Consider the following 59,618-nt stretch of genomic DNA (forward strand, 5'->3'; position numbering starts at 1 on the left):
ATGGAATGCCAATCTGACAACGCGCTGCTAAAAGCACAGTTGGTTCAGTACAGGGAGGAGCTCAACAAGATCCGTCTTTGACGGGAGTAATCAGTTGAAGGAGTTGTGCAAAAGCAACAGCAAATTAAAACCTGAGAGAATGAGAAATCCATCTTTAAAGAGCAATGGATATAGTGGCACAAGGACAGCTTAAACAAAGTCCCTTAAAGAACCCTAAAAAACCAAAGGGACTTTTTTAAAGAGCACTTTCAGAGTACTAATGACATGCACGGAAACAAGCCCTTGCAACAATTAATACATTGAGCAGGATACTAAATCTCAAGGTACTAAAGATGAAGCCATGACATTGCTCATTGGTGAGACTTATTCCTCAGGATGCATATGATGGCTAAATATCTGTGTATTTATTTATTTTTTAATTTAAAAGATTCCAAGATGGACACAGCAAAGATATGTTGTAATCTTGTTTTGCATTCATGTGTGTATAAAGATTGAGCACTATTTTCATTTTGCAGGAAAAGGAAGAACTGGAAAGCATTCAAAAATCAACACAGCAGGAGCGCAGAGAGCAAGATCCGTCCTGCAAGAATGAATTGGCTGAGCTAAGGTTTGGTTCTACTTGAACTGGGATATCAGTTGCATTTCTATTGTGCCATACGATCAAATGGGATTATCCCTGATGCTTTGGCCAGCAAACAACGTTCGAAGTGTCGATGATGGTAGCAAACACGGCAGTCAATTTCCGTAGGGTTGTGTCGTAGAGCCACAAATTAGTCAACTCCTTGACGAAGGAGAATCCGTCTGGTTAAAGGAGGACATTCTGTTGCCAATGGCTCAACGGCTTTCATTTGCTTTGTTTTAGATTAGATTAGTTTAGGGAGAATCTAAATCCAAGCTGACTATCAACACGCATTTGGGATTGTTTCAGTTCAATAGGCTCCCATTTGGCATATCATCAGTCCCTGGGATTTTTCAAGGGTTTATGACACAAATTCTAGACGGAATTGAAGGTGTGGTTTCGGAGGAGAGGCACCTATTCTGCAGAATATGAAATTAATAAAAACACTTCTTTGCCTGAATTTGTCTCAAGAGCATTTGTGATTTTTGAATCTCACAACTTGAATCTCTCCTTCTCTTCCCCTGGCATTTTTGCTAGTTTCTATAGCCTTGCTTCCTCCAATTCAAGAAATAGTCTTTCCTGTTTCGGCTCCATCAAACCGCTTGTAGAGGAATCCACTGACTGTCGAAAGCAGCTGCTTCAAAGTCCTTGGAGAAGATTCCTTGAAAGCCCTGTGTTCTTCCCAGCCCTTGGTATCGATGACATTTCTTTGAGAAAGTGGGGTTACTGTGTTACTGTTTATACTGCTGTTTTCTTTCCAGACATGTCAGACCAGCGCCCAGGAAGCAAACCATTGAAAACGAAACATACGAGGAATATGAGGCTTTTGAGAATAACTCAATTGAAAAGGTGGTGGTGGCACTGAAGGTGTGTATTGACAATCAATTCATCGTTTTCTAGTTGTAGTCTAATTTTCTGATGTTTTACACTGCATCGTGCCCCTAACACCCCACCCCAGTGACCAGGGCAACTCTGGAAAACCTGCTTCCATGTACATACTAACTAATATATAGGATACATAGTACATCGGTTTGGAGTGGGTGATTCAGGCATCAACACAGAAAACCTGGCCTGGTTTCATTGTCCAGCCTCAAGGTCTGCACGTGGTGCCCCTCCCATCACCCAGCAACAACTCCTCTCCTGCGAGACATGAGGTGTTTGAGTTACTCTCATGTCGCACTCACGCAAATCGGTTTTCAAATGCATATCTCTAATCTCCCTGTTTCGGTATGAAACAGTGCAGTGGATACAGGCCAAGGTGTAAGCCAAATCTCAAAATGAATGCAATAAATTTAGTTATCTCATCTTAACCAACAGAAATTCTTAAATGTAGAGACACCTTTCTAGGAATACAGAGAGCAGGAAAAAACAGCTGATGAAGGTTTATCTTTCCCCACCTTCAGCTTGCTGTATAGTGTAAGAATGGATACGTCACCCATCACCAAGGAATCCAAGACTAACCATGGAAGTACTGTCATTTTCTGATTGACTGTGACAGAGGATTGTTTAGAATCTAGACTTCCTGTCCAATAGTTCACCAAGGAATCTACATTGCTTGTTTGCTCATAGAATAGTGCATTCATTTGGACCATAGTATTGAAGCCGCTGCCATTCGTACATTATAATGCGGATCTTTATAACATGATAAGTAAAAACAAATCTTCACATCTGTACCTTGGCATTTTACTAATTAGTTTAATTCTGAAAGAACTAATTAATTGAGGTTCATAAGTGATGGGATAAGAATTAGGTCGTGTGGCCAATCAAGTCAACTCCTTGATTGAATCATGGCTGATCTATCTCTCCTTTGTAACCCCATTCTCCTACCTTCTCCGCATAAACTCTGACACCTGTATTAGGTTGATGTTAATTAGCTATTGACATCAGTTTCTGTTTTGCAGGCGAAGAGGCGAGTGAATTTTTTCAAACTTATATTCACCTCTCGAAAATGAAGACTTCACGATGCATGTTGGTGTTGAACCAGCCGACCCCTGTACGGAGCCAGTTCAGGGCGACCCACTCGTTCCAGGGCATGTCCGAGCCAGGTGTGGCTGTGGTGTTTGGTGCAACAGTGAAATGAGGAGGTCGGGAAGTCTGTTACCAGCTGGTTCTCCAAGCTCCTAGTGTGTTGAAACCGGAGCCACAGAGGGTGGCTGCATGACGGTAGAAGGGGCAATCAGATGACAGGCGTTGAGGTCCCAGTTGCTGTGAGTCCTGGGCGAGGTGGTGCAAAGGATGTTTGGTGTCCGAAGGGGCCTTGCACACCGGCCTGTGGGTGAAGTACTCTCTGCAAAGCTTGGCGGGTGCGATAGCTGCGAGCACCGGCAGAAGATCCGGAGTAGGACGTAGGCAGCCGGTGATGATCCGCATGGTGTCGTTGAGGATGGCGTCCAGCTTGCTAGTATGAGCGCTGCGGCATCATACTGGGGCGGTGTACACAGCGGTGCTGTGCACGAGTGCAAGAGACCGGTTCAGAGAATAGATATCCAGGCGCCCCATGATGATCCAGCCAAGCAATGCAGGAGGTACACAAAATGCTGGAGAAACTCAGTGGGTGCAGCAGCATCTATGGAGCGAAGGAAATAGGCAACGGTTCGGGCTGAAACACTTCTTCAGACTGATGTGAGGACAGGGACAGTGTGGGGACAGGGACAGTGTGGATACAGGGACAGTGTGGGGACAGGAACAATGTGACAGTGTGGGCACAGGGACAGTGTGGGGACAGGGACAGTGTGGGGATAGGAACAGGGACAATGTGGAGACAGGGACAGTGGGGACAGGGATAGAGTGGGGACAGGGACAGTGTGGAGACAGGGACAGTGTGGGGACAGGGACAGTGTGGGGACAGGGACAGTGTGGGGACAGGGACAGTGTGGAGACAGGGACAGTGTACGGACAGTGTGAGGACAGGGACAGTATGGGACAGGGACAGTGTGGGGACAGGGACAGTGTGGGGACAGGGACAGTGTGGGGACAGGGACAGTGTGGGGACAGGGACAGTGTGGGGACAGGGACAGTGTGGGAACAGGGACAGTGTGGAGACAGTGTGGAGACAGTGTGTGGGGACAGGGACAGTGTGGGAATAATGTGGGACAGTGTGGGGACAGGAACTGTGGAGACAGTGTGGACAAGGACAATGTGGGAACAAGGACAGTGTGGGTACAGGGACAGTGTGAGGACAGGGACAGTGTGAGGACAGGGACAGTGTGGAATTAGGTGCAGGAGTAGGCCATTCGGCCCTTCGAGCCTGCACCGCCATTCAATATGATCATGGCTGATCATCCAACTCAGTACCCTGTACCTGCCTTCTCTCCATACCCCCTGATCCCCTTAGCCACAAGGGCCACATCTAACTCCCTCTTAAATATAGCCAATGAACTGGCCTCAACTACCCTCTGTGGCAGAGAGTTCCAGAGATTCACCACTCTCTGTGTGAAAAAGTTCTTCTCATCTCGGTTTTAAAGGATTTCACCCTTATCCTTAAGCTGTGACCCCTTGTCCTGGACTTCCCTAACATCGGGAACAATCTTCCTGCATCTAGCCTGTCCAACCCCTTAAGAATTTTGTAAGTTTCTATAAGATCCCCTCTCAATCTCCTAAATTCTAGAGAGTATAAACCAAGTCTATCCAGTCTTTCTTCATAAGACAGTCCTGACATCCCAGGAATCAGTCTGGTGAACCGTCTCTGCACTCCCTCTATGGCAATAATGTCCTTCCTCAGATTTGGAGACCAAAACTGTACGCAATACTCCAGGTGTGGTCTCACCAAGACCCTGTACAACTGCAGTAGAACCTCCCTGCTCCTATACTCAAATCCTTTTGCAATGAAAGCTAACATACCATTCGCTTTCTTTACTGCCTGCTGCACCTGCATGCCTACCTTCAATGACTGGTGTACCATGACACCCAGGTCTCGCTGCATCTCCCCCTTTCCCAATCGGCCACCATTTATCCATTAAGCAGGGGGGCAGTGTTAGCTGTGAGGAGGATGCTAGGAGACTGCAAGGTGACTTGGATAGGCTGGGTGAGTGGGCAAATGTTTGGCAGATGCAGTATAATGTGGATAAATGTGAGGTTATCTATTTTGGTGGCAAAAACAGGAAAGCAGACTATTATCTAAATTTGAGGAAGGACATTATTGCCATAGAGGGAGTGCAGAGAAGGTTCACCAGACTGATTCCTGGGATGTCAGGACTGTCTTATGAAGAAAGACTGGATAGACTTGGTTTATACTCTCTAGAATTTAGGAGATTGAGAGGGGATCTTATAGAAACTTACAAAATTCTTAAGGGGTTGGACAGGCTAGATGCAGGAAGATTGCTCCCGATGTTGGGGAAGTCCAGGACAAGGGGTCACAGCTTAAGGATAAGGGGGAAATCTTTTTAAAACCGAGATGAGAAGAACCTTTTTCACACAGAGAGTGGTGAATCTCTGGAACTCTCTGCCACAGAGGGTAGTCGAGGCCAGTTCATTGGCTATATTTAAGAGGGAGTTAGATGTGGCCCTTGTGGCTAAGGGGATCAGAGGGTATGGAGAGAAGGCAGGTACGGGATACTGAGTTGGATGATCAGCCATGATCATATTGAATGGCGGTGCAAGCTCGAAGGGCCGAATGGCCTACTCCTGCACCTAATTTCTATGTTTCTGTTATTTTCCAACGATCAATAGATTTACGATCAGTTCCTGTGGATTGGAGGATAGCTAATGCTATCCCACTTTTCAAGAAAGGAGCGAGAGAGAAAACAGGGAATTACAGACCAGTTAGCCTGACTTTGGTGGTGTGAAAGATGCTGGAGTCAATTATTAAAGATGTAATAATGGGGCATTTGGATAGCAGTAAAAGGATTAGTCCAAGTCTACATGGATTTATGATTTTTCAATGCATTTAAGCCTCTCCCATTTTTATGAGATGCATTCCTGGAATATGTAGGAAGTTTACTGTAACCTAGTGCTACTTGCCTGAACAATGGATGATATATCACTTAAATGCAATTGTCTTCAGTTATGTGGAGAGACCTGTATATTGAAAATGCGTTTTGCCTCTAATATGTCAATTTACCTTAAATGTAGAAGAGCTTATTAAAATCTTCTTACAAAGACCATTAAGTATTTTCTTTCTATCCTCTTTTGGACCCAAGGCATAGCAGAGCTGCCAACTCTCACGAAGAGGTAAGGGAGGGAGAGATGGAAGGGAAGGAGAGAGGGAAAGGGAGGGAGATCACGAAGAGAGGGGGAGAGAGAGAGAGAGAGAGATCGAGAGAAGAGAGGGGAGCGAGAGATCGAGAGGAGGGGAGAGAGAGATCGAGAGAAGAGAGGGAGAAGGGGGGAGAGAGGGAGAAGGGGAGAGAGGAGAGGGGGAGGGGAGGGAGAAGGGTAATGGGGGGGATAGGGAGAAGGGGGGAGGGAGAAGGGGGACAGGGAGAAGGGGGAGAGGGAGAGTGGAACGATAGCACATTATAACGCGCAGCCGTCCCATTCCGACCAAAGATTATAGAGCAGAACTCCACTAGTATCTTTGATTGCGGCCGCCGCCACTGAACCCCCCGACCCACCATTGCACCCAAAGATGATAGAGCAGAGTTATATAATATTTGATTGCACCCTTCTTCACGGCGGGCTTGTGATCTTTGCTTGTGATTTCTTGGCAATTCGAGGAATATAATGGGTAACAGCCGCCCATTCTCGGACTTGAATCTGAGCTCGAAAAATCTCCTGGTCACTGGACCTGATGTGTCCACGGGCCATATTGTGGAGACCAATCCCTTACAAGAACAAAACCAAATACGTACAGAAGTGTTAAAATTGTCTTTATTATATAGTGATTTCACCAAAGGTCAAATGAGCGTAGATCCCCCCTCACGTGACCAAAAATTTTAACTGGAGGACATCTCTCAGTTTGGTACATGTAAGTGAATGGGGAAACACGCACTTTCCCACCCGTTAAAAACATGGAAAACGGCCGATTTTTGAGCTGAAATTTTCTGTGCTAGTCGGGGTGACCGTGAAGCACAGCGACCTCAATTTTCAGGCAAAAAAAAAAAAAGAAAGTGAGGTAATTACAAGAGGGAACTGACGGTAGAAAGCGGCGGAAGTGAACAGCTGACAATTGCCGTGGTGATTTTAAGATCCAAAATATCGGGAATTATCGCGTTTGCTCGCTGAATTTCATCAAAAGCAAGGCATTATTAACTTACTTTTGATGAAATTCAGCGAGCAAACGCGATAATTCCCGATATTTTGGATCTTAAAATCACCACGGCAATTGTCAGCTGTTCACTTCCGCCGCTTTCTACCTTCAGTTCCCTCTTATAATTACCTCACTTTCTATCTTTTTTTTTGCCTGAAAATTTAGGTCGCTGTGCTTCACGGTCACCCCGACTAGCACAGAAAATTTCAGCTCAAAAATCGGCCGTTTTCCATGTTTTTAACGGGTGGGAAAGTGCGTGTTTCCCCATTCACTTACATGTACCAAACTGAGAGATGTCCTCCAGTTAAAATTTTCGGTCACGTGAGGGGGGATCTACGCTCATTTGACCTTTGGTGAAATCACCCTATTATGGTAAGTAAAGAACTATTAAAAATAAGTCTAATAACTTTCTAATGTACCGACAAACCCAGTTTCCCAATGGCCGTTGATGGGAGAACAGAAAATAACATTTTCACGACAGAATATCGACTGAAAATAATAAAAATATTTTCTCACCTTTCTTTTTTATTGGGGAACCTAAAGAATGACAGGTCGGGTCGTTTAGATTTACGATTAGAACAATTGATAGCAGAGCAGTGAGATGAAATTTAGATAAGGACGCCATGACAGTGTGGGGGAAGCCCAATAAATGCCTCGAAAAATGGCGTCGACGATCACACACGTCATACTATGCGTTTTTCGAGGAGTGGTCTATCTTGCTCCTCTATATCTTTGCTTTGGATCACAGCGGGTGGCATACCGGAAGTCGCGTGTCGCATTAAGAAATGGCGGCCGTGACGTTCCGTACGTACAACACGTCAGTCCATTGGATTTTGGAGGAGTGGTCTATCTTGCTCTGCTATAAGATCTTTGCCCAGAACAACATCAACCAAAGCCGGAGCCACATTTTTTGCTCGAGCGCCAACGGCCGGCAGACGTTTCCCGCCTCATCGTGCCGTCGCCAGAGCGCCCCCAGTGGCGGGGCGTTGCGTTTATTTCCAGAGCGCCCCCCAGTGGCAGGGCAGCAGTCGCCATGGAGACCGCGGGCCAGGTCAGGGTCGGTCCGTGCTGCTGTTTCCATGGTGACGCGGCCGGCGGAAAATGAAGTGGTGGAGGCGCGACTGGGCCTGGATGTGGGCCGGTGGGGAGAGAGAGGAGAGAGGGAGGGGGAGGGAGGGATGGGAGGAGGAGATAGAGAGGGGAGAGGGAGAGAGAGGAGGGGGAGATAGAGGGGGAGAGGGAGAGAGAGGAAGGGAGAGGGGAGGGAGAGGGGAGGTTAGAATTTCATAGTTCCCTGTCCCCACTGTCCCTGTCCCCACACTGTCCCTGTCCCCACACTGTCCCCACATTATCCACACACTGTCCCTGTCCCCATACAGTCCATCTCCACACTGTCCCTGTCCCCACTGTCCTATTGTCCCCATCACCACACTGTCCCAAATTGTCCCTACACTGTCTCCACTGTCTCACATTATCCCCACACCCCACTGTGTCCCTGTCTCCACAGTCCCTGTCCCCCACACTGTCCCTATCCCCACCCTGTCACTGTTCCTGTCCCCACTGTCCTCACTGTCCCTATCCCCATACTGTCTCCAAATTGTCCCTACACTGTCTCCACATTATCCCCACACCGTCCCTGTCCCCAGTCTCCATACGGTCCCTGTCCCCACACTGTCCCCACATTGTTCATGGCCCCACACTGTCCTTGTCCCCACGCTGTCTCTATGCTGTCTCCACACTGTCCCTGTCCCCACGCTGTCCACACCCACCGGGCCAGACCCAGAACAACATGAATCCAAAGCCGGAGCCACATTTTTTGCTCGAGCGCCAACGGCCGGCAGACGTTTCCCGCCTCATCGTGCCGTCGCCAGGGCGCCCCCAGTGGCGGGGCGTTGCGTTTATTTCCAGAGCGCCCCCCAGTGGCAGGGCAGCAGTCGCCATGGAGACCGCGGGCCAGGTCAGGGTCGGTCCGTGCTGCTGTTTCCATGGTGACGCGGCCGGCGGAAAATGAAGTGGTGGAGGCGCGACTGGGCCTGGATGTGGGCCGGTGGGGACAGAGAGGAGAGAGGGAGGGGAGAGGGGAAGAGAGGGAGAGGGGAGGGGGGAGGGGGGGGAGAGAGGTTTGGAGGGGGAGAATGGGGGGGGGGGGGGGTGAAAGGGGAGAGAGAGGAAGGGGGAGAATGGAGGGGGGGGGGTTAAAATTTTATAGTTCTGTTGTTGGTACATATACAAATATGCTGGATCGACTCTTCTCTCCTCTCCCCTCCCTTCCCGTGGCATCTGGAGTTCCTGATCTTGAAGCTGTTGGTGGATCTAACCCACACAACAGGGTGTCAGGGGTTATGGAGAGAAGGCAGGAGAATGGGGTTAGGAGAGACCGATCAGCCATGATTGAATGGTGGAGTAGGATTGATGGGCTGAATGGTCTAATCTGCTCCTATCACCTGTGAGCTGATAACAACCTGCCCCTACCAGTGACGCAACTGTCTGTGATCAGCCGTTGTCCAAGAGCAAGTTGCATTCCCTGGATATGTTGCCATGCTTTGTGTTTTTCGTGATGTTTTTGCTTTTCACCCAGTCCAGTTAACGTGTGCTAACCTGTATCACTGCTGCAGTTGCAGGGATGCTGGCCACTCCGTGTGTACTAGCCACTCCGTGGTATACTTCTCAGCCTCCCGCTGCTGCAGCAGAAGGCAAAGAAAATGAGGATGGGCAAAAGTGGGAATACGTCACCCGAGCTTCTGAACATGTCGAGGAGGGACTGGACACTAGACAAGACCTGTTGAAAGCAAACAGCCACTTTGAACAGATGCGTAAGACTGGTAAGGGAGAGGGGCTGGTGGCACAGCGGTAGAGTTGCAGCCTTACTGTGCGGAGACTCGGGTTCCATCCTGACTACGGACGCTGTCTTCCCACCACCATCATAGTGCTGAGTGATGCTCTATCTACAGCTTCTCAGCGTATTACATCCAGATCCAGACCCTGTACAGTTAGTTCTCCCTGTGACTGCTTGGGTTTTCTCCGGGTGCTCCGGTTCCCTCTCTCATTCCAAAGACATGTAGGTTTGCAGGTTAAATGGCTTCTGTACATTATTCCTAGTGCTTAGTGCGGAGATTGAGAGCGTGAAGTGGAGGGAACTAGTGCGAATGGGAGATCCTTGCTTCACGCAGACCTGTGTGAAGTGTGAGCATGGGGGGGGAGCATGGGGGAAAGGGGGGATGGGAGCATGGGGGGGGAGCGTAGGAGGTTGGGTGGCATGGGGGGTGTGGGAGAGGTGGGCGCATGACAGAGCAGGTCGGCGCACGGGAGTTCATGACTCGCGAGGTGCTACGTGCGACTGTGACGTTGGATTGTTACGTGCGACTGACGTTCGACCACTATGTGCGACTGATGTTGGATTGTTACGTGAGACTGGGACTTTTTGTTTGTTTTTTTTAATAAAAAAATTAATTCAATTATTAAAAAATAATATTTATACTACAATAAAACAAGCCAGTACCCACCACCATAATACAATACAAACATATATCCATAATAAACTATTATACATATACTGGACTCGCTGAATGTACCTATCCAGCTATCTAGCAAGTTAAACAATTAATCCAATAAAGACCTGTAGACATGAGATGTTGTTGATGCTTTACTGTGTTCAACTTTGAAATTGTAACATACAAGCAGAAAAGCAAACAGCATATTTAGTTACGTTATACACTTGTTATAGGAACATAAACTATGATGCCACCACCAAATACAGTTCTGTTATGTGAGAAACCAGCCAGGGTACATGAAACATTCTTAGCTGTGTTAAATATAATAATCCTGCTCATCCTCAGACTCCAACATGTAACCGCAGGCTGCTCTACCTGCATGCAGCCTGCTTGATCCCAGCACATGTCTGCAGTGTAGGTACATAAAAATGCTTGAGAAACTCAGCGGGTGCAGCAGCATCTATGGAGCGATGGAAATAGGCAATGTTTCGGGCCGAAACCCTCCTTCATGTCCGCAGTGTATATGGCTTAAGATTACCTTTGATCGCGAAGATATAGAAAAACTCAGATGTTGCGAGAGAGCAGTTGCTCTGTTCATCTAAGATGGCGTACATCCTGCATGCCTCTTGATGACGTCCTTCTGGATAGACTGAGATGAGATATCTTAGCAGATGCTCTCATGCTGACCCCATCACCGCACACCTCTGTGCATCTGGAGGTGATCTCCTGGTTTACCACTATCTCTTCCTCCCCGCCATGCTCGGATGCGGGGGCGAGATGGCTTGGACTTCCAAGGCCTGGATGTGGAGCAGAGAGGTGTCTGTCACTGTCGCACTCAGTACATTTCACTTCTGCTTCACAGTTCTTGGCGAAATGACTTGTGGAGCAGCAGCAGCGGAAACTAATGGAATGTTCCTTAAGGAAGTGTTTGCGGTCTTCCAGGCTCTTTTCTGTGAAGGCTCTGCACTTCTTTAATGGATGAATCTTAACATGAATGGGACACAGCTTGGATGGGTCACTGCATTTCTGTGTCTCAGGAGTTGTTGGAGATGCTTGTGTCCTGTGGACGGAGACGAGAGTTTTACCATGTTTTCTATGTTTTACCATGTTCTCTATGTTTTCCCTCTGGACGATTGCTGAACGAGAGAAACAAAGATTGAAGCTGGGATCCGTTCTGGTTTTTGCCTCCGTGCGGATAAAGTCGGCAAACACTCTAAATGGGGGGGAAAGGGATGCGGTGACGGCGTTTATAATTGTCCACTTTTCAGTCAGTGTCAGTCCACTTTTCTTGGATGTTATGAGCAAGCTTCTCAACAATCAGTGCAACTCCCCTGGAGGTATCAAGGTAAGACAAACCAGGTAGATACCCACCGAACTTTGCTGCATCGATTTCTGACAGAAGGTCCCCGAGCTCACGTAGCTTGTGTGGCTCTTTGATGATGATCCTGGGAAAGTTCTCAAACTTGTTAAAGAGGGCATGCTCAATAGACTCAGGTGAACCATAGGTTTCTTCGAGCCTCTGCCAAGCCATCCTCAAACCTGCTGATGGATCCCTCATGTTGACAGCCTTAATTCTTGATGCCTGCTCCGAGGATTCTTTTCCAAGCCATTTTATCAAAAGATCTAGCTCTTCTCCGGGTGAAAGGCCCAGGCCTGCTATGGCGTTTTGGAAGGGGGATCTCCAAGCCCAGTAATTCTCAGGCTTGTCATTAAAGGCCGTCAATCCCGTTGTAACAAGCTGGCTGTGGGCGAGGTTTCTGGTGAGGTCTACGGTGGTGAGATTGATATTGTTGGTGGCTCGAGAGAGAGTCAATAAAGCCGCTGTGCAGAAAGGTTGAAGTTGGTTTTCTATCCTCCAATTTAGGCTCCAATGTTTCCTTGCACATTACTGGGATTGTGGTGCCTATCAAATGAACTGGTCAGATTAGATTTGGTATGATGAATGGGCGGCAATGAACCAAATAGCGTGCTATCACTCTCGACATCAGAATTGGGGACATGTTGGCTAGACTTTATGCTGGCTTGCTCTATGACATAGTCCAGAGTATGCTGGTGTTGGTTTTGAGGGTGAACAGGGCTTGGTGATCTATTACGTGACCCTTGTTCTGCTATTAAACCTGCTTCTATGGTGTCAGCCTCTGCAATGGCTGCTTTCATCTCTTTTTCTTGCTGCAAGGCCTCTAAGGGCGCCCGCATCCATGCAGCCTTGACCATCATCTCCGCCTGCATCCGCGTAGCCTCTGCCTGCATCCGCATAGTCTCCGCCTGCATCCGCGCAGCCTCGATCTTCATATCTATCTCTATGAGCGAATGCAGCTCTGGCCTCGGCTGCTTTTGCTTTAGCCCGCGCTTTAAGGGCCGCCATGCTGGCACTGGAACTGGCTGCAGAGCGGTAAGAACGAACGCTGAGAGGCTTGGCTTCATTCTGTGAAGCGTTGTCTTGGTTGCTTGTTGCCATGGGGTTGAGGTGTGGATGGACAATGTGATGATGTGAGCCACCCTGTACTACAGCTTGTTGTGGTGCTGTCTTTTCACTATACTGGACTTGCTGAATGTCCCTATCCAGCTATCTAGCAAGTTAAACAATTAATCCAATAAAGACCCGTAGACACGAGATGTCGTTGATGCTTTACTTTATTCAACTGTGAAACTGTAACATACAAGCGGAAAAGGAAACATCATATTTAGTTACGTTATACACTTGTTATAGGAACATAAACTATGATGCCACCACCAAATACACTTTAACTAACTAAAAATAAAAAAAAGAGATGAAAAGTCCTTGAAGGTGGAATCTCATATAGATAGTTCCTCGAAGGTGGAATCTCATATAGATAGGGTGGTAAAGAAAGTACAAGGCATTTTTTTTGGTTTTTTTTTTAGGAAAAATGTCAACAAATTTCAAGAGTACAGAGGAGATTTATTAGAATGTTGCCTGGGTTTCAACAACTAAAGAGAAAGGTAATAAGTTAGGTCTTTATTCTCTGGAGCGCAGAAGGTTAAGGGGGGACTTGATAGAGGTCTTTAAAATGATGAGAGGGATAGACAGAGTTGATGTGGACCAGCTATAATAGGGAACATTCAACATACAAATTAAGGGATATATCTTCTTTACTAAACTAAAATAAATATAGGCATTATGGATAGAAGGGAATGGAGGGTTATCAGGCTTATTGAGGAGGGCCGAGATGGCCTGTTTTCATTCAACACCCTGTCAAAGCCTGCGGTACAACCGGTCCCCTGAGCCAGGTAGACCAGGTCCTGGACCAGATGGATATTGTCCGGGATGGACGACCGTGTAAGACTGTTCAGGGTGGATCACTTGACAGACAGGGCGTATTCCCTTTGGTAACCAGCTTTTTTTTTTTTTTTTTTTTTTATTACAACAAAATTTATTCAATTATTAAAAAATAATATTTACACTACAATAAAACAAGCCAGAACCCACCACCATAAATACAATACAAACATATATCCATAATAAACTATTATACAATTATGATACAATCCTTATTGAGGATACATTCAACACCCTGCGGAGCCCAGCGGTCCCGAAACTCCCTCAGGGTGCCCACAGACAGGGCGTATTCCCTTTCTAATCCCACCCGGGCATGGACGTAACCCTGGAAAAGGGGCAGGCAGCTGGCCCGGATAGAGCCCTCCGCCGCCTGGCGCCGTGACTCGCGGATGGCCAGCTTGGCCAGGCCCAGGAGCAACCCAACCAGGACATCTTCAGCCCTACCCTCTCCCCTACGCACAGGGTGTCCAAAGATGAGGATGGTGGGTGAAAAATGCAGCCAGAAGGCAAGGAGCAGCCCCTTAAGATATTCAAACAGTGGCTGCAGCCTCACGCACTCCATGTACACGTGGTACACAGACTCTTCCAGCCCGCAAAAGTGGCAGGCGGCTGGCGAGTCTGTGAACCGCGAGAGAAACAGGTTGCAGGTAACTCCTCGGTGCAATACCCTCCACCCCAGGTCCCCAATGTAGAGGGGGAGAATCCCTGCATAGAGGGACCCCCACCGGGGGCCCCCCTCATGACCGGAAGGCAACACTGACCGCCACTTGGTGTCCGGACGGTGGACCAGGGCGAGGAAGTGCAGGGTGTGGAGGAGGAGCCTGTACAGGACACGCCTCCCTGCGTCTTGGAGGGAGACGAAGGGTGTCGAGGAAAGGCGGCTCAAATTGTGTGGGACCGGCTCCCGGGATGGATTACGGCGCCTGGGTCCGATGAGTACTTCCGGCTGAGCGGGGGCTTGCTCAACCGCAAGTACTCCACACGTTTGAGCCCCCCCGACACCCGGTGGGGCGGGACAAGGACCAGCTGCTCTCACGCCCGGGCCGTCACCCTCCGCCGGCGGAGGTGGGGCCCGGTCAATGGCAACCAGGTTCCAGACTCTCAACAAGTCCCTGTAGAAGCCAGGCATCCCCATCAGGACCGCACGGCTGACCCCCACCATCGGGATCCGCGTACCTCGTTGAAGGCAGCGGCTCCGTTGGAAAAAGTGCGTTGCCAGCACGTGCCACCTGGGAGGATGCCCTGAGTACAGGTATCTCTGCAAGGTCCTGAGGCAGAGAGCCGCCAACTTGGTGCGAATGCACACCAGTGACTGACCGCCCTCCTCAATCGGGAGACTCAGGACCGCTGCTGAGACCCAGTGCTTTCCGTTGCCCGAGAAGAAGTCCACCAACTTCTTCTGGATGATCCCAGCAAAGGTGGCTGATGGGACCAATGCGGTCAATCTGTACCAGAGCATGGAGGCCACCAGTTTGTTAATGACCAACACCCTGCCCCGGTAGGAGAGCACTCTGAGGAGACCCGCCCAGCGTCCCAGCCGGGTGACGACTTTAATCTCCAGCTCCTGCCAGTTCGCCAACCAGGTCTCCGCACCGGGACTCAGGTAGACTCCCAGGTAGAGGAGGTGTGTGGTACTCCACGTGAAAGACCTCATCTCCTCCGGGAGGGAGTCCACCTGCCAGGGACCCACCAAGAGTCCAGAACATTTCCCCCAGTTGATCCTGGCAGAGGAGGCGGCCGAGAAGACTCGTTGGCACTCACGCATCCTCTGCAGGTCGACGGGGTCGGTGACCATGAGGAGCACGTCATCGGCGTAGACCGAGAGGACTACCTCCATGTCCGGCTCGCGTAGAACCATGCCCGTCAACCTCCTCCGAAGCAGACTAAGGAATGGCTCCACGCAGATGGCGTACAGTTGACCAGACATGGGGCATCCCTGACGTACTCCTCTGTGGAAGGGAATGGGGGCCGTCAAGGATCCATTGACTTTCACGAGGCACTCTGCGGTGGCGTATAAAAGTCGGATCCGGGACACAAAGTGCGGTCCGAACCCAAACGCCCGCAGAGTCCTCAACAGGTACTCGTGATCCACCCTGTCAAAAGCCTTCTCCTGGTCGAGGGAGAGAAAGGCAGTGGGTACACCGGTCTCCTGAGCCAGGTAAACCAGGTCCCGGACCAGATGGATATTGTCCTGGATGGACCGGCCTGGGACCGTGTAAGACTGGTCAGGGTGGATCACTTGAGCCAGCACTGTGCCCAGACGGTTTGCCATTGCCTTGGCAAAGACCTTGTAGTCGGTACAGAGGAGGGAGACTGGGCGCCAGTTTTTTAGACGGGGGAGATCGCCCTTCTTGGGCAGAAGGACCACGACAGCCTGTCAAACTGTCAGCTTTTCCCTTTGAGAGACAGGGGCATCTCTCCGGTTGCCAGGCTCTCCCTCAATACATGAGTTCCCTTGGCCAGAAGTTTAGGGGTATATGAGGGGGAACTTCTTTACGCGCCAGAGAGTGGTGGCGGCTGGAATGAGCTCCCGTGGAAGTGGTGGAGGCAGGTTCATTGGTATCATTTAAAAATAAATTGGATAGGCATATGGATGAGAAGGGAATGGAGGGTTATGGTACGAGTGCAGGCAGGTGGGACTAAGGGGAAAAAAATTTGTTCGGCATGGACTTGTAGGGCCGAGATGGCCTGTTTCCGTGCTGTAATTGTTGAATGGTTATATGGTTATATGACAGCCCTTCGCCAAGACAGGGGCATCTCTCCGGTTGCCAGGCTCTCCCTCAATACCATGGTGTAGTCCTCCCTTGGCCAAGCTGGCCATCCGCGAGTCACGACGCCAGACGCTAGAGGGCTCTACCCGAGCCAGCTGCCTGCCCCTTTTCCGGTGTTACGTCCGTGCCCGGGTGGGATTAGAAAAGGAATACGCCCTGTCTGTGGGCACCCTGAGGGAGTTCCGGGACCGCTGGGTTCCGCAGGGTGTTGAATGTATCCTCAATAAGGACTATATCATAATTGTATAATAGTTTATTATGGATATATGTTTGTATTGTATTTATGGTGGTGGGTTCTGGCTTGTTTTATTGTAGTGTAAATTTTATTTTTTAATAAATGAATAAATTTTTTGATTAAAAAAGAAAAAAAAAAAAAAAAAAAAAGCTGGGACGTTCAACTGTTACGTTCGACTGGGACGTTCGACCGCTACGTGCGACTGGGACGTTCGACCGCAACATGCGACTGGGACGTTCGACCGCTACGTGCGACTGTGTAGTGGCCATTTGGCCTATTTTGCATGTCATTGTGGATGGCATGTTCCTTTAAATTTTAGCCAGCCCGTTATAATGTGGGTGGGATTTTATGACGTGTCTTGGGGCGTGTTTATGCAGCTTAACTGCTTGCGTGTTAGTTTAGTTGGGGATTCGTTTTGGACAGGAGAGGGAGAAGGTTTATCCTTCGACCAGGTCAACCATGTCAAGCGAGGTCAAGCATGTCAAGCCTCATGTGAAGATGGAGAAACGAGGAGTTTTCTAGTATCTGAAGCAATGCGTTGGAGTTCGAAGAAGATTGCTGGTACGTCAGAAAACCTTGGATGTATCTTACTGTTTTATATCTACAATAAAGAAAATATTCATTAAAAGACTGTGTGCTGAAGCTTTATGAAAGTAGAAGCTCTGAAAGTCTCTGAGGCAGCTTGCATGCGTACCAAAGATATTCCCCTTATCCCCTCTCACCCAATTAGTGGCTAGGGAGTTAATTTCCTGAAAGATCTGAAAAATCTGCCGCTACATTAAGTCGAAGGATATCTCCGGCAGGGGGTAATTGCCAGTCCCAGAGATTGGGACAGAAGAAGATAAGTAAAAGCGAACCTCCGACGGGGGTAAATACCAGTCCCTGAGATAGGGACAGAAGATCGAAGTGCGAAGGCTAAGACCTCGGAGAGGTGCGGCCAGAGCAGGACGAAGGCTAAGACCTCGGAGAGGCGCAGCCAAAGAAGATTGGTTCCAATCGTGGAACTGAAGAAGATCTCGGCCAGGAAGAGCCTTGAGGTCTATCAACAGCATCGGAACGCATCTGAAGACGTATCACTGGATTGTGAGTACGAATTGATTATTACCTTTTGAATTAAAATTACGGTTTTAATTGAAAGAATTCTGTAACAGAGCTCAACAAGCTGTTTTCTCCAGCGTGTCTGGGAAAGGCAGACCGACCTTGGATTGTTTTGAATCAAAGAGATAAAGGCGCATTCCATTGGAATTAGCATCATTTATTTTGCACCTGGAATTAGAGAGAGGTTCTCTACATTATCAGTATGTTTTAGTTTTGGAAGAAATTGTTGATAATAACAAAGTCACTCAGAAGCAGAGACTTTTTCGACTAATTTAAAGACTTGGCAATCTGCCAAGACCTCTTTTAAATCATGAAGGAAGATGAGGGCAGAGCTATGCCAGAAGAGCCACGTGGTGGTGAAGAAAGACCAGCCAGACAACTTAAACTCACTGAGAAAGGTCGAAGTTATGTTCTCAAGGAGGCTGAATTGGATAGGAACAAGTTGGGGAAGAGGATTAGAAGGCTGTTTGAAAGTGTGAAGACACTCATGGAATCAGAAGAGAACCAGGACAAGGTGGAAGAGAAATTACGCCTGATAAGTAGCCTTAACCATGTGAGCTGAAAGAGAAGCAGGACACACTGCTGGATGAAGAGCGTTCTCAAGAGGAGTGTGAAAGACATTTTAAGTATTATGATAAATCCATGGAAGTTGTAGAAGGATGGTTAGAGCAAGTTAGCAAAAGTAAATGTAGCAGAAAAGAAGATACTAAGCATGAAGAAGAAGGTGATGAAATAGAACCGGGAGATTGTATCTTCACAAAGATCAGGCCGTAAATCTGGTAGCTCAGCCAGTTCGGTTTCGAGGGCTTCTGCTCGTTTGGGAGCCAAGGCTGAGTTAGCAGTGCTCTCAATAGAAGCGGATGCTATGAAGAAAAAACATGAGATGGTCCGACAGCAACATGAGATGGCCCGACAGCAAGAAGAGATGATGCAACAGATGGCCCGACAGCAAGATGAGACAAAGCGACAGCAAGATGACAAAACGACAGCAAGAAGAGATGATGCAACAGATGGCCCGACAGCAAGAAGAGATGATGCAACAGATGGCCCGACAGCAAGAAGAGATGATGCAACAGATGGCCCGACAGCAAGAAGAGATGATGCAACAGCAAGATGAGATGATGCAACAGACAGCAAGAAGAGATGATGCAACAGATGGCCCGACAGCAAGAAGAGATGATGCAACAGATGGCCCGTCAGCAAGAAGAAATGGCGCGATGTCAGGAACAACTGGAATTAGATACAAAGATGAAGGTGGCTAAAGCCAGAAGGGACATACTGGAAAGTGAAGGGTCTAGATGCAGCTCTAGATCATCAAAGGCGATAAGCTCTAGACAGAGAGCCAAAACTGCTCAGAGTGAATTGGCAGTTGAATCGATTCCACGGTCAAAGTCCACAGGATACCTTGGATTGGAAAACCTAAATAGGTTGAGTGAACCTTCAGCTCAGCAAATGGGTGCTAGACCGAAACTAGCTACTATAAGAACATCCGTACAAACTCGAGAAGGACCAGTGGACCAAGGAGAAGGGAATCAGGTTGGTCTATTGGCACTGCTGAATAAGCAATCTGAATTCAACGAGATTATAGCTCGACAAAATACATCTCTCATTTTGCCACCAGTTGAAATTCCTACGTATGCTGGAGATCCTTTGGAGTATGAAACTTTCGTGAGGGCACTGGAAGAGGTATTAGAGAAGAAAGTTAAGGATGAAAAAGAGCGCTTACGGTTTCTGGTGAAGTACACACAAGGAAGGGTGAAGGTGCTTGTGGAAAGTTGTCAGATGGAGCCAGACAACCAGGGCTATAATAAGGCGAGAAGATTACTAAAGGAACGTTTTGGTGATGAACAGAGGATTGCGAATGCATACATTGAAAAGGCCCATGATTGGAAAGAAATCAAGCCAGAAGATGTGGATAAATTGAGTGAATATGCAATATTTCTGAGAAGATGTTGCAGCTCGATGAAAAATCTTGGCTATATGGAGGAAATTAATCTTTCAAGTAATATGAGAATCATCATAAGCAAGTTGCCCAGAAGAATGAGAGAAAAGTGGAGAGATAGGGCTGGTAAATTACGTGATAAGAGCAAACAAGTAGCCAGGCTACCAGACCTGGTGGAATATTTAGAAAGAGAAGTACGGTACATGTCAGATTCATGCAGCGGGATTATTGAAGAAGCCAAGCCACTTGCAATTCATAAGGGTTCTACCTATGTCAAAACTAAACAAAAGACAGGGCCTAAGAAAAGCAATTTTGCTACCAATATAATACCTGAGAAGGTGTTGGGTGGTGCAAAAGAGTATGCACCGACCAGAAATAATTAATTTTGTCCATTTTGTGATGAAGTGGGTCACACCATAAGATGGTGTTGTAAATTTAAGGAAAAGAAATATGAAAAAAAGATGGACTTTTTAAAAAGGAATGGAATCTGCTATGGATGTTTAAAGAAGGGGCACATGGTAAAAGACTGTAAGTGTCCAATAATTTGTGACAAATGTAAGCAGAATCATCCTGATGTGCTTCATACTGTAAAGAAAGAGCCAGATCATACTGAGCAGAAAAAGGAGTCAGCGGATGTTAAATGCTATCACCTCGCCTCAAGTAACTGCACATATTGGGGCCGGAGAGAAATGAAACAAAGATGGGGACTTTTTGCAAAAAGGAATGGAATCTGCTATGGATGTTTACTGGAGAGAAAGTTAAAATTCAAATGCGTACCATGAATAAAGAAAAGGATTACCAGAGTTATTATATAACAAATATGGAGATATCCAGTTTGGATGAAGATAATTTTATTCCAATTTCAGAGGTTTTCACACATGAAACAATGCCTGTTGGTCGTCAAAATGTACCCAGATGTGAAGACTTACAGCAATGGCCTTACCTGAAAGAAGTCAAAATAACAAAGATAAATTCTGATATTGACTTACTTATTGGAACGAATGCCCTGAGAGCATTAGAACCTGTACAGATAATTAGGAGCCAAAAGGATGGACCGTATGCTATGAAGACCCTACTAGGATGGGTTATTTATGGCTCTTTGTGTAAGAATAAGGAAAGCACCAGAAAAATGAATTGCCGTGCTGTTGCTGTTAACCAAATATCTACAGGTAAATTGGAAAAGCTGTTAATGAAGCAATATAATCATGACTTCAATGAAAGTACCAGACAAGAACATGAAGAAATGTCTAGAGAAGAATTGAAATTCTTAGATATTATGAACCATTCAGTTAAGATGAAAAATTGACATTATTGTTTGGATTTACCTTTCAAGAAGGAAAGTGTTAATTTACCAAATAATCGCTATATGGCTGAACAGCGTATTCATGGTTTGAAACGTAAATTTGTTAAGAACACGAAATTCCAAGAGGAATATACATCCTTCTTACAGAATATGATTAATAATGATTATGCTGAAAGGATACAAATGAATCAACTATATGGAGATGATGGAGAGATCTGGTATATTCCGCACCATGGGGTGTACCACTCGAAGAAAGGGACATTGAGGGTGGTCTTTGACTGTGCGGCATCTTTAAAGGGACATCACTTAACAGTGAATTACTGCAAGGTCCAGACCTTACTAACTCGCTCCTTGGAGTTCTCATCAAATTTAGGCAAGAACCGATAGCTTTGATGGCTGATATCAGAGCAATGTTTTATCAAGTGAAAGTAACTGGTAAACATATTGATTATCTGCGATTCTTATGGTGGCCTGAAGGGGATGTGCAGCAAGACCTTGTTGATTACCGAATGAAACTACATCTTTTCGGAGCAGTGTCATCTCCAAGTTGTGCGAATTTCGCTTTGAGGAAAACCGCAGAGGATAATAAAGATTATTTCCCAGAGGAGGTAATTTCCACTTTGAAAAATAATTTTTATGCGGACGATTGCCTAAAATCCGTATCTACCGAGTTAGAGGCAATTCAAATAGTGAAGCACCTAACCTCTCTCTGCAATAAGGGAGGATTTGTACTTACCAAGTGGGTCAGCAACAGTCGTGCTGTTTTGGAAAGCATTCCACCAGATGACAGAGCCGAAGAAACCAAGGTGATGGATTTAGACAAAGACAACTTGCCAATGGAAAGGGCACTGGGACTGTACTGGTGTGTGGAAACGGATGTGTTTAAGTTTAAATTGTCAATTCAGGAACGACCATGCACAAGAAGGGGTATCTTATCTGTGATTGGTTCAGTATATGATCCTTTGGGATTTCTGGTACCATTTACACTGCTAGCCAAGTTAATTTTACAGAATCTGTGTCGAGAAAAACTTGGTTGGGATGAGAGTATAACTCAAACATCCTCGCACAGTTGGACAGAATGGTTAAAAGACCTCCACAAAATGTCAACGTTTAAGGTAGATCGGTGTATAAAGCCTAAAACCATTGGTAATATCGGAAATGCGCAACTGCATCACTTTTCGGATGCCAGCGAAAGTGGTTATGGGACTGTTTCATACTTAAGACTACAGAATGTAAACAAAAGAGTGCATGCTGACGATTCCCAGAATGGAACTTACAGCAGCAGTCTTAGCTGTGAAAATTGACATAATGCTGAAAAAGGAACTGCAATTTCAACTGGAAGAATCTACCTTCTGGACCGATAGTACTACGGTTTTGAAATACATTAACAATGAAAGCAAACGTTTTATGACATTTGTTGCAAATAGAGTTTCCTTTGTACTAGGAGCTACTAATGTTTCTCAATGGAGATATGTTAATACAAAGGAAAATCCTGCGGATGAAGCCTCTAGGGGACAAACAGCAAATTGCTTTCTTACTCAGTGGACTTGGCATCTCCACCTCCCTCTGCAACTGGACACTGGACTTCCTCACTAACAGACCACAGTCTGTTAGGGTCAATAACCTCACCTCCTCCACTATAACACTGAACACCGGAGTGCCACAGGGCTGTGTGCTCAGCCCTCTCCTCTACTCCCTCTTCACCCACGACTGCATCCCAAAGTACGGATCCAACGCCATTATTAAGTTTGCTGACGATACCACGGTAGTAGGACTGATCAGCGACAACGATGAGTCAGCCTACAGGGATGAGATCCAGCACCTGACCACCTGGTGTGCCAACAATAACCTCGTCCTCAACTCCAAAAAGACGAAGGAGATTATTGTTGATTTCAGGCAGACCAGAGGAGGCAGTCATACTGCCATCCATATAAACGGGACTGAGGTGGAGCGCGTCTCCAGCTATAAATTCCTCGGAGTACATATCTCGGAGGACTTGTCCTGGTCCCTCAACACCTCCAAGCTGATCAAAAAGGCACAGCAGCGCCTTTACTTCCTTAGGAGGCTCAAGAAAGCCCACCTGTCCCCCCAGATCCTGACCAACTTTTACCGCTGTACCATAGAGAGTATCCTGACCACCTGCTTCATGGTATGGTACAGCAGCTGCACTGCTGCGGACAGGAAGGCACTGCAACGGGTGGTGAAAACCGCGCAGCACATCATCGGTGCCCCGCTCCCTGCCATGGATGCCCTCCACCGAAAACGGTGTCTGAGACGGGCTGGGAAGTTCATCAAGGACCCCTCACACCCCAACCATGGACTGTTTGCCCTCCTCCCATCAGGGAGGCGGTACAGGAGCCTCATGTCACGTACTAGTAGGACGAGGAAAAGCTTCTACAACAACACAATCACACTGCTGAACTCGGAGTCCCGACGATAGATTTCTCTGGTCCCTCCGTCCCCTTTGTTTAATCATTCTGTATTTCCTGATTATTCTGTATCTTCCCTCTTTCTATTTTTTTTGTTTTTTCTTTATGTACAACTACTACGGACTGACGCAAAACTGCATTTCGTTGTACTGATACTTGTATTTGTGCGATGACATTAAAGTTGAATTGAATTGAATTGAATTAATAACAAGAGATGGATCAATGGGCCAAAGTTTCTTAGTAAGCCAAGTAGAGAATGGCCAAAGTTTGAACTCGGATTTGAAATCTCTACAACAGATCCGGAAATTAAACAAAACATTTCGGTGAATGTGATTGAAAAAAACTCATATGACACTGTGAATAGTTTAATTACCCACTTTTCATCATGGAATAAATTGAGAACATCGGTAGCCTGGTTTCTTAAAATAAAAACAAGATTGTTGATGAAAATTCGGGAAAAGAAACAAATAACAGAAAGTATCTTGGAGAAGAATCCTGCGGTAAGGGAAAAGGAAATCAAATTCCAGACGCAAGTTTTTGAAGCTTCACCTAGCCAACAGTGCCTATGTCTTGATGATCTCCTCAAAGCAGAAAATGCGATCATTTATTTCTGTCAAAGGCAGAAAGACAAAGAAGAGATATTAACATTACAAGCTGGTGGAGAAGGGGTACAAAGAAGTAGTCAATTGTATAAGCTCGACCCAATTTGGGCAGGAGATCTTCTGCGGATCGGTGGACGCCTAAACAGATTGGCAATGCCTGAAGAAAGGAAACGTCCTATCATTCTCGCTAAGGACTTTTACATAACAACATTATTATTACGGCATATTCATGAACAATGTTTTAATGAGACCAATAACTAAGTTGTGCTTGCTTCTAGAAGGCGAAAGCGAAGATGGAAGAGTCGAGAAAGAATTGTGATTGCAGATATATAGTGCATGCTATTTTTTCCTCATTAGTATAGTGGTTAGTATCCACGCCTAGCACGCGGGAGATCGCGGTTTGATTTCCTGACGAGGGAGCCACAGGGTTTTATTCCCTGATATTTTGATTTTGATGTATGTTAAGCCTTAATGGCCACTTTTTTGATGTTATTTGGTAATTGCCTCAATATGTATTCGGAACAATTAGGGGCCGGTATGTAGTGGCCATTTGGCCTATTTTGCATGTCATTGTGGATGACATGTTCCTTTAAATTTTAGCCAGCCCGTTATAATGTGGGTGGGATTTATGACGTGTCTTGGGGCGTGTTTATGCAGCTTAACTGCTTGCGTGTTAGTTTAGTTGGGTATTCGTTTTGGACAGGAGAGGGAGAAGGTTTATCCTTCGACCAGGTCAACCATGTCAAGCCAGGTCAAGCATGTCAAGTCTCATGTGAAGAAGGAGACACGAGGAGTTTTCTAGTATCTGAAGCAATGCGTTGGAGTTCGAAGAAGATTGCTGGAACAAGTCAGAAAACCTTGGATGTATCTTACTGTTTTATATCTACAATAAAGAAAATATTCATTAAAAGACTGTGTGCTGAAGCTTTATGAAAGTAGAAGCTCTGAAAGTCTCTGAGGCAGCTTGCATGCGTACCGAAGATATTCCCCTTATCCCCTCTCACCCAATTAGTGGCTAGGGAGTTAATTTCCTGAAAGATCTGAAAAATCTGCCGCTACAGACTGGGACGTTCGACCGCTATGTGCGACTGGGACGTTCGACCGCTACGTGCGACTGGGACGTTCGACCGCTACGTGCGACTGGGACGTTTGACCGCTACGTGCGACTGGGATGTTGGTTTGCTATGTGCGACTGGGACGTTGAAGCCGTTACGGAAACCTGGTGGAGGCGGACAGGACTTGCAGCTTTTAGTACAGGCAGGCCTGCAGCAGAGATAGAGAGGGGGATAAATGAAGTTGCTTTACTGAACAAGGAGAATGTCACGACAATAGTCTGAGAAGACATTACTGATGGTTTCTCCAGTGAGGCGATATGACTGGAGCTGAGAATGAAAAGGGGGAAGGACGACAGATGGCACAAGGGGCTAAGTGTTCGGCTGGCGACCGGAAGGTAGCCGGTTCGAATCCCGCTTGGAGTGCATACTGTGGTTGTGTCCTTGGGGCAAGACACTTCATCCACCTTTGCCTGTGTGTAAATGTAATGTAATTATGTGAAGCACTTTGGGGTCAATGCAAGTTGACTAAAAATGTGTTATATAAATAAGATTATTATTATTATTATTATTAATTACAGTATGTGCAAGACTAATAGGGTTGACACAGATATTGGAGATGTAACATCTGTTCCTGTATCTCCTCTCTCACATCCACACAGCAAAGTTCAGATTTGTGTTGCCGAACATCAACATGAACCAACCAGTCGGCTCGTCGGTGCTGCTGTCTGTTAATCCCAACAGGTTAAGGAGGAAGGTGGTGTGGAAGTTTCGCAATCATGAACGTGAACTGACCATCCTGGAGCACGTGTCCTATAGTAACATGGTGTCCTTCAATTCATACTTCAGATACCGGGCTGATTATGATTTATTGACTGGTTCACTTTTAGTGACTAAATTGGAATTGACAGATGGTGGCTTATATGAAGTAATTTTGAGTGAACTCACAGACGACAAGACAATTACATCCAAAAATGTCTATTATTACTTGAAAGTGCAGGGTATGTATGCCTGACATCCGCTCAACAAACATCTCTCAGTTGGGGCAGAAGGTGGTTTTGGGAAGAGCAGCCATACTTTGATCCACCACCCAGCTTCTAACATTGTCCTTTCAGTTTCTGATCTTCTGTTACCTTTCTGACCTTGCTGACATTATTTCTGGCACAGCAACCAGCAGCTTCTTCACCCATGTGGAGGGAAGGCAGGGACTCGAGTGCCAAAGATTGGTGGGAAGCTAGAGGATTGGGCAGCTATTAAAAAACAACGGAAGGCAATCTAAAAAGCAACATAGGAACTAATCGGTGGCCGATTAGGAAAAGGGGAGATGCAACGAGACCTGGGTGTCATGGTACACCAGTCATTGAAAGTAGGCAGGCAGGTGCAGCAGGCAGTGAAGAAAGCAAATGGTATGTTAGCATTCATAGCAAAAGGATTTGAGTATAGGGGCAGGGAGGTTCTACTGCTGTTGTACAGGGTCTTGGTGAGAGCACACCTGGAGTATTGCGTACAGTTTTGGTCTCCTAATCTGAGGAAAGACATTCCTGCCATAGAGGGAGTACAGAGAAGGTTCACCAGACTGATTCCTGGGATGTCAGGACTTTCATATGAAGAAAGACTGGATAGACTTGGCTTGTACTCGCTAGAATTTAGAAGATTGAGGGGGGATCTTATAGGAACTTACAAAATTCTTAAGGGGTTGATGCAGGAAGATTGTTCCTGATGTTGGGGAAGTCCAGAACAAGGGGTCACAGTTTAAGGATAAGGGGGAAATCTTTTAGGACCGAGATGAGGAAACCATTTTTCACACAGAGAGTGGTGAATCTCTGGAATTCTCTGCCACAGAAGGTAGTTGAGGCCAGTTCATTGGCTATATTTAAGAGGGAGTTAGATGTGGCCCTTGTGGCTATGAATGGAGAGCAGGGGAGGGACAAGACTTTGCCTTCCATCATAGTGAGGAGGAGATTCACTGTGATGGATGTTTGTGAAAATTGTGGTGGTGTGTGTCTTGGTTCTTTTCTTGTATGACTGCAGAAACCAAATAAATGGTGTTGTATTGTATTGTAAAGGGATCTGGGGGTATGGAGAGAAGACAGGTACAGGACACTGAGTTGGATGATCAGCCATGATCATATTGAATGGCGGTGCAGGCTCAAAGGGCTGAATGGCCTACTCCTGCACCTATTTTCTATGTTTCTATGTTTCTAAAGATGATATATGACATTAAACTAGCCAATATTATAAAAGAGAACACCAAAGGATTGTTCAGGTATATATAGATGCTGGAGAAACTCAGCGGGTGAGGCAGCATCTATGGAGCGAAGGAAATAGGTGACGTTTCGGGTCGAGACCCTTCTTCAAAGACAAAAGAAAAGATGTGATAGGTCAGTCATTTTGACTTCTGTGGTTGGTAACATTTTAGAGTCCATTATTAAGGGTGAGGTTTCAGGGTACTTGGAAGCACATGATAAAATAGGGCAGAGCTTTGCTGACAAATGAAGGGTTGAAGCTATAAGTGAGCAGGTACCAAGCATTGAGCACACCCCAGGGTAGAGATGGGATGTGGAGGCATTGGTTGTGATCTTTCCATAGGCCTTTGATCGTCAGGAGTGGTTCCATGGGGGACTGCTAAACAGGTGAGCTACTTGCTCGGATAGAAGTTTAGCCGACTGGCAGAAGGCATAGAGAGTGAATAAAGAGCAACCTTTCAGGTGTGGTTCCACAGGGGGGGCGCTGTTGGGTCCGCTACATTTCATGTTTTTAAAAAAAATTATCTATATAATATAATTATATTATGAAATTGTAATATCTCATTGTATGGAATTGAAAGCTTTGTGCCCAAGTTTGCGAATGATACGATGATAGGTGGAGGGGCGGACGTAGTGTTGACAAAACAGGTTGGACTGCAGAGCAGGTACTTGGACATGATGGGAGGAGAGATGGGTGGATGCTGTTTACTTGGTTGTCAGATGGAATATAAGTGGAGCAAAGTGTGCTAAACAGTCATGCACTTGGTAGAGAAGTAAAGTCATGGACAAGGCATAAATGTGAATAAAGAGATTCCTTTCAGGAGGCTGGAAAGGACTTAGGAATGCTGGATTTCCAAAAGAAGAATTTGCAGGTTGAGTCAGCGGTAAGCAAGGCAAATGAAATGCAATACAATCATTCATTTCAAGAGAACTAGAATATAAAAAGAAAAATATAACACTGAGGCTTTCACATGGTGAGGCCACATTTGGAATAATGTGAGAGGGATGTTGGGAGAGGGCCCAGAGGAGGTTTGCGAGAATTATCTGGGGATGGTACCGAGATGAGGAAACCATTTTTCACACAGAGAGTGGTGAATCTCTGGAATTCTCTGCCACAGAAGGTAGTTGAGGCCAGTTCGCGACTCACGTCAGCAGCGGTCTCTGCAGCCCGTCCCCGTTTTTATTATTTTTGTCTATATTTTTATGTAGTTTTTTGTTATTTTTTGTTGGGGTGTGTGTGTGGGGGGGGGGGGGGGGGTGGGTGGGAGGAGGGGGTAACTTTTAAATCTCTCCCTGCATGGGAGACCCGACCTTTTCTTTGTCGGGTCTCTGTTGTCGTTGGGGCTGCAATGTGGAGCGGCCTCCAACAGGAGAAGACCGGGGACTCTGGTGCCGACTCACCTCGTCGCGGAGCTGGCCGAGTCCGGAGCGGGTGGAGCGGTGGTGGAGCGCTGCTGCTGCTGCGGCCCGATCTCCGGGGATTCGGAGGCTGCAACTGCGGGTTTGGCGGACGGCGGCACCGGGAGCCCGCGGGTCCCTGGAGGGAGACCGCTTTTCAGGGCTCCTGCAACGGCGACTTCTCCCGCCCGAGTTGCGGGGTTGAAGAGCTCCTGGAGCGGGGCCTGACATCACTGCCCCGCGCGGCTTGGAATGGCTGCGGGACTCTGCGAGCGCACGCCGGGGGCTTTAACACCAAGACCCGGTGTGCGACCTTGCACCACCCGGCGTGGCTTTAATGGCCGCGGGACAATCGCCATCGCCAGCCGGGGGCTTTGACTTTGACTCTGACATCGGGGGGGGGAGAGTGCAGTGGAGATATAAGTTTTTTTGGCCTTCCATCACAGCGATGTGATGGATGTTTATGTAAAATGTAAATTATGTTGTGTCTTGGGTCTATTTGTTTGTAATGTATGGCTGCAGAAACGGCATTTCGTTTGGACCTCAAGAGGTCCAAATGACAAATAAATTGAATTGAATTAAATTGGCTATATTTAAGAGGGAGTTAGATGTGGCCCTTGTGGCTAAATGGATCAGGGAGTATGGAGAGAAGGCAGGTACAGGATACTGAGTTGGATGATCAGCCATGATCATATTGAATGGCGGTGCAGGTTCGAAGGGCCGAACGGCCTACTCCTGCACCTATTTTTTATGTTTCTATGTCTATGTTTCTATGATTGGGTTAACATATGATGTGTGTTTGTTTGCACTGGGCCTGTACTTGCTGGAGTTTAGGAGGATGTGGTGGGGAGTCTCATTGACAACTACCGGATAATGAAAGGATAAAGAAAGATAGAGTGGATGTGGAGAGGATGTTTCCAGTAAAGACAGTCGAGTACCAGTAGTCACAGACTCAAAATAAAAGGACATAACTTTAGAAAGGAGATGAGGATGAATTATATGAGCGAGAGCTGATATAAATATAATTAGCAATCTGAACACAGATTAGGTTTGACCAATTTTGTGTTGTTACTTTCTGACAGAGCTGCTGAGTACCCCAAGGATATATCAGAAACCTAACTATATCATGGATAGTGTTCAGCTGATCTGCTTTATGCGAGATATTCAAAACATCTACACTGAATGGGCGAAAGACGGTGTGTCGTTGGTGAACAATTCCCATTTCGAAGTGAGCAATGATGGCAGTATGCTGCTCATTAAAGAGCTGAGAGTGTCGGACTGTGGCTCGTACATGTGCCGAGTGCACAATGACGTCAGCGCCAATTTTGCTTCACTCTTTCTCAGTGCCGACGGTAAGATCTCATTGAGAATGTGGAATAACTCAGGATCCAGTTATTTTGGATTCTAAGTTGTTTATTAAGAAAGCCCACATAGCTCAAATACATAGGTGTTATGAGCTCAAGCTGAATGAGGAATGTAACTAGAGGATGGACTAGCAGGATAGATAATATATGAGACACTTAACCAGATAGCTGTTTGAGTGTACAGTAGTATGCAGTAAAACATAACCTGGATCAGGTCATCTACATCCTCCTTCTTAAATATAATAAATCATGCAACTAAATAAGCATACAATTGAAACTGCTAATGTACAGTAGGAAGATACAATGCTTTTCAAATCGCAACTAAACCGTGAAGGATATGAATAAGGAGGAATACAATGTGGCCTCAGTAATGGAAACCTCACTTCCGGTGGCTGCTATGAAGCAGTGAAGGAAGCTGCACTGAGCTCGCCTCCAGACAAATCGTGTTTAAAGTCGACTCCCATGACAGGATCGAGTTAAACATTCTTATCAGGTTTGCTGAACGCCAAGGGTACTGACTCCATCAAACGGTACTGGTGGATTGGGGATTTAAAACAATCTTATCGTAAAAACTGGATGAGAAAGAGAAGAGGTCAGAGAGGACCCAAGAAGACTACAATCAGTTTCCAGCTCCAAAAAGCTCTGGATGAGCTTGAAACCACCCCTGAACCCACGTTTGAAAGTTTGGAAGAGGAGCTGGAACCTCAACAACCTACAAGCGATATGGCTGCGAGAAGTGATACAAAGGAGAAAGAAATGAAAAGCTGGGAAGAAACGGTAAGAGCTAATATTATTAAAGACATTACTAAAGATCTTCAGAAGCAATTTGCCAAAATGAATTCTACAATTCAGAATAACTTCTCCACTATGGAGGGCAATCTTTCTAAGAAAATTGATAATAGCTGCGGCGAAGTAAAAGAGCTTTATGTAGCCCTGAACCAGCAGTTTAAAGATTTGGAGTCCAGGACAGCGAAGGAAATGGAAAGTATGCGGAAAGATTATAACAACAAACATGACACTCTACTGAAGCAATTAACAGACACGGAAAAAATTGATGGATGAAATGGAGGGTGAGATGGTACAGATGAGCCAAGAAATAACAGGTCTGAAAAAACAACACGATACGAATTGGGAGTTAACGAATAAAACTGAATGAGAAATGTCAAGATGTAGAGGCCAGGTCAAGGAGGCAAAATCTGAGAATAGTAGGAGTTAAAGAGGGTGCTGAACACGGCCTTCAAATGCGTGATTTTATTACTAAGCTACTTAAAGATGTTTTCAAACTTCCTGAAAAACCAAAGATAGATCTGGCTCATCGAGTGGGTCGCTTCCAAAAACATGATAATGCTACACCAAGGCAAATTATTGTAAAGTTCCTAGATATTTCAACTGTGGAAACTCTATTAAAGAAGATAACCTATCTTACATTCGCTGATAATATCGTAAGATTCTACAGGGATTATCCTCGGGAAATTCTGGCAAAAAGACGCGAGTTTAAAAGGGCAAGCAGTATTTTATATGGACATTCTGAAGTTCGTTATGGCGTGATCTATCCAGCAAAAATGCTAATTACGTTTAAGGGCAAGCAACGCTCATTCACGGACCTGGACTCTGCTTGCAAATACGCCCAGGAGATTTTAAACAAAATTCAAGGAGGAACAGAATAATAGCCATTTTATCTGTGGAACTTTGTTTTTTCTGTTCCAAGACACTAGAACGCTTCAGACGGTTACCAGACAGGCTTATCTGGCAAGAATGTGCTGTTTAATAACACAGGCCGAATTAAACTTCTGAACTGAAAGCACATATGAAAGCTCAAGGTCGCAAGCTCATCACCAAACCCTTCAGCACGGAGAACTATGAGACCGTCTCCTTTTGAAATGGCCATGATATGAGGCATCTGTTCCACACTATATGACCCATTATCCAATTACGCGCAATAAACTCAACCAACGTTAAAGGCGTAATGTCCTATACTAACACAATTAACTATATAGCAGGAAGGGTGGGGGAGGTTAGACATATATTTTAAATACTAAATACTAATAATGAATTAACTAACATACAGGTAAATGAAAAGTATAATTTTGAAGAGGTACTTTAACCCATAATTACTTTTATTTTAATCCAAATCTTCTACCTTCCCTTTTATTTTATTCTATTTTAAACTGTTCAGCGATGACCTGATATGATAATTTTGGTAACAATTAGAGGGAACCGACTAACGTTGGGTCAAATTCTAATAGGGGGATAAGGCCCAGTGCATAATCTCATCGACGGAGGTCAATTTAAAAACAAATCTAGCTACCTTAGGTGGCTTTTTTTGTAATTTATCGCTTTTTTGATAAATTACATTCACTTTTTTTTGTTTATTCACAATTATGTGTTGTATGACTCAATCATTTTTATGTACACTTTATTTTATGTTTTTCTCTTTCCTTTAATTATGTTTAATAGTGTCAGGAGATGTAGAACTACTGTAGAAATTATGAAGGACAACTCTGGATTCGGGATTCTGAGGTACTTGGCTGCATCACATGAATCATACAGTCTGGTAATAATAGCCAATGCAAGATAATAGTCGAATAAATATCGGAGGTCTCACCTTCTGTAGTTGGAACATCAGAGGTGCGAATGAGCCAATTAAGAGGGGTAAAATTCTGGCACAATTAAAATCATTAAATATGGATATTTCTTTCCTACAAGAGACACATTTGAAACAACAAACTCAGATCAGATTAAGGGCAAATTGGATAGGTCAAACCTATTACTCCTCATTCACCTCTAAAGCAAGAGGCACGGCCATTATAATTCGGAAGGGCATACCTTTTAAATTAAAGAAATCCATATCGGATAAAGAGGGAAGATATGTTATAGTCACGGGAGAAATTTACAATACACCATTAACTATGATAAATATTTACGCGCCTAATTTTGATAACCCACAATTCTTTAGGAAAATAATAGATTTAATCGCAGAGCATAATTTTCAAAATATAATAATGGGGGGAGATTTCAACTGTGTTATAGACCCATACTTAGATAAATCAATAAAGCTAGGGAAGCATCTTGTTAAAACTAAGACCTGTGAATTTTTAAATACTTATATAAAAAATAATAACATAGCTGATGTTTGGAGAATAGCAAATCCAAGTGGTAGGGAATACTCATTTTATTCATCAGTTCACAAAACTTATTCGCGAATTGACTATTTCTTATTGGACACAAAATTGATCCCGTATACGAATAAACCATCATATCATAATAGTATTATTTCTGATCACTCACCATTGACTTTTATACTTAAAATTGAGGGAATGCCGAGTATAAAACCTTTTTGGAGGTTCAATGCACACATATTAAATAACCAGCAGGGTTATGAGTATATAAAAGAACAAACAAAACCTTTTTTCGAAATAAATGACACGCCGGGTATTTCTGCACCGCTATTATGGGAAACCTTCAAGGCATATATTCGCGGTGTTATAATAATCTCTTACGAAAGTTTTCAAAATAAGGAAAATAAAAGAGAACTTCAGCGGATAGAACAGAAAATAAAATTACTAGAACTGGACAATGCAACTGACCCAACCATAAATAAACATAATAAGATAACTTTATTGAAATATAAAGTCAATAGAATACTATCGGCTAGAGTAATAAGATTATTCCAAATTACAAAACAAGCACACTTCGAATGTGGGGATAAGCCACATAAACTACTTGCGAGGCAACTGAAGCAACGAGAAAAGGAAAAAACTATTACTAAAATTAAATCGGATAAGGGTGAGTTTCTAACATTGCCTAAGGATATTAATAAGAGGTTTGCCCAATTTTATCATAATTTATATACATCTAAAATAAAGACAGATGTAAGTAAAATTACACATTTTTTAGATAATTGCAAGTTCCCAAAATTGGATAGTTTCGAACAAGAGCAATTAGGAGCACGGATTACTAGTGAAGAAGAAATAAAAACAAATAATAAACTCACTGAAAAATGGGAAGACCCCAGGACCAGACGGTTTAATTAATGAATTTTATAAAAGATTTCAGGAGTCAATCGTACCAAGATTATTCAATTTATACGTGCAGGCTTATACTTAAAATAAACTACCAGAAACCCTAGCAGAAGCAACAATAACGCTTATACCAAAAAAAAGATAAAGATTTAGATGAACCGGGTTCTTATAGAGCTATTTCACTTCTAAATACGGATCAGAACATTTTAGCAAAGATTCTAGCAAGAAGGCTAAATAATTATATTAACAATTTAATAAATACAGATCAAACGGGATTTATACCCAAAAGACAATCATTTAATAATTTAAGAAGGCTTTTTCAATAAATGTACTCTCACAATGAGGACAATGAAGATATTCAGTTGTCACGCTGGATGCAGAGAAGGCATTTGATCAAGTAGAATGGCAGTATTTATACAAGGTACTCCAAAAATTTAATATGGGAGAGAATTTTATTAGATGGATTAAACTACTTTACGATAGACCTACGGCAAGAATATTAACTAACAATACGCTATCTCCAAAATTTTACTTATCAAGGGGTAATAGGCAAGGGTATCTTATGATGCCCTTAAAACCGCTGGCCGAAAGGATTAGAAATCACCCGAATATTCACGGATATAACACTAAGGACTCAAAGAATAAAATTTCATTATATGCTGATGATATTCTTTTATATATTCCTAATACACAAACGAGTATACCCACCTTATTAACACTAATTGAGGAATTCGGATCTTTTTCAGGATATAGAATAAATGGGAATAAAAGCGAAATTATGTCTTTAAAACCACAGGATTCGAGACACTTACTAAAATTCCCCTTCAAAATTGTAACAGAAAAATTCAAGTATCTGGGTATTCAAATTACGAGAAGACACAAATCATTATTTAGTGCCAATTTTATACCACAATTAAATAAACTGAATGATACGATTAAATTTTGGAAAACGCTTCCGCTCTCATTGATAGGTAGAATTAACGCTATCAAAATGACTTTCTTACCACAATTAATATATTTGTTTCAAGCGATCCCAATATATATCCAAAATATTTTTTCAAAAAACTAGATTCCACTATCACTATTTTATATGGGACTACAGAACACATAGAATTCAACGAAAGCATTTGTGCAAATCTAAAGAAGTTGGGGGTTTATCATTACCTACTGGGCAGTGTATACTAAGGCAGTGCTATTAAGAAACATGTACTGGCTGGATAGTTCCACTCAGCAGTTGGAGTGGATAAGAATGGAGAAAGAGGAGTGTGCTATCCGCACGATATAGGAACGATCCTGCTTCACCGATAAAATTGAATAGTATAATATATAAGAAGAACCCAATTATTCACAATATAATAAGAATTTGGAAACAAATAAAAGTATCCTTGAAATTAAATAATTATCAGTACTAACCCCACTATTGAACAACCCCGCATTCAAACCTTCTCTCATCGACAACACATATCAACAATGGGATAGACTGGGGGTTAGGAAAGTAGGGGATATGTATGGTGGGCAAAACTGTTATCATTTCAAACAATTAAAATTAAAATTTAAAATTGAAGGATAATCAATATTTTAAATATATACAGGTATGTGACTTTATGAAGAAATATACACATAGATTTCAAACTATATTTTTAGACCCTTTAGAAGAAGCAATGAATATTAAGGCTGATTCACAAAAATTAATATCATACTTTTATAATAATATATTAAATAGAGAATCACCCTCAACAGAAGCAACTAAAGGAAGATTGGAAACACGAGCTAATGATAAAGATCTCGAAGGATAGATGGGAAAAGTATTTGATGAATACACATAACTGCTCTATTAATGCAAGACATAATTTTATTCAATTCAAAATTATTACATAGACTATATTATTCAAAAACGAGGTTGAATAAATTTTATCCAAATGTCTCTCCCAGATGCGATAAATGTTTGTTTCAAAACGCTAATATAACACATTCATTTGTAGGATGTACAAAGTTGAATAACTTTTGGAGTGATATATTTGATATATTTACAAAGCTTTTCAAGTCAAGAATAGAACCCCCATAAATTGTATTGTATTGTATTGTATTGTAAAACAGAATGGATTATATTTGGAATAATAGGAGAAGATACCAATTTAAATAAAGATCAAAATGTTTTTTTTAATTATGAGTTAATAATTGGAAAGAAATTGATACTTAAATTTTGGAAAAATACAACCATACCAACTGTTAAAAGTGTGGATTAGGAATATGATGGACATAGCACGCCTTGAAGAAATGAGACTCCGACTAATAGATAAATATGACCAATTCTTAAGGAGTTGGTCTCCTTTCATCGACTTTTTGGAATCATGTGATGCAGCGGTACCGTAAAGATTGCTGATTTCAGTTCATGACGCGGATAGATCTACATCTCCGAATACAGATTTGAAAAATTCTCTTTTAAGGGGCCTTCTCTTCTATTTTTAGTTTCCACTTTCTCTCTTTCTTTTTTATTTTTTATATACACTCTTCACGTTTTTCTACTTTCAACCATCTATTTTTCTACTTTTTCCTCTTTCTATTGTTTTCTTTTTCTTGTCTTGCTTACTTCCTTTCTCATAACATAAAACTAGAGGTTGTACATAGAATGGATTACGGTATTACATAGTTGGCACCTAAAATCAGGTTCCACTGTACTGTTTTGTACTGTATTAACTTCTAATAAAATAAACAAAAAAAAAAAAAGTAATGGAAACCTGTAATTAGTATTTAATACAGTCTTTGTATCTAGGGTTAAGGCAGACAAACCCGTCTTATACTTGTACAGTCCAGGCCCCTCTGCCAGAGGGATGGGTGACATCATATCAGGTGGTGGTTCAACAGTGTTGGCAGGAGACTACACGGGTGACTACACCGGCAGTCTAATAGGTAATTTCACCAATAGTGCAGGTGGATCTTTGGCCATTGGGGAGCCATTGCGGTTTGAACCCACAGTCTCGCCATTAGTCTTTGACTCAAAGTCTGGAACAACTGACGTAGCCATACGAGAATTGCCGCGATGGTCTTGGTTCGCACACCGGCAGTATATGTTTTCTATTATGCATATAAATTCCTCCTCGGAACGGGACTAGATAGGAACGTGGCTCCAGGCTGGTTTCTGCCACTACGCCTACATGGTCATGTCCTTTCTGTGTTTGTAGGCAGACCGTTTGACCGGGAGGACAAAGGGGAGAGGGGACAGCTGGTTTGGTCGTAATACGATTTTTGAACTTGCCATTTGTGTTGTTAGTTGGGCCTGGACCTGCGTTGTGCATCACGAACCTGAGGTTGTAGCAGTTGCTTAGTACTGGAAAGGTAGGCGGGTTTGTCTGGACATTAAGCGTTGTGCGGGTGAACCTAACGCTGCGTCCCGTGAAAACATTCGCTTAAGTTGAGGGAGGTCCAAGGAAGACATCAGACCCCGCTCTTTTAGATTTTTTCCTTCACCTGTTTCGCACTTCGAACGGCTCTTTCCACTAAACCGTTCGATTGCAGATATTCTGGGCTGCTGGTGACATGTTTGAAATCTCAGCGTTGGGTTAACGTCCCTCGACAGCTTTGGCTTATAAATGTCCTGCATTGTCTGACATGAGGGAGAGAGGGGCACAGTGAACTGACAAGAGTGTTCTAAATAACTGCCGCTGATGAGGCAGCGCGGAACAAATCAATCTCAACCCAGCATGTCAGTCGCAAGATTAACAAAAAAAGCTGGAGAAAGAAACTCAGCGGGTGCAGCAGCATCTATGGAGCGAGGGAAATAGGCAACGTTTCGGGCCGAAACCCCTTCTTCAGACTGATCGGGGGCGGGGGTGGGGGGGGACAAGAAAGGGAAAAGGAGGAGTAGCCAGAAGGCTGGGGGATGGGAGGAGACAGCAGGGGGACTAAGGAAGGGGGGCTAAGGAGACAGCAAGGACTAACAAAATTGGAGAAGTCGATGTATTTCATGCCCCCGGGGGGTGCAGACTCCCAAAAAGGAATTATGAGGGGCTGTTCCTCCAATTTCCGGTGCTGCTCGCTGTGGCCATGGAGGAGACCCAGGACAGAGAGGTCGGAGGCGGAGTGGGAGGGGGGAGTTGAAGTGCTGAGCCACCGGGAGGTCAGCTTGGTTATTGCGGACCGCGCGGAGGTGTTCGGCGAAACGATCGCCCAAACCTCAGCTTGGTCTCACGATATAGATCTGCTGACATCTAGAGCAGCGGACGCAATAGATGAGGTTGGAAGAGATGCAGGTAAAACTCTGTCGCACCTGGAAAACGATTGCTTGGGTCCTTGAACGGAGCTCGAGGGGGGGAGGTAAAGGGACAAGTGTTGCATCTCTTGCGGTTGCAAGGGAAAGTGCCCGGGGAGGGGGTGGACCGAGAGGGAAGGGAAGAATTGACAAGGGAGTTATGGAGGGAGCGGGTCTTTGCGGAAGGCAGATATGGGGGGAGAGTGGGAAGATGTGGCGAGTTGTCGGGGTCATGTTGGAGGTGGCGAAAACTGACGGAGGATTACTTTTGTATGTGACGGGTGGTGGGGTGAAAGGTGAGGACTAGGGGGTCAGTCGCCAGAGTTGTTGTCACGGAAGATAGGAACCAGGTGATGCTGTGCTGGTGGTGTGGTGCTAGACTGTTTACATACCACACACGACCTGCATCCTCTGTCGCACATAGTCCAACATGGCTGGCCAGAAGAAACATGCTCTTGGCCTGTTGCACCACCGTTGTCTCTGAACCAGGGTGCCGTCTATGTACGGCATGAAAGTAATGCTGCTGTAGTGAAGCTGGGACTAGCCACTGCTTTTGTGGCACTTCATAATAAACTCCGTTCTCGATCACCAGTACCAGATTTCCTGTGTCGATTACTTGATGGGAAAAAGTATGGCTGCACGAAAGTGGAAGTGAGTGCTGCTGGTTAGGCCATCCACATTTAATGAGTGATGTGAGTATCTGTAAGGTGTTATCTTCAGCTGTGTGGGCACATCAACGTATTCCAAACCCGAGGGGTAACTGTGGTAAGTCATCTTAATATCAATGTGTCCTTCTCGGCACGCATGCCGGTGTCGTCGGTTTTCCACTATGGTGCAGCGGGACATACGTGTCTGCCTGGTATTGTTCCACTTATCCTAGCCGTATGTGTATTATAGGGTGATGTCGTACTTCTGTGAGCTGCACTCATTTTGTTTGTGCAGCCTGCGTGGTGCGAGAGATGCAAAAATGTTTGTTGTGGTATTATATCAGGATGGGAACCAGTTTATGTGTGGTGTCCGATTTCTCAAATGTCACAGCTTTGCCGAGATATAGTATAAATTGAACTTCACACGAGGTGTGTCGACTATAACAGTTGTTGATTCTTACCGGAGAAAACAAACAAAAAAGAAGTCCTTCTCGGGGACGGTACAATAGAGGAGGTGGAAGAAAGGAGGTGTTATTTTCGGAGCTAACCAACGCCGAGACAGTACAGCCAAGTGTGTGGTGAGGGCCAATACAACAAAAATAATGTTCTGGTGCTGTTTTATTTTCACTGTCAGGAACACGATTCAGACTGGAAGGTCCCTGCGAAGACAGCCCGCGGCGAGGCCGTACATGGGAGCAAGTGTCACAAGGTACCGACTGGAACTGGGTTTTCATGCCACAGGGGGGGTATCACATCCTTTTTCGTCACAGTGACCAGATGCGCGCGGCTCGGTTCTGCCACTCCAGGCAGTTGCCTTAGGTTAGGAAAGTATCGTCTGAGATCGCTCCACGTGTGGAACAACGTGCCACCCTACGCGGCTGTGAACACTAGAAAGGAGACGTGTGAACTAAATGGCCCGGAGTTCACCATGCACGCCATCTTTGGCAGCCAGCTATGATGCTACTCAGTCAAGAAGGCGCTATGTGGACGGAATGCAATGGGGAAGATACCGACAGCGTTAATCTGGGTCCGTGGACTCAAGCCAATCCTGATTACTGGGGTAGTTTTTTAAGTTTTACCTCCGAGAGCGTGGTTCGAGCACCTGTTTCAAGATTGTCCAGCGTGGCGCACTAGGCTATGTCTTAGCCCGCTCGCGACTAATATGAATCACACAATGCAGCGCACAGGGACGTGACAGAACGTCAGCGCGGTTGGGGTCCTGCAATGACGTGCGAAATACTTTGTGGGTTGAATGAGTGCACAAAGGCAAGCGATGCGCAAAAATCTGAGACATCCGTAGGCCGTGCTAAGTGTATTGTCGAAATATAGTGGAACTATAAACGTGCTGAAAGAACAGTTGATGCCAAGAGGAATGTGCGGTGAGAAGAAGCCTCAGGTTATCCCATACCAACAACATGTAGCCGTGCACTGTGGGGTCCACCTCTTTCAACCATACGCATGGGATGGATAAGGCTCGTCTTCTTCAGTATTATGTCTTAGAGGGTGTGATACATCTACATGTCGCTCGCTTGTGTGTTTTTATTGGCAGCGCGACAATCGAGGATGTGTTACCTCAGTGAGTTCAGTATGTCAATGTCGTCATACTAGACCACGGGGCTTCTCCCGGGTCGTTTTCCTAGGTTACACCCTCCAAGAGCGCGAGAGGAGAGTCAAGTAGGATTTCCACTGCGTAAATACCATGCGGAAGGATTTTGGAAGTTGCACGAGAGATGTGGGGGATATGCTAAGCGGCGACGGTGTTGGCGCCCTTTGATTGTGATGTAGGATTCTTGGAGTGATATTAGGAATGGAGAGCCATCGTCATAGATGAACAGAAACAGGGCCTTCGAGGCCACAAATCCATACCCGACCAGCATGCGCCATCTACACTGGTCCCAGCCTGGCGTGTGTTGGTTACATATCCTCGTGAAAACCGATCCTTATTACTAGGTACCTGTCTTAAATGTTTCGTAAACTTGTGACACGTACCATTCCTCAACTACTTACCTTACAGCATCGATCCCTCAACTCACCACCCTAGTTGTAATATAAATGTGTGGAATGGTGCGGCGGTGTCCACTTAATTAAATTTTTGCCTCCATGCCAGATATGTCCCCCCGGTCAAATAATTGATGGCATTTGGACGATCTCATTCCTCCGCAGGAATCCTTTGTCATCACTCTAGATAGTCACCGCCACTTCTCCGGCTCTCCACTGAATCAAGCCCTTGCCCCTGGCATCACATCCAGGCACATAATCCTCTATCTTCTTCCTGTACCCTTTTCAGCTTAACACGTTTCCAAAACAGGGGGAACCAAACTGGACAAGAGCCATCTAAAATGGGCATCACCATGGCTATGGCCACTGTACTTCCTAACTTCTCGTGCTTCAATAATCCGATTGGATGAAGGAACAATTTGCCGAAGAAACAAAAAACGCTTGTGACCACCCTTCTGTCTACCTGTGACAGACACTGTTCAAGGACGCCACGTCACTGCACCACTAGTATCCTCTACTCTACCACCACTTACGAGCATCGCCATTTGCAATTTCGCCTCTTGTGTCGGCCCTGGCCCAGGATATTCGGCCGCTTGCAAGTTGCAGTTCGTGCGCATTTCTCCGTATTGTAACTAAACTCCAGTACCCATTCATCACCCACCTACCTGTCCCAACCAACTAAGACCCTACGTGAATTTTTGACCAACTCACCATTCCGTTTATCTACCAATACCACCAACTGTAGGGTCATCGGCTACGGACCCTATCCACAGCCTTCTACGGTCTCGCCCAAACTCAGTTGGGTAGATGCAAACAGTAGGAAAGCCCACCAGCAACCCTGAGCGAACACCACTAGACGCAGGTCCCCCTTGTTGGAAAAGGCACCTTCCACAATAATCCTCGCGTCACAGGAAGCCAATTTTCAATCATCAGCGACTCTTCTTGGATGCGCTATGGCGATGTTGCCCGTACAGAGCAGCCCTACCACAAACGGCCTTAATGGATATGGTAGAATCCGCGTCCCTGCGCGGCGGCTGCAAAGGAAAGTGTGAGTGCCGTGTGTCAATGGCCCGTCAATTGGACATAGCAGCCATGATCATTACTTGAGATGGCGGTGGCAGGGCCATTGGAAGGGCCCGCCTGGCCTATCCTTGCACCGATGTTATCTAGTTCTCTACATATGGTCTTCAGACAAGATAGAAAGTAGCAGCGATACAAGGCGCTGTGGGTCACTCCACTTCCTGCACGTTTTTTTCTCCTCTGCTTGCAAACATTTTCCCATCCTTGGTTGCGTCAATTGGGCCACTCCCGACACTCGGAGTCGCATCCTTGTCTCACCTGAATATACACTCATCACAATTTATGCGCCCAAGTTCAGGGAACCCGTTGCAATTTTAATAGCTGTAGGCACAAGGACGCAATGCAGAGGAGCCATGCAGTTTGTTAGCACACGTGCACGGGAGCCATGTAGTTTATTCCAGGCAGAGCAGGTAACATCACCCCAACAGTACAATGTATCTCCCCACGCACGCAGGGTGGCCGCAAGAGCGAGCAATCGCGTTGCACGCTACGATGTGCCACGCGAATGGGATACACGACACGTGTAAGCTGGCTTTCCAAACTTCCTCGGTTAAAGTTCAAAGCATTTCTAAACTTGGTGGATAGTTTGAGATTTACACGATAACTTACAGTTGCAAAGTTGCTCCTATTGTTCTTAGGAGTAAACGTTGAGGTGATTAGGTGAGGACCCGGCTCTCCCGCCGAAAACTGGTCTCGAGGCGACCCCCCTAGCGCCGGACTCATTTTCAAAGCAGCGGTGTGGAAATCATAGGATCACGGGTAATGAACGGAAACATCGTAAGCTTAGAGAAAGAGGATACGCAGTTTGAACTTTATGATCCGGGTTGGAAGCGGAGGGCACGTAATCCCAGAGACAATATAACAAGATACTTTAATTGTCATTTGACCCCCTTGAGTCCGAACAATGCCGTTTCTTCAGCCATACATTACAAACACTAGAACCCAGACCACAAAATATTACATTAACATAAACATCCATCACATAACTGTGATGTAGGCCAAAATAAACGTATCTGTCTCAACTGCACTCTCAGACCCCCCCGTATGTCAAAGTTCCAAGTAATGGTCACTTTGGCTGGCGAGGCATGTGCCATCCGTCATTTATAGCGCACGCCGGGGTTTTTTTGTGCGTTCTCGCACAACGTGGTCTTGAGGTTGGAGTCCCCCTGTCGCACGATCGCCAAATAGGCCGCAGCCTTTATTCCAAGCCCGCGCGTGGCAAGTGGTAGGCAGGACAAGCTACAGGAGCTCTGGACCCCGCCCAACTCGGGCGGAGGGAGTCGACGCCGCAGAAGACCCCGAAAAAGCTTAAAAAAAATAAACCACGGGAGGCCGGGGCTCGGCGCAGTCGGCCACAGACCTGGCTTAGAGTGTAGAATCCGACTCATCCACGGCTCCGGGGCAGCAGCAGCAGCAGCAGCAGCAGCAGAGTCGCACCGCACAGCACCGGGCCGCAGCGGCAGCATCAGCCAACGCAGAAACAGCAGCAAACAGCAGAACAGCAGCAAGCGCTCTCCACCGCTCCGGACTTCGGCAAGCCCCACGAAGTGGCCTGTGTGAGTCGGCACCCAGAGTCCCCGGCTTCTTCACTTGTTGGAGGCCGCCTCCTCGTTGCGGCCGCAACGACGACAACGGAAACCCGACGAGAAAAGGGGTCGGGTCTCCAGTGCAGGAGAGATTTTAAAAAAGTGTTAAAAAGTTTCCAACACCCCCCCCCCACACACACACACCAACAAAAAATAACAAAAAACTAATTAAACCCACAGCCAGAAAATATAAAAACGCGGGACAGACTGCAGAGGCCGCTGCTGACCTAGAGTCGCCGCCGCCCACCAGAGGTGGCGAGTGTGTCAACTGCCCTCGTGGCCATGAGCAGCCATGTATCCTATTGAATGGCGGTTTTGGGTGTGCGGTGCATTCAACGTTATCCTCAAACAATGAGATCAAACTTCCGAATGGGAATTTCTCATTTATCTTACTATTTGTACTCGGAGGCAGTGAGTGAATACTACATCGAAGATTTCAAACAGCTCTGTGATTTTCATGCAGTGGGGGTGAAACGAGTCCATGATCACATATGCCTAAATTGAGTAAGGGAGGAATTGATTCGTTAAGCATGTGTAAAACAATGAATGAGACATGGAAATCCATGATAAAAGTTATTCAACAAACAAAGTATAGCCCTATTTCATGTGGTTTGAAATCATATAATAGAGACTTTAAAATGATCTGCAAAAGTTCCAGGTTTAATCACCACCACTGGTTTATGGTAGAATTCGTTGGAAAGTTTTGTACCTTGACCAATCCGGACTGTCTCCAGGATATAGATCCATAGGTACGTACAAGCTCCAGTAGCTGCCGATTTGTAGCTGCACAGCCATAGGTGGAAGGAGATTTGAATATGTTAGTATCACGTACAGTTGTTTGTTAAAACCTGCTTCAGCCATTGGAAAAGTTGTGCACCAACACTTTTTTGTGGGGGTGCTTGTTGGCTATGTGGCTGGATTAGTAGTTGCCGATCTGCATAGCCTCTGAGTGTTTTTGGTGTTCTCCATATAGAACAATAAATGTCTTAGTATCAGCGAACGATCAATCGATAGAGTAAGCCCTCAAATTCTATTTTGAGGGCCTGATGGTCCAGGCTGGTCTGTCTGTTTGGACTAATTTTGAATATAGAAGGTATACTTCTTGTTGAAGAAGTCCTATTGTCCAGCTAAGGACTTATGTAAGATGGATCTTGGACTTTCTGATTCACGGAGGGCGAACGCAGCTCGTCCGTAGTTGGCAAGAAGAAACACAGAAACTTCAGGCTCGATCACGAAAAAAAAAGCTGAGCACACCGGCTCTCCTACAGCGCTGTGTGATTCAGCCCGCTGTTGTCACATTGCTCACCCAACACTGTGCTGTGCGCCACCCCATAGTCGGGACAATAAGATGATCATAAAAATTCGCGGATGACCAAACAGTGGGGGGACTAATCAGCTGAGAGATATGATGATCGAGAATCAATGTACAGGGAGGAAGGAAACAACTAGTGGGGACTGGTGTTGGCAAAAATACCTGGAAATTAATTAATGTCGACAAAACGAAGGAGATAGGTTTGTCGACTTAAGGATGGGCGCGCCAAAGCATTAAAAATCACCAATCAGTTGGCACTGCAGTGGACGAGAGAAGGGGAGAGTGGAGACCCGACATAAAGTTCACCTCTTATGTGCAAATTACAGGACAGCCTCACCGGTTCCAGGAACAACAATGGGGACCAGTCAAACGGGCCCATCAGCGGGACTGCACTTCTGAGGAAAACTTAAAACAGGCATCACTCCCCCCCAAAATCTCTCAGGACTTTGCTAAAGGGGTACGGTGGCGTCTGTAACGCACGTAATGCATTAAAAACGTTGGTAACTTACCAGCCTGCAGACCGGACGTACGGGACAGGAAGGCGCCTCGCAGAAGGTAGTGCGGGCGAGCAGAGAGGCTCATTGGCGTCTCACTACCCTCGGTACAAGAACTGTTCCAGAGCTGCTGTCTGAAAAAAAGCTCAGAGAATTGCTACGGACAAACTGCACCCCCTCCACATACACCTGGATCTCGCTGCCATCAGGCAAGAGAGATCGAAGATCAAAGCCGGACATCCAAGACTGATAAACCAGTTTCCTTACCACAGGTTGTGAGGCTGCTAAAAACAGTCACTCGGTCTCTCGGTCACTTGATTCTTGCGGCTGACATGGGGGACACTTAATAACTGGCACATGGCCAACTCAACAAATCTGCTGCACCGGACATTTCTTATGATTGGTTATAGTTTTTAACGGTGTGGTGTACATGCGTTAAACTATTTATTTATAAGGTTCCATCAGGGACTGGATTGTTTTTTTAGTGTTATTATGTGTGAAACGTTTTAAATTTCATGTGCGATGCTCCGCTAGTTCCTGGGAAACGTCTTTTCATTTTGCACGTACAAACTGTTGCTGAAAGATGACAAACAAAGGTTGAGTTTGATTGATTGATTGATTTGATTGACCTGTACCCTTTGTACTGTGACCAAAAGCCCTCAGCACGACTGTTTTATTCGTCAGTTTTTTGCAGGGACAGAGCTGTTTGATGAAGACCAGTTCCTTAGGCAAACGTTAGGACAATACTCACATCCCTTATTTTGAGTACCTGGTTCTTGGGGGATTGATATTAAAAATTCCCCTCATAAGTTTGGCTACCCAGGGCATGAGTCCCAACATAATGACGTTCTGATCCTCGCCATAGATATGCTGAAAGGGCACTTCTGGCGCAGTTAATGGTATTGTAATTGAGCCCCTCATCATAATGGAGGCCTGCCAGGAATTCCAGAACAGACGTTATGTTCATCGAGCTGTAAGTGATGTTGTTTCTGTGACAATACATCTCCCATTTCCCAATGGGAATAACAGGTTAATTACATTCGTCGAAACAGGGCCGGGCGACCACATGAAGGTGTGGTTGCAATCTCCCACCCAACCGATTGTGGATGATCAGCCATGATCACATTGATGGCGGTGCTGGCTCGAAGGGCCGAATGGCCTACTCCTGCGCGACCTATTGTCTATTGTCTATTTCCTGATGTAATACCAATATTATTTTTTGGTGGACTGCCCTGTGAGGCCGCTGAGATAATGTTCAATGTTCGGTCCGTCAGTCCCAGTTCCAGTAGAGGTTTCTTTAAACTACAAATTAATAATTTGTTGTATTATGACATGCATGGCTACCCCAGTTTTTGCGGGATGAACCAACAAATCTGGTCGTTTCAGGATGGTTGATACATGGTTCTAGAGACATGTCGAATATCACAGGGAAACCATGGTTGATTAGGCCAATTTGGGCAACGTACCAAAATACCAGACGCCGAGTCTTGTTCTATTTTGCGAACTAGCGACTGATGAGGCATAAAGAGGGAATGGCATAGGAAAAACAATTTCCCCAATGCAAGCGAAAAAGCATCTATCGCTGATGCCCCCGGGTCTGGTTCCCAAGAAACATAGTTTAGTAACTGGTGATTGAGTCTAGATACAAATGATCGAGATCTGGTGTTCCATACCATGCTACATATATCAGCAAATACTTTTATATCCAACATCCATTCGAATGTTTTCATTGAATTTGCGTGATCCTGGTGTCTGCCACTGAATTTAGAGGTTACCTGGTAGGTAAAGCATACTGGATATCCAAATTGTCTCTCTGGATACACCATTGCCAATTGTTATTAGCCGGATTGTCACATGATGTCGATTTGATTCCACCCCTATGGTTAATATATGGTGGTATTGTCAATCTGTAGTCTAACATGCTGGTGATATATTCCACACAGAACAGTATGACTTTAGGCCATAGAACGCACCAAAACATTCAAGGTAGTTTATGACAAGTGTCTATAGTAATGATGCCGTCCTGTGTCATTTGATCTACCTCCACAGCTGGAGATGGAAGTGTAGGCACTCCAACCAAGTGCAACTGGGTGCACGATCAGTTTTGTAGCACCACTGAGGGGGTTGCTGATAATGATAGGGCTGGGACAATGCCGAATGTTATCTCTCCCCCATTTTAATTCCATAATTGCTTTGATTGGTAGCTTCATGGTCTGGTCGAAATGACCAACATTAATTTTGAGTGCTTGTATTTTTGCCGCTGGCGTAAATTTTGATAATACAAAGGTCCAAATTGTGTTGCTGGAAAAGCAGCATCGTCTTTGCCAATCACCCTTGCTACCAATCTGTTCACTGATGTCAATGGGGTTGTCGCAGGCCTTAGTTAAGACTGTATGCCTTGCCCTTTGGTAAAGTCATCGACATGTTGAACTGAGTCAAAATAATGAACCCCAAATAATCCATTATGTTGGTAGGAGTTAGTTAGTTTAGATTTAACTGGATGGATGATAGACCCCAGTTTCTCAAACAATTGTTTGGTGGCTGATACAGCTACTTTGGCTAATTCCAAGTTTAGAGCCCCACAATCAATATGTCATCTCGATAGGCCATGATCAATGTTTTTGTGTTTCCGAAGAAACGCTAGGGGTGCTGGTTTCAAAAAATTTTTTTGTAACAGCCTTGGGCGTGTTATTATTTAAAACCCTGATAATCATGGGCACCCATCGCCTGCTTCTCCCCAACAATAAATCTCACCACATTCCTGCTCTTTATCTTGTCCTTACTTCAGTTCCTTCTTGCAATCAATGCCTTTGTCACTGCTGCTTCTCTGGTTGCTAACTGTTTCTTGAACATTAGCTTCCCGCACCCTCTTTACATCCATGCCTCTTCACTGTATTTAGAACTAGTTTACTTCTGCTATCAACAGTTAAACATTTACACCTTGTCTCACGTACAGAAGTATTGTGTATACAATAAGGTTAATCTGTTGAGTGGATCTCCACTGGGCTTGTTGGGCTGGGTACGATGGGCCGAAAACCCGTATTATATGAGTCAAGCCAGTTGGAGGAGATAAGACTTGGTTCATGTGCATGCTATACATGTCCTCATTGAACATTCAGATGGTACAAATTGATTAATGTATTAACATGAAATAAGTTTGTGTGTTCTGTTCCTGTTTTAGGATTCTTACATTGTTTTCTATGCATTGGTGATGTCCGTCGTTGCCACTGGCTACAGTAATCTCGCCTCGTGTAGTGCATGCAGTCAGGCTATAGCGTGATCAAACTTGTGTTATCCGCTCTTCACAAATTCACACGAGAGTATTGTGCTCCTTGCTACTTTTGAAATTCAGGCATCAGTTTTGTTGAACCTCAACCCTCAAGTTGTGTTCTTCGTGTTGGCTCATTTTCACAGTTGCAAAATGTTCGTAAAATTGTCAGTAATTTTCACCTTTCATCTTTGTGTGACGTGTTCCAGCTTCTTTGGCTTCTGGCCTATGTATCTGCCTGCTTAGTGCAGCAAGTCTTCTGCTGGGATCGCTACGATTCACAGGTGAGGCACCATGTCGGCACAAATGGCCAACAAGCACATATCTATGCACTTGCCCGGCACGATTCACTTATATCAGTTTAGAGATACAGCATGCGAAGTGCAGGCCCTTGTGTGGCCCTTTCACCCCGATCACTCTGTTCACATTAGATTCTATGTTAGCGCGTGACCATCAACTTTCTGCTTCACCCACGGCTCCGGCGACAAGCTGGGGGTAATTTACAGAGGCTCAATGAAACTATAAAAGCAACCCTGTGGCACTATGATTTGTGAGGTTTGAAGGCATCCCTAAATAGTGTGGTGGCATTGTAGACAAGTTTGAAGATGTTTATGGTCAAAAAATTACAGGCAGACTTAATCAGCTGGTGGTATGATGAATCTGAAATAGTGCTTAAAAAGGGGCGCAATAAAATGGAAGGTGGTGAATTTTGTGTGACGTGCACAGTGAATGGCAGGGCTTAGGGGAGTGTTGTGGAGCAGAGGGGATCAAAGAGGGTGCAGCAGATCACATACTTTCTTGAAACGTGGCATTACACACCGGTAGATAGAGTGGTCAAGACCAGCTTTTGGTACCAATTGGCCTCCATCAATTCAGGGTATTAATTATAGAAGTTGGGATAAGGAGTTTTGCAGTGTAGCAAGATATTGGTGGGCAGCCAACATTTGGAGTATTACCTTCAGGATAACTACTTTGGTTCGTCTTCATCTAAGGAAACATTAAATCTAATCTGCCGGAAATAGACAGGGGACGCGGGGATCAACATCATGACGGCGGAACTGAGGTGAAATCCAGATTTAGCCGGGAAGGTGTGTGGTGTTAGGTAAATTGAATGGACTTTAAAGGCCGATAACCTCCCCAGGGCCAGATTAGGCTGTTGCATCCTCAGATACCAGAGTACAAAGCAGTAGCCCCAGAAATTAGTGGATGCATTAGTGATAATTTTTCAAAACTCTTTATTTTCTGGAGTAGTTCGCTGAGGATTGTAGGGTAGGCTATGTAGGACCCGGAGAGTGTTTAAACAACGGAGGGACGGGGAAAACGGGGTATTACAGCTAGTTGATTCCAACATCGGTAGTGGGGAGAAACTGTCTAGAGTCAGTTATTTAAAGATGGGATATGGCAGCCACATTTGGTGCCAAGTGGTGAAATCATTGGACAAATTCAGCATTAGTTAGGAAAGGTAAATCATGTTGACGAATCTTATCGATTTTTCGATGTGTAACGAGTAGATGTCTAAGGAAAACCATTGGATGTGTTATATCTGGACTTTCCGAGGCTTTCGACAAGTCCCACATAAGAGATTAGTATACAACTTAAGCACACGGTTATTGGGGTTTCATTATTGAATTACAGCGATCTTGTCATGCTCTGTACAAATTTCCCATTCTTCTGCTGGCTGCCCCTCTGGCGGCCGGGGTGGAAGGGACTATAAAACCATGGAAGTGGTGTGCCTCAATTAGTAGTCGTCTGTAATCTTTCTCAGTCATTAGTCTCTGTCCTCTGATTCTGTGAGCTGACACTGAACACATTTCCCCAGCACTTTGATAAGTACCCTTAATGTGGTTTGAAATTGAAAATGATGGTTAAAGTAAGAAAGCACTGCCTGGCAAATGGTTGTCTTAGGTTGCATGAAAAAGGTTCTCTCTCTCTCTCTCTCTCATCTCTCTCTCTCGCGCTCCTCGTCTCTTCTCTCCTCGTCCCCCCCGTCGCCTCCCCTCCTCTTCACCCTCTCACCCCCTCCTCTCAGCACCTCCCCCCCCCCCTCCTCTTCTTTCTCCCCCGCCTCCTCTCTCTCCCCCCCGCCTCTCTGCCCCCCTCCTCTTCTCTCCCCCTCCTCTTCTCTCTCCCCCTCCCTGCTCCCCCCCTCCTCTTCTTCCCCCTCCTTTCATCTCGCTCCCCCCCGCCTCCTCCCCCCCTCCTCCTCTTCCCCCCAACTCCTCCTCTCCCTCCCTCTTCGTCTCTCCTCCTCTCTCTCCCTCCTCTCTCTCCCCCCCTCCTTTTCTCCGTCCTCCGCCACCTCTCCATCCCGTCTCCTCCTTCACATCCCCCCTCCCTCCCCTCCCCTCCTCTCCCCCGCCTTCCCTCCCCCTCCCCCCTCTCCTTCTCTCCCCTCCCCTGTCGTCTCCCCCCCCTCAGTCTCCACCTCCTCTCCCCCTCCTCCTCCCCCTCCTCTCTCCCCCCTCCTCTCTCCCCCTCCCCTCTCTTCTCCCCCCTTTCCCTCCCCCCCCCCCTTTCTCCTCCCTTACTCCCCCCCCCCTTCCCCTCCTCCGTCCTCTCCTCCCCCGTCCTCTCCTCCTCCCCCCCCCCTCCTCTTCTCCCACTTTTCCCCCCCTCCCTCTTTTCCCCCCTCCTCTCCCCCCCCTCCTTCCCCTCCTCTCTCTCCCCATCCTCTCTCCCCCCTCCTCTCCCATCCCCTCCCCCTCCTCTCCTCTCCCCTCATCTCCCCTCCCCCTCCTCGTCCCCTCCCACCCCTCCGTCTCCCCCTCTCTCTCTCTCACCCTCTTCTAATATCTCCCCCTCCACTCCATCCCCTCCCCCCCCCCCACCGTCCCAGCCCCTAAACCCCCTCCCCTCCACACAAACCCCTACCCCCCTTTACCCACCCTCACCCCCCCCTCCCCCACCTCTACCCCTCACTCACCCTCGACCCCCTCCCTCACGCTGCACCCCCCCTCATCACACCATCTCTCCGGGGTCTCCCCCTCCCCCTCTTTCCTCCTCCCGCGCTCCTCACTCCCCCTGCCTGCTCTCCTCCCAGCCCTCCCCCGTGTTGAGGCACCCTCTTCACCGCTCCTCCTCCCACTCGCACCTCGCTCCCTCCCTCCTCCGCTGCCCATTCACTCCTCGCTGCCTCACTCCGCAGCTTCTCCCCTCCCACAGGCCCTCTCCCTCTGTCACTCCTCCACTGCTCTCCTCCCCTCTCGCTCCTACCCACCCCCCTCATCCATCCTTTCCTCTTCTTTCTCCTCCTCCCCACACGTCCTCCCCTCTTGGCCCCCCTCTCTCTGTTTTGTGCCTTCTCTTTACTCTGCCCCTTTCTCTCTCTGCCCTCACTCTCCATAATATTATATCATGGGTGTAATTAGCGTGAGGCGGGGGGGGGGGGGGATGGTTAGTGGGTGGGACGCTGCATGCCTCTCCCCCCCCCCCCACACCGCCTTTTGGGGAACTACCAACTGATCGCACTTTTCCTAGTTCATATATTAGATTGGACGAGGGAATTGAATGGTACATCTCCATTGCAGAGGACACAACCTGGATGCATGTTACGCTGTGAGGAGGATCTAGCAATGCGCAAGGGTGACTTGATAGGCTGGGTGAGTGGCAAATGCCTGGCAGATGCATTATAAATATGGATAATGTTATGTTATCACTTGGAAAGTAGGCATGCATGTGGCTCATTCAGTGAAAAAGCGAATGGGATGGTAGCCAATTCATAGCAAAGATTTTGAGTATTGGAGCAGTGAGTTCTATCTTGCTGTGTGTGTAAGGGTCCTTCGTGAGACCACACCTGGAGTATTGCTTACAGTTTTGGTCTCCTAACCTGAGGAAAGACATTCTTGCCATAGAGGGCGTACAGAGAAGGTTCACCAGACTGATTCCTGGATGTCAGTACTTTCATATGAAGAAAGACTGGATATGACTCGGCTTGTACTCGCGACAATTTAGAAGATTGAGGGGGGATCTTATAGAAACTTACAAAATTCTTAAGGGGGTGGACAGGCTAGATGCAGGAAGATTGTTCCCGATGTTCGGGAAGTCCAGAACACAGGGTCACAGTTTAAGGATAAGGGGGAAATCTTTTCGGACCGAGCTGCGAAAAACATTTTTTTCACACAGAGAGTGTGAACTGTGGATTCTCTGCCACCGACGGTGTTTGAGCGCCAGTTCATTTGGCTATCTTTAAGAGGAATTATGTGCCCCGTGCTAAAGGATCATGGGTAGGTAGCGACGGCAGGTACGGATAACTGCTTGGATGATCAGCCTTATCAATTGAATGGCGGTGGCAGGCTTAAAGGGCCGAATGGCCTAACTCCTTCATCTATTTTCTATTTTTCTATGCACCAGGATGCGCAGATCCAGAGCCGCAACATTATGGTGGCCCCTACCATCCCAGCCCACAAAATTGACTGTTCCAGCGCTGCGGTCATGCAGGGCTTGAATGTGCCTACTCCTGCATCTAGTTTCTATTTTTTGTAGTTCTCTGTTTGGTCACCGGCTACAGGAAGGGCTATTTTAGGCTGGATAAGTTGCAAGGAGATTTTATTGAGGATGCTGCCAATAATCGAGGCCCATTAGGTCCAGGGAGAGTTTGGGCAGCTGCTAGCCTTTATTCCTTTGAATGCCAGGAGGATGAGGGGATTAATAAGGTGGTCGAAGGTCATGGCATAGACCAACAGAAAAACATAGAAAAAAGGTGCAGGATAGGCCATGTCTAAAGTATAGGCCCATTCGGTCTTCCACACCGCAGAACCACCGCCAGTTCGATCCATGGGACAATGCGTGATCATCCAATCACGAGTACCCGCCGACCATTCCTGCGTACGTTGATCCCGATATCTTGGATTAATGATCCAGTCTTGCGCATAATGAGACTAAATCTAACGGTTCTCGCGGTGTGCGAAAAAACAGTACAGTAAGAATTCGGCCGCTCCGCACTGACATTCTGCAGCCAGAGAATTCCACAGAAGCAACAACGGTCTCTGGGTCTGATAAAGGGTTTTTCCTCTCTCCTCAGTCGTAAATTGGCCTAGACCCCCTTATTCTTTAAGGCTGTGAACCCCGGGTTCTGGATTCCCAACATCGGGAACAACTTTTTACTATGCCAAACCCTTCAGAATTTGTAATGTCCAGATACGCACATCACTGGGCCTCCTTATCCATTCTTCAATCCTCAAAAAATTTCCAGGAAAATGTAGTAAAGCATGATTTGCTGCCTTTGTAAAATCCATGCTGACTTTGGCCGATCCCCATCATGCTTTCCAAATGCGCTGGCTATTTTACTGGTAGTGTAGTTTTGGGTACTTATGGAACTGACTCACTAAAGAACCCTCAAGATACAGGAGTAAACTAAACAGCTTCTTTATTCAAGGAAGCTGCACCTGAAGCTTCCTGCCCTCCAGCGCAAATGCGTCCCCCCGTCGCACAAAGGCTAAGCATACTGCTACTTACATTTTAACATTACACTGCTCCCCCCCCTTTACTTGTGGAGAGCGTAATACACACAATTTCCTACTACACCCTGAGTGGTGATGACAATCTGAATGTTGAATGGTAACAACAGTGTACAGTTGCAAATTAATTATTCACAGTCGTCCTACCCCTTCTCCTCAAGTGTGACGTAAAGCGTGTGTCGTACCATTAGCACTTACTAATTATATAAATACATGGGTCCACTACATCTTCTAAGTGGTACTGCTAACTCACCTGCGTATCTCTGCCTCTTTCATTTTTAATATCCTAAGTAATTTCGCAGATTTCTTCCTGGTCTGTGTAAATTCTGCTACAAAGTATACAACCACTGTGGTTGGTATCAATCGATACTTGTGTATACGTTGCTAAAGCCTATTGTTGCTGTTAGTCAGTAGCATTTGTATCCGTTACTTAAATCACCTTTCTGGTTAAAGTGGGATCGTGCGAGAAGTGTAGGAATCTATACTGTCCTTCTGATGCAAGACTGGGGGACATAAAAAGAGGAGGGAGGGTGGGCTGCAGGAGAGAGACTTCAATTGTGATGGTGTTTGGCTCTTGTGTATTTGCGGCATCTGGTACCAAAAGGTGGCTCAAAACTATATCTATGACAATAAACGACAAGGTATTGGATATCTGATGAAGAAGCACATACAACTGCTGTTTAAAATGCAGGCTGAGGGGACTTGGGAGTCATCTTTCCAATATCTGATTACGCCTAGTGTTTGCTAATGTCCGGTTTCAAAAACCTATAATTTATACATGGGGGGGGGGTGGCCATGGCTATTTGTCCTGCCTTAAGCCTTTCTCCTATACAGGGAACAACCTTTTAGCCGAAAGCCTTGGACCGACCTTTGCGTATTTCCGGAACATATCGGATTTCGAGTTGTTTGGGTAGATTTTTGAGCGGAATTTAGGTGTGTGGGTCAGCGCGGGCGGCGCTTAAAGTCATCTATACAGCACTGCCTCCTCCCCGGAGACCAGAAAATCGATTGCATAAGTGTGATAGGATAGTGCGGAGTTATAATACAGGTGAGGGTTTGATTGGTGTGGTGAGAGTGTAGGGGTGAAGTGGGAAGACTGAATTCTGTAGATCCCCTAGGCTGGTCGTGCACACAACACCCGGGGGGGGGGGCGATGGCATTGTTATCTTCCGTCCGAGCAGGCGGGCGGCGCCGGTGGCTCCGACCCCGGTCCAACCTCCGACCCGGTCTGCGCGGCTCCAAATCCACGACGTTCGCTAACGTTGGGAGTCGGGCCACAAACACCCGAGCTTCCGCATCACGTCGACCCGTAAGGCATTGCCCGCTGCCCCGCTGTTATCCACCAGCCTGCACGCCGCCGACTCCCGACTTCGCGAGCTGGGGGCTTCCCGACCTCGGCCGCGCTGGATTGGGATCGCCCTCGCGCTCTAGTGGTATAGATGCCGGTCGAGCTACAACCGCCCGGCCGCAGGCCCCAACGGCCACATCGCTGCGGAGCTTACTGCACGGCGACCCTGTATGCCTTGACCTCCCTTCGCCCGACCTTCGCTCACGAACCAGGTAGGTGTACTAAGAATTAAATTTAACCGCCTTCACGGGGCTCCCCCCCTTCACATAAAAGCCCTCCCAACTAACTGACTAACATTTAACAATGATTTACAGATGTTTAAGCGTCTCCCGTTCCTGGGGAGGAGTGCACCGCTACAGTAGTACAGACCTTGGTTGACCGTGGGGTCGTTTTCGGGGCAAGTTTGGCACCAACGCGAGCTTTGGTGCGCATACGACATCTGGAAAAATGGCCGGGTTTTCGGAGGTTTTTCGTTTCCCCGGAACCCGATAAAGGTTGTCCCTGTACAACTCATACGGAGTCCTGAATGCACTTTAAGTAGCTCTCTTTTCTAATACCACATACTCTTGTAGCAGTTTGAATGGTATATTGCATCCCTCTTTGACTGATCAGTGCCACAAACTAGATGACCATTTTTGATGTCTTTTGTACCAATCTCTGGAGTTGAATGACTGCTGTCGCAAGTAGACTCTGTCCCGTCCCCTTAATCGGTAACCACGGTAGCGATATGCATAGTGGACTACGCCGCTTTTGCACAGAAATTCTTTCTTGTAATGCACATTCGTGATGGATGACTTAAACAGCATGCTGCCGGTTTTGTTTTTCCTCTACCAATACTCTGGCTTTGAAGGCCTGAATACCCCCCACGTAGCTCTCTCAAACTCTTATCCTGTCTCCTTCGATGGACATCCTTATCTGGCATGCTCTGTAGTCATTGCTGTACATCATTTTGGCAAGGACCGAGCGTAAATTTTCTAAATACTGACGCTGTTTATTCATCTTCATAATAATCTGTAGACCTTGACAGATTTATGCAATTGAAAACCACCCCCTCAGTTGCCGTCTCTCACAAGCCATATCCACAGTACCTATGTGACTGACGCAGTACAACGCTATAGGAATCTTAGCGTACCTTCATGTAAGTTTTCGATCACTTTTCCTTTGAAGGTTGTGCCCTATAGTGCATTTGTACTATTATAAAGCTGCCATCTCATTGCCTTGTATTGACGGTATACTGTGTTGCCTTCTAATTCTGCTTGTATTACCGTTGCTTAACCTTGCTTGCCTTCTGTTTGTTCCGATCTCTCTCCGTACCTCATACCCTGGAATTCAGCGTTAAATAGCTAGGGTTGCCCCTTGATGGTAATTTATTTCTTTCTTTGCCCTTTGACTTCTGCCAACTTTGCATTGGCCCTTTGATCCCTTAGCACTTGACCTGTGTCCTAGCCTTTACCTGTGGTCATGGTTGCCTTGACTTGGTGGGATCCCTTAGCCGTTGACTTGTTGTCCCTTAGCACTTGTACTTGTGTCCTTTGCCTTAGCTTGTGTCCCTAGCCCTTGACTGTTCCCTTTCTGCAACTTAGACTGTCATACACGACGAAAATCAGCACTTGACTTTGTGATCCCTTTGCACTTGACTTGTGTCCCTTTGCAACTTGACTGTGTCCCTATTGCCTTGACATTGTGTCCCTTTGCACTTGAACTGGTGCCCCCACTTGCATGGTCCCTTGTCTTTTGCAGTTCTACTTGATGTTAGGTCCTGTTGCACTTGACCTTTGTCCTTGTGTGCATTTTGGCGGGGGGGCTGTGTTGTCTTTTGCACTATGACCTTTGTCCTGTTGCCTTGACCATTTGGTCTTTGAGAGACTTGGCCCTCTTTATTTCAGGCTCCTTAGCTCTGGATACCCTTGGAGTTTTGGCAAGATTGAGAGCCCATCTACAGCCTCTTTACATTCATACTATCTGTGGCCTTTGTGCTGGCAGGCAGGGGTAACATAAGTAAGTTTGATAACCCTCTCTTCTAACCTAGTATACATGCTCCTTCTTACTCCTCTGCCAGGCGATTATCATTGGAAATGAAACAGCCTCGGCTAAGACTTTCATCCATTTCACAAATTGACACCTAGAATCCTACCAGGCACGTTTACCTACAATTTGGCAAAGCCTAGCCCCTGTTCTAGTCAGTGCACTATCTTATTTTCTCTCACTGTGTATTCTGCACTAAGACTTATCCGTTTACACAATAAAAGTGATCCAGCCCACTGATCTCATGTACTAATTCTTCTAATAATAGTATTAATACTATTAACCAACATTTCATGTTACATAGACGTTAGAAAATTTATCTATTCCTGCCTATAAAACCATAACCATATAAGCCACTTGAGTCCCCGAACTTCGTGTCGAGTGCGGACCCTTCCTAGATCCGTGCCGAACACCGGTATTCTCACCCTAGTCCCATCTCCCTACACTGCGCTCATAACCATAACCCTCCTATCCTTTCCCGTCCCATATAATCTATCCAATTTATTTTAAATGATACAAACGAACCTGCCTCCACCACTCCCACTGGACTCATTCCACACAGCCAGCCACTGCCTCTGAGTAAGAGTTCCCCCGTGCGATGTTGTACCCCTAACTTCTGTCCCCTTTAATTTCTCAAGTCATGTCCCCTGTTTGATATCTTCCCTATTCCAAGCATGGGAAAAGTATCCACATCACCTCTGTCTATCACTCTCATCATTTTAAAGACCTCTATCAAGGTCCCTCCTTAACCGTCTTGCGCTTACAAATAATAAAGCCCTAACTTGTTTCCGTTTCAGGCCCTTTCTCTGTAACGTAGTTGCTAGAAACCCAGGCACATTCTAGGAAATATCCTCTGCTGATACTGCTCTCTCTTTTGTTGACGGATCCTTTCCCTAGTTAGGCGATCAAATTGTACACCATACTCCGACTGGCCTCACCAATGCCTTTGACCATTTTAACCATTACATCCCCTAACTTCTATGCACTCATTGCTCTGATTTTTAACGGCCAGCACACCAAAAGCTTTCGTTCACACCCTATCTCATGCGATTGCCACTTTCAGGGTAACTGTGCACAGTTTTCCCCAGATCCGCTGTTCACCTGCATTCTTCATTTCCCGAGACCCTTTACCATGTACGACGGTCCTTGGTGTGATAAAATTTGTCCTACCTGCCCACGATTTAGCCCTCACCGATCAGCATTAAACTCCATCTGCCATCGTTCAGCCCACCTTCCAACTGGCATAAATCTCTCGGTAGACTTTGAAAATCTACTTCATTATCCACAACCCCATCTATCTTAGTATCATCTGCATACTTACTAATCCAATTTACCACACCATCATCCAGATCATTGATGTACATGACAAACAACAGTGGACCCAACACAGATCCCTGAGGCAACCCACTCATCACTGGCCTCCAACCTGACAAACAACCATCCACTCCACTCCTTCCTGCATCTCCCCTTCAGCCAGTGGTGGTTGTATCCATCTTGCTACTCCCCATTACTAACCCAACAATTGAACCTTTCTTAAAAATAACCACCCTTCCGTGTGAGGAACCTTGGTCAAAGGCCCTTACTGAAGTCCATAATACAACAGCCCTGCTTTACCCTCCTCACTTTCCCGCCGTAACCTCTTCAAAAAAATTCAAGAAGATTCGTCAAACACGACCTTCCAGGCACCGAATACCTGTTGACTGTGTCCAATCAGACCCTGTTTACCCCTATGCTATCTTATGTCTCTAAGTCTCCTTTCCTTAATTTGCCCCACACACTAGTATTCTACGTCAACTAACATTCTATAATTCCTAGGTTACTCCTAGACCCCCTTTTTGTACCAATGGAACACATTGTCCAGCAGTACGCCATATACCCGCACTACTCTCCCTTCTCTAACTATCAACACTGTGTGGAAGTGTGTTCTGTCAGTGACCTCGCAACAAGCGTGTGTGTCTTTGCTAACACTAACTTCCCTCAATGTCCTACGGGAATATCCTGCCGGACCGGGGACTGTCCACCTTTGAGAGTTGGCTCAAAATGGCAAGTACTTCCTCTTCCTTTGACATGCTCTCGTCTGCCCCTGGAAAGGAGAGGC

The 59,618-nt window shown here is 45.9% G+C and overlaps 1 protein-coding gene across 1 annotated transcript; it reads left to right on the top strand.

The window, feature by feature from the left end:
* Window positions 1–8,587: 8,587 nt before the first annotated feature.
* Window positions 8,588–30,113, top strand: LOC129695230 (uncharacterized). Its single transcript, XM_055632006.1, has 4 exons — window positions 8,588–8,853; window positions 9,422–9,628; window positions 25,690–26,028; window positions 29,754–30,113. The coding sequence occupies exons 1-4, from the start codon at window positions 8,814–8,816 to the stop codon at window positions 30,077–30,079; spliced, it is 912 nt and encodes a 303-aa protein (XP_055487981.1). The 5' UTR covers window positions 8,588–8,813; the 3' UTR covers window positions 30,080–30,113.
* The last annotated feature ends 29,505 nt before the right edge of the window (window positions 30,114–59,618 follow it).

Source organism: Leucoraja erinacea, unplaced genomic scaffold, assembly GCF_028641065.1.
Source record: "Leucoraja erinacea ecotype New England unplaced genomic scaffold, Leri_hhj_1 Leri_999S, whole genome shotgun sequence".
Classification (NCBI taxonomy): domain Eukaryota; kingdom Metazoa; phylum Chordata; class Chondrichthyes; order Rajiformes; family Rajidae; genus Leucoraja; species Leucoraja erinaceus.

Coding starts and splice junctions, on each gene's coding strand:
- LOC129695230 (XM_055632006.1), top strand. CDS start 8,814: ATGAAGTGGTGGAGGCGCGACTGGGCCTGGATGTGGGCCG. Junction 8,854..9,421: donor CTGGGCCTGGATGTGGGCCG/GTGGGGACAGAG, acceptor TCACTGCTGCAG/TTGCAGGGATGCTGGCCACT. Junction 9,629..25,689: donor TGAACAGATGCGTAAGACTG/GTAAGGGAGAGG, acceptor ACATCCACACAG/CAAAGTTCAGATTTGTGTTG.